This window comes from Lucilia sericata, unplaced genomic scaffold (assembly GCF_015586225.1).
Source record: "Lucilia sericata isolate MDLA Ls3-8-SP2 unplaced genomic scaffold, ASM1558622v1 Contig000187F_arrow, whole genome shotgun sequence".
In the NCBI taxonomy this organism is placed as follows: domain Eukaryota; kingdom Metazoa; phylum Arthropoda; class Insecta; order Diptera; family Calliphoridae; genus Lucilia; species Lucilia sericata.
The window spans coordinates 22,655-94,743 of NW_023994215.1; the positions used below are offsets into that span (position 1 = coordinate 22,655).

General features: G+C 30.9%; 7 protein-coding genes and 1 pseudogene across 11 annotated transcripts; 5 read left to right on the forward strand and 3 right to left on the reverse strand.

Moving 5' to 3' along the window:
• Positions 1–1,656: 1,656 nt before the first annotated feature.
• Positions 1,657–2,929, forward strand: LOC119601749 (annotated as a pseudogene).
• Positions 2,930–3,041: 112 nt separating this feature from the next.
• On the reverse strand, positions 3,042–4,176 carry LOC119601750. The gene is made up of 5 exons (XM_037952890.1): positions 4,169–4,176; positions 3,854–4,052; positions 3,611–3,799; positions 3,333–3,542; positions 3,042–3,203 (listed from the first exon to the last, which is right to left on the reverse strand). The coding sequence occupies exons 1-5, from the start codon at positions 4,174–4,176 to the stop codon at positions 3,042–3,044; spliced, it is 768 nt and encodes a 255-aa protein (XP_037808818.1).
• Positions 4,177–5,484: 1,308 nt separating this feature from the next.
• LOC119601759 (myoneurin-like) lies at positions 5,485–7,683 on the forward strand. Its single transcript, XM_037952900.1, has 3 exons — positions 5,485–5,874; positions 6,075–6,239; positions 6,315–7,683. Exons 1-3 carry the CDS (start codon positions 5,581–5,583, stop codon positions 7,659–7,661), a joined length of 1,806 nt encoding a protein of 601 aa, XP_037808828.1. The 5' UTR covers positions 5,485–5,580; the 3' UTR covers positions 7,662–7,683.
• A 668-nt stretch (positions 7,684–8,351) lies between these two features.
• Positions 8,352–37,458, reverse strand: LOC119601737 (zinc finger protein 177-like). Of its 4 annotated transcripts, XR_005231265.1 has the most exons (9): positions 36,976–37,443; positions 36,374–36,559; positions 35,644–35,701; positions 35,509–35,580; positions 35,396–35,437; positions 35,146–35,327; positions 34,932–35,082; positions 16,420–16,564; positions 16,153–16,294 (listed from the first exon to the last, which is right to left on the reverse strand). XR_005231265.1 is itself a non-coding variant. In XM_037952874.1 (8 exons), the coding sequence occupies exons 1-8, from the start codon at positions 37,315–37,317 to the stop codon at positions 8,494–8,496; spliced, it is 2,076 nt and encodes a 691-aa protein (XP_037808802.1). In that variant the 5' UTR covers positions 37,318–37,456; the 3' UTR covers positions 8,376–8,493. The 4 variants fall into 4 exon arrangements, 3 of the variants coding, with proteins under 3 accessions (XP_037808803.1, XP_037808802.1, XP_037808804.1); XM_037952874.1 differs by lacking the exons at positions 34,932–35,082; positions 35,146–35,327; positions 35,396–35,437; positions 35,509–35,580; positions 35,644–35,701 and adding exons at positions 8,376–8,913; positions 9,481–9,972; positions 15,663–15,778; positions 15,847–16,000 and having other exon boundaries at positions 16,074–16,294; positions 36,976–37,456; XM_037952876.1 differs by lacking the exons at positions 16,153–16,294; positions 16,420–16,564 and adding an exon at positions 33,302–33,590.
• A 337-nt stretch (positions 37,459–37,795) lies between these two features.
• LOC119601736 (zinc finger protein 383-like) lies at positions 37,796–40,616 on the forward strand. Of its 2 annotated transcripts, XM_037952872.1 has the most exons (5): positions 37,823–37,941; positions 38,011–38,201; positions 38,264–38,470; positions 38,540–39,010; positions 39,096–40,616. In XM_037952872.1, exons 1-5 carry the CDS (start codon positions 37,887–37,889, stop codon positions 40,359–40,361), a joined length of 2,190 nt encoding a protein of 729 aa, XP_037808800.1. In that variant the 5' UTR covers positions 37,823–37,886; the 3' UTR covers positions 40,362–40,616. The 2 variants fall into 2 exon arrangements, with proteins under 2 accessions (XP_037808799.1, XP_037808800.1); XM_037952871.1 differs by having other exon boundaries at positions 37,796–38,201.
• An 843-nt stretch (positions 40,617–41,459) lies between these two features.
• Positions 41,460–44,070, forward strand: LOC119601728 (zinc finger protein 286A-like). The gene is made up of 4 exons (XM_037952862.1): positions 41,460–41,868; positions 41,934–42,149; positions 42,361–42,930; positions 42,996–44,070. Exons 1-4 carry the CDS (start codon positions 41,581–41,583, stop codon positions 43,917–43,919), a joined length of 1,998 nt encoding a protein of 665 aa, XP_037808790.1. The 5' UTR covers positions 41,460–41,580; the 3' UTR covers positions 43,920–44,070.
• Positions 44,071–44,221: 151 nt separating this feature from the next.
• LOC119601729 (DNA-directed RNA polymerases I, II, and III subunit RPABC1) lies at positions 44,222–45,230 on the reverse strand. The gene has a single exon (XM_037952863.1). It carries the CDS (start codon positions 45,105–45,107, stop codon positions 44,475–44,477), a length of 633 nt encoding a protein of 210 aa, XP_037808791.1. The 5' UTR covers positions 45,108–45,230; the 3' UTR covers positions 44,222–44,474.
• An 18,851-nt stretch (positions 45,231–64,081) lies between these two features.
• LOC119601755 (decapping nuclease DXO homolog) lies at positions 64,082–67,578 on the forward strand. Its single transcript, XM_037952896.1, has 4 exons — positions 64,082–64,971; positions 65,041–65,188; positions 65,262–65,463; positions 67,219–67,578. The coding sequence occupies exons 1-4, from the start codon at positions 64,452–64,454 to the stop codon at positions 67,429–67,431; spliced, it is 1,083 nt and encodes a 360-aa protein (XP_037808824.1). The 5' UTR covers positions 64,082–64,451; the 3' UTR covers positions 67,432–67,578.
• Positions 67,579–72,089: the final 4,511 nt, after the last annotated feature.

The following is a 72,089-nucleotide window of genomic DNA, read 5'->3' on the forward strand; positions in this document are numbered from 1 at the left end:
TAATTTCTACAAACAATATTCAAGGTTTCTGAGCAAGTTAATTGATGAGAATATTAATACTGAAAGAAATAGGAAATGGTCAGCACTTTTATCCAAATTGAAGCCAGGTGACAAATCATTTTGGAGAATAAGTAGAAACCTACGAGCTAAAGGTCAGACAAAAATCCCCCATTTGAATGTAGGAATTACTAAAATTATTTCTGACAGCGGGAAGGCTGAAGTTCTCGCCAATAGATTTGTTCAGGCTAATAACCTCACAGCACATTTCAGTCATTCCTTTGACAAGAAGGTTGATTCTTTAGTAGACAACTTTCGAAATCAATACACAGTTTTTGATGATTGCAGATATACATCACTCTGTGAAATGATTAACTTAATTTCATCACTCAAATCATCTAAATCCCCCGGATTTGACAACATATCGAATCTTCTATTGAAAAAACTTCCCTTAAATGCTATAAAACTACTGGTTACAATATTTAATGGTTGTATTAAACTTAATTATTTTCCCAGTATATTTAAAACAGCAAAGATAATTCCCATTCATAAACCCAACAAACCAAAAAATGATCCTGGCAGCTATAGACCAATTAGTTTGCTGAGCAATTTAGGTAAGCTTTTAGAGAAAATTGTACATTCCCGACTTAATCAATTCATTGAGGAAAATTCTATTCTTTCCAAATCACAATTCGGTTTTAGGAAAGAGCACAGTACAACACACCAGATAAACAGAATTAAAAATAAAATTATTAACAACATTACCACCAAACAGCTTACTATGCAGATGATACTGCTTTGATCTCATCGAGCAAACTTACCAGCGCATTGCTTAGGAAAATGGAAAAGGGACTCTCAGCTTGCACTAAATATTTCCATAAATGGAGAATTAAAATAAACCCAAATAAAACTCAAGCTATAATATTTCCATATAACAAATCTCCTAAAAGAATCCCAAGAAGACAAATATCCATAGGGAATGAGCACATCCCTATAGATAATTGCGTTAAATATCTAGGTGTGATCTTAGATAAAAAGTTAATTTTTAGAGAACACATTGAACAGGCGTGTCAAAAAGCTATCAAAGCTATAAGATCGTTATGGCCCCTTCTGAATAAACACTCTTATTTGAATGCCAAAAATAAAAATCTACTTTATAAAAGTATTATAAGACCTATTTTAACTTATGCTAGCCCTGTTTGGTATACGGCTGCAAATTATCATCTAAAACGATTGCAAATTATTCAAAATAAATGTTTAAAAATAATAAATAACAAAAACTGGAAATATCCAACTAACATTCTACATCAGTACCGCAATTCAGTAACTTTTTAACGACAAAATTTTGTCGTTAAATAGTCAAAATTCGTTAGTTAACGATAATTCTAGTTAAGTGCTATTCTGTAGTAAAATATTTTCGATTTTTGTCGGTAATCATTGTCGGTAGTTAACGAAAACCTTCGATAAGCTAACGACTAACAAATAGTTCTTGTTAAAACATAACGATATTTATAATGTTGTTAATTCTATAGATAAATTTAACAAAAAAGGTAACTTTCAATAAAATATAAAACTTTTTATCAATTGCTAACATTGTTTTATTGATCAAATAGAAGAATAATTTAAATAAATTATTTAATATTACAAAATTGCACAAAAATGGCATTTGAATATATTGGTATGTATTTGGAAGATCATTTTCAACATCATATTCGGACTCAAGAACGAAGAATACTTCGAAATATGGAAAATCCATTTGATTTGAGTGATCGCGAATTTGTATTGCTCTATAGGATAGATAAAAGTAAAATGCATGACATTATTGATTCAATACAACACAGATTCACTTGTAATAGGATTACTGGAATTTCCCCGGAAAAACAGGTAGACAATTCATCTTTAAAATTACCAATAAGTAAATAAGACAGCTTTTTAAGATTCTTTCTGCAATTCGCTTTTATGCAACGGGATGTTTTCAAAGGCCTGTGGGTGAACAGTGGGGCATTTCTATAAGCCAACCCTCAGTTAGTCGTTCTTTACATAGAGTTACTGATGCAATCAATGATGTGTTATTGAAGCAATGGGTCAAGTTCCCGATAACAACGTATGAAAGGAACAGTGTTAAAGAACAATTTCGAAACAGTTCATATCCCTTTGACGGCTGTATTGGTGCTATTGATTGTTCTCACGTTGCTATTCTTGCTCCTCCAAACAACGAAGGAGCTTACGTTAACCACCATGGTTACCATTCTTTAAATGTGCAAATGGTATAATATGAATGGAAATTGGTATTTTACAGACTTAAAATATAAATTATGCATTACTTTTAGATTTGTGATCCATACTTAAAAATATTAAATGTGAATGCACAGTACTCAGGCTCCAGACATGATGCATATATATGGAGCTCAAGTCCTGTACGAACTTTACTGGAAAGGACATTCAATAGTGGAGAGTAAAGAACGTTTTTAATAGGTCAATTATATGATAATATTTATGTATATACAAATACGTATAAACATAAAGGAACTATCTATAATTACATACTTCAGGTGATATGGGATATCCTTTAGAGCCTTGGCTTATGACTCCTTTGCCAGAGGAAACTCCCGGTACACCAAGATTTAGATATAATGAAGCGCTTTGTAAAACTCGTAACTGCATCGAAAGGGCTTTTGGTGTTATAAAAGCAACATGGAGATGTCTTTCAAGGCACAGAACTCTACAATACAAACCTGCTTTTGCCGGGAAAATAGTAAATGCTTGTACAGTACTGCATAACATTAAACGTCAGAATAACAACTTCTCATCTAATGAGTTTAATGATGAAGTACATTTTCAAAGTCAAGACGAATCCCTAGAACAAAACCAATCACTACTTTCAGTAGCAAGACGCATTCAAAACCAAATTATTGAACAATACTTTAGTTAATTATTTAATAAATAGCTACTAAATAAATTATTCATAAACATTTTTAATAAAAATTAAGATTTTATTTTAAATTTAAACAATAAAAAAGGCAAAATAAAAACAATAAATACAATTAAGGTTTAAAAACAAAGTTATTTAATTTGACGCTTTCTTCTATATTTGAAAGTACAATTTTCATTCTCTTATAAGAGGCCAAAATCTCGTTTAGAACGACGAAACTATCCGATATTTTATTTAAAGCTTTTGCCGTTTCTTTTTGCGCATTTGCTAAATTCTGAAAATGATAAAAAAGTTATAAATTATTTATGTATATTAACAAGTAAGTTTAATCAGTCAAGTCCAACTATATGTACCCTACATCTTCAGTAGACCTAATATATAATCAGACACTGTAGACACTCACCATCATTGCATCAGCCTGAGTTTTTGCAATTTGTAAAAACTCTTCTTTAATAGAACACTCCCTTTTTTGGCGCTTTTTTGGTATTTCACTTTTATTTCCGTTTCCGCAGTTCGATGTAGTGGGAACTTCTGAAATACTTGCTTCACATTCAAATTCTACTGTTTCTGTAAAATTTTCCTCTTGTCCAGTGATCGTGATTTCTTCATTTAACTGTTGTATATATTGTAGAACGCAATATAAGTGTATATTAATTTAAATCGTATTCATAATTAACTTACCACAGTGGTATCAAAACTGTCTGGAACACTTTCATTCCCCATCATGTATTCCCAACCGACAATCCCTACTATTCTCTCTTCCAAGGGTGAAAGGAAATCTTCTGATAGGGGTTTATTTCCAGTCTTTGCTCTCTCTCTTTTTAAAATTTTAAATTTTGAGGAAGCTTTTGATTTCATGTCCCTCCAAACCTAGAATTTAAATAACAAATAAATAATTTGTAAAGTTATGGTAAAAATACTTACAATTTGCCATTGGTCAGCACTTTTAAATGCACCTGGAATTTTGTTTATTTCATTGGCCAAATCTTCCCATTTCTTCCTTGCCATTTCCTTACCATGCAAGGCAGCAAATTTGCCTTCAGCCAAACCTTTTTCATTTTCCAGGAAAGAAAGAAGTGCGGCATGTTGTGCTGCTGTGGCTCGAGGGCCTCGTGTTTTCTTCCTAAGGAAAAATTATTAAATTACACAAAATTTTCGCTTATAATTTAATACTTACTCTTTTTTTTCCATTTTTATGCATAAACTTTTTTTAATAATTTTATTTATTTTTTATACAACTTTGACATTCTCACATTTGTACCGATATTTATCGTTAAAATATTCTAACGATAATATTCGTTAACTTAAATTAGAGAATAGAACATTCGTTAATGCAACCGATATTTTTCGTTACTTTACGATATCGGTAGTTAAAATTAAAAAATTACAGAATTGCTGTACAGGAAACTAAATATGAAAAAATATTTGATTTTATAACAAGACTAAATAATAAATATTTCGAAAAAGTTGAAAATTCCTCGTATCCACTGATTCGAGAATGTAGGCCACTTATTTGAATTAATATTGAATCATCAAACTGAAAATCGTAATTTTATGAAAGACTATTTTTAAAAATAGCCTATTCATAAAACTACATATTTTCTGTACATGTTTGACTTTCTTTTCCATTCAAATAAAGGTTTTCTCCCTGTTTTTGCCTTTAAATGTATCAAATATCCAAAAATTATTTATTTATTATAATTCCATTATGTTATTTGCTGTAATATCTAATTGATAAAATCTCAAAATTTTGTATATATTGTAAATAAACCAATTAATAAAGGATGAATAAAAAATCAAAAAAAAAAAAAAAAAATTTAAGTTGAAAAGTTTGTTTCTATCAGCGCGATTTATTTTTATTCAATAAACAAATTGTTTAATTGTGAAACCTAACATTTGTTATGATAGTATATAAAAATGGATAAATCGCATTTTTACCATATACCTATAGGTATTTTAATGTTTTTGTAGATAGGCTCTTTTGTTTTTTTTCGAGGAGTCCAATTTTTGGCGTGAACATTTGTTTTGATACAATACATTAGAATCAACAACAATTTTGAATTTTTGGTTAGTTAAGGTCGTTTGCGTTTCAGGTGACAATAGCGGATCTTATTATTATCGATTCAGAGTTTGGTCTGTTAAACATTTTGCTGTAAATGGCAACGCTTAAATATATACATACATATGTACATATATATGGTATTCATTAAGGTGGTTTTCAACTGCCAATGTTTGTTTTTGTCCACATTTTATATATTCTCTATTTAGACGTTGGTGAAAAGCTATCTCATTTGATTCATAAATATTTATGCAAAAAACATAACATCAATTTGAATGACTGACGTTTGCAAGATATCCTGTACAAAACTATCAGTTTCCTGACCGGTAAATGATCAACTCAACATCATTTATTTTTAATCCCTTAAAATCAAAACTCAAAATTTATATTCTTTAAAAATTTGAATTTTTTTCGAAAACAAAATCAAACAAAAAATTTTGAGCCGCTGCTAATATTTTGTCTTTGCGCCGACAACTTTTTTCCATCAACTTCTTTCTCTTATATGTTTGTGTGTATCTAGTCAATTTTTTGTTTTCATTTTTTTCTAAATGTTATTAACAGTATAAAGATATAATAAAAATATTCTTAGAAAATGGCAACAAAAGTTTTAAATATTCAGGATTTTGCTGGCTATATAAAATGTGGAGAGATTCTTAAATCCCCTTTACCAAATAAACAATATCCATTTGTTCTAAAATGTTATCAATGTGATAAAATCAATTTCATTTTGGAGTCATTCATAATACATGTCCAAGAGCATTGTAAAGGTGTTACAGCATTATGTGAAAAGGTTGAAATTAAAGTTGCCACCGATGAAGAGGAAGCGGATGAGGAGGGTCATTTTGATAATCCTTTAATAAAAGTTGAGACCATAATTATGGAAGTGGTAAGTTAATGAATAAACACTTCTGTTTATTTACATATGTTTGTGTGTATATGATTTGTTAAATAATTTTAATGGGGAAATTAAGCATTTGGTTTTACTATTAACAACCGGCTTCGATAAAATTTAGTTCATTCTAAAATACCTACTTAAAAAATAATGCTACTAATCTGATTGAAAGAAAAATTCTATTAATAATTCAGGATGACCCTCTAGTTGGCATTAAAGATGAAGTTAATGAAGACAGTTCCCACGATGGTGGAAAATATAACAGCAATAACATAGAGGACGATGAAGACTTTGAAGATAATTCATGTGACTCAGATGAAGACTTCCAAACAGAGGATTCTGAAACCGATGATGAAGAAGTAAGTTCAACTAACTGTATACTTTACATCTTCAGTTTATGAATTAAAAATTAACTTTTATATTTTTTATTACAGATAACAAGAACTAAATCAACTAAAACATCAACTAATAAGAAAAGAAAAAGTGTAATGCTACCTTCGGTTCAGCAATTTATTAAATCCAAACCAAATATGAAAATTTTGATTGAACTCTATAAAAATAAACCAAACCTGTGGAACAAAGATTTACCATTTTATCGTCTCAAAGACAAAAGACAGGCAACTCTAGAAGAAATTACTAAAGAATTGAATAATAAACTAAATATGACATTATCATGGAAGGAGGTGTCCGATATTATCGCTTACATTTATCTAAAACACCGAACAGATTTCAAAAGGCTACGTCGTTACGAAGAAGAAGAAAGTCATTCAAAAGCCAAGAACTATGCACGTTCTTGGTTTTTTGATGATTTATATTTCTTAAGACCTCAACAAGAAATAAAACTACAGAAATTAGATGCCGACTTACCCGATTTAACAAATGAACAAGTAATTCAAATTATACAAATATACAGAGAATTTCCACATCTTTGGAACTCAAATCTAATTGAATTTATATGTTCAAATAAAAGACATGCAGCTCATATCGAAATGTTGAAGAGTTTAGAAATGAATATGAATATTAAAATTAGTATTACTGTGTTGGAAGAATATCTTCGTAACATACATCATTATTTTTCGAAAGAAAAACGCCTTAGAAAAAAGAATGCAAAAACAAAAAAACACACAGAAGAGTTCTATGAGCAGCTGCAGTTTTTGTATGATCATGAAGGGCCATTCAACTGCACTCAATGTAAACGGGTTTTAACGAAACCTTTATTGTTTAAATTCCATAAAGCTACCCATGACGAAACGGCCCAATTAACTTGTTCTCAGTGCAATAAAGAGTTTAAAACAATTCAATCGTATACCGTTCATGCTAAACGACATTTTGAGGATCTGGAATTTGCTTGCAGTATATGCGATAAGAAATTCGTCGCATATGGAGTTCTTAGATTACACATGTTAACACACACTGGCGATAGGCCATATTGTTGTGAAATATGTGGTGCCTCATATCGCCAAGTACAATGTTTAAATAGACACAGAAGACGTCATTTAAAGCGATATTCTCATATATGTAGTATTTGCTCTAAAGGATATTATTCCAAAAAAACATATGAAGATCATATGAATTCGCATATGAACATAAGACAGCACATTTGCCAATTGTGTGGTAAGGGATTTATTACTAGCAAAGCATTAAAGACCCACGCAGTCACTCATGAGGATGCAAGAAATCATGCATGTAAATTGTGCGGGAAAACATTTAAGCTAAAAATTGGTGTATTACAACATATGCGAACGCATGGCAGCAGAATTGAAGTCGAAGATAAAAATTAAAATAAAAATAAATAATTTAAAGCATAGTAGATTTAAAGTAAAATTATAAAACAGTAGTTTTCATTCATAATGTAAATGTTTAGCCAGTAATAGAAATATTATTTTGTGGAAAGCTAGCTTCACAAAGTGCAAATGATTGTAAATCCTAAATGAGTGTCACATTATAATAAACAATTTCTATGAAGGAGGGTCCCATTTGTTCGACAACGGAGTCAATACATCCGAATGTTGCATCATAAATGTGATAGGTAGATAGATAGATAAATATAAAGATAGATAGATAGATGTAAATCCTAAATGAGGGTCACATTATAATAAACAATTTCTATGATGGAGGGTCCCATCTGTTCGACAACGGATTCAATACATCCGAATGTTGCATCATAAATGTGATAGGTAGATAGATAGATAGATAGATAGATAGATAGATAGATAGATAGATAGATAGATAGATAGATAGATAGATAGATAGATAGATAGATATAAAGATAGATAGATAGATAGATAGATAGATAGATAGATAGATAGATAGATAGATAGATAGATAGATAGATAGATAGATAGATAGATAGATAGATAGATAGATAGATAGATAGATAGATAGAAAGATAGATAGATAGATAGATAGATAGATAGATAGAAAGATAGATAGATAGATAGATAGATAGATAGATAGATAGATAGATAGATAGATAGATAGATAGATAGATATCGTTTTTACCAAAATAATATCGACCGATCTATAGTTTACATTATGATATTTAAAGCCACAATTATCTTTATCCCAATAATATATTAACCAAAATAACACATTTTACAAATATTAAAATTATTAACAAATATCATCAAAAATCGATTCATTCGATATTGTATCATGTGATTTGATGTGATTACTTAAACGTCCACGTTGGGAATATTCCTTATCACAAATTTTGCAAGAATATTTTTTCTTTTCCGCATGAGTTAATTGATGCTGTTTCAAATATTTCGAACAGGTAAAAGATTTGCCACAATCATCGCATATCTTATCACGTATATTCATGTGCGATTTCATATGTTGATTTAATTTATTCCGTTCATAAAACCCCTTCGAACAAAACGAACATTTATGCTTCGGATTCTTTTCGTGGCGCCTTCGATGAGAATCAAAATAAGACCATGTACGAAATGATTGTCCACAAATATCACAAAAATATGGCTTTTCGCCTGTGTGATGACGTGTATGAACATTTAAATCCGTTGATGTGGAAAACTTGTTTGAAAAATAAAAAAAATATAAATTTAAATATCAATTTCTAATAAAAATTGTTTATAAAAAGAATATAATGAAAATTTGGTTTATTCTGAGATAACATTTCTCAATTTATTTGTCCTGACGCCAATATTTGGTGAGCTAGATCAAAGGATAAAAAGGTCCTTTTAGAGGTTTTATGATTTAAAAAACTCTGTGAAAAACGCTTGTAGTAACAAACATTTATTAAAATTTTTTAATGTAAATAATTGAAACTATGCAATTTAGTTAAAATTTTATTTTAGTTTTTCAAAACTCATTTTCTACTAGATCTTGCGTTAGCTAATTAATTGATAAATACATAGTGTGTATTTAATTATACGCGTAATATCAAAAGCTTTTCATTCATTAAAATTTCACATAACATCAAAAATGCATAAAATGTACCTGAAAAAGGACCTTTTTATCCTTTGACGCAGCTCACCAAATATTGATCCAGGACAAAAACTTTCAGAAATGGTATCTTAGAATGAACCAAGCTTTCATTTTCGGTGGGTACATCAGTAGATTATTATTCAACATACTTACTTTCTTATTTCGTTTCCTTCCATCATTTATGTAGTCTTTAAGAAAACTCATCTTTTCATATAGCCATGATTTACTAGTAGGATTGGCCGAAAAGTCTTCACAATCCATGTCACTTTCATTACAGTTTTTATTGATTTCTTCAGAAACTTCTATAAATTGTTCATGTTCCTTACGAAATTGGCTTCTTAACTTGTTAACCTTTCCTTTTATTTGAATATATTTTAAATGTAAATGCATTTCTTTATTTACTAATTTTGTTATTTCCTTTAAGGCTTCCTGGCATTTTCTAATATTTGTTTGTTGATTTCGATTTGTCTGCCATAATACTGGATAATTTTTATAATACTTTATAATTGTTTCAGTTAGTCCAGTTTTATCATATGAAACATTTTGGCTATCATCGTTAATATCGTCATTAAAAGTAGATGACGATTGTGTTGAAATGGCATCATTTAATTCTAGATCTTCCCAATGTATTCCATGTTCGGAGGTCTTGAAAAAAGAGGAAATAATTTCTTTCATTTTATATTCTTTAAGTGTCAGGTTGATCGTAGTAAATTAAATTTTGTAATAAATTACTCATCTCCAATTTAAGGCTAATTGTTTTGAAATAATTGAAAAATTAACTTTGTGGCTCTTAGAGCGGGTTTTTGAGATGGTAATCATATGCCAATTAATAATCAGATTAGTTAATCTAAAAATAAATTTAATCTTATGTTAATCCCCTTTGATGTTTTTGAGTACAAGATTAAACTTCGCAGTGTTGCCATACAAAACAACAGAAAACTTCACTGTTTGTTATCAAAACAATGCATATTTTATAAAAAAGAAGAAGACAATTGTAAATTTAATATGAATATTAATGAAAACTTAAATTAAAAACAACAAAATGTATTTTGAAGTGTCCATAATTTATACTAATCAATAAATAGAACATTTTAATGTTTATATTTATAAAAATTTTATTAATTTTTTTGCATCAGCTGTTTACACTTTTGCATTTCCTGCTTAAGATTAAACCACCTCCATTGGGCGCTTAAACTTGCAAACAAAATTAACTAATTGAGTACTCAAAAACATCTTTCGAGGATTAATTTTAATTTAATCGCTAATCTTTCACCTAAAGATTGGTCCTAAGAGTAATTTAATGTTGATGGAAACAACTGCATTTATAAAAATTGTTAAGATGAAACATAAAAATAAATAGTTTTGGACAAAAAAAGTGGTCTCTTGAATCATAGTTAGATTTTAGTAATTCTCGGTCTTTTAAATTTCCCGGGAAACGGGATGAAAAAATTCATTTCCCGGAATTCTCGGGAATACCGGAAATTTATATAAAACTTAATTTATAACTATAATAACAACATTTTTAACAAAAACCGACAACTTTTTTTTATAAATTTAGCGATATCTAAACTATTTTCTCTAGCCGGACAAAAGTAATTTTTGAAATATTTCGAGAGCTATTTATACCCTACACCACTTTAGTGGGGAGGGTATATTGGATTTGTGCTGATGTTTGTAACATACAAAAATATTCGTCCTAGACCCACCTTAAAGTATACCAATCGGCTTAGAATCGTTTTCTGTGTCGATTAAGCTATGTCCGTCCGTCCGTCCGTCTGGCTGGCTGTCCATGTAAACCTTGTGCGCAAGGTACAGGTAGCAATTTTCAAGATAATTGGATGAAATTTGGCACGCACGTTTTATTTGGCCTAAGAACGTAGCCTATTGAAAATGGTTAAAATCGGTCCATTATTTCACCTAGCCCCCATACAACAGAACCTCCCGAAAAGGGCTTCTGAGCTCATAATTATGTTAAATATACAGATATATCGATAAAATACGGCACAACTAAGTTTTATAGAAGTCTTGATGACCCTGCCAAATTTCATAAAGATCGGGCCACATTTGACCCTAGCTCCCATACAAAGTCCCCTTCAGAAAATTACTTGAATGTCCCAAATTAGCTTATAAACACAAATATCGCGATGAAATTCAGTAAAATAAAATATTATGTCAATATAAATATATTCACAAAATTTTATCGGGCTTGGTCCATATTTGCCCCTAGCCCCCATATAAAGCCTCCACGCCCGACTATAATTTCTTACTTGTTTTTGTATGGTAATATGTTGTCAAGTGTCCATAGCTCATATCGCTAATTTTTGTTTTCTTGGAATAGCTACACAAGCATTGCAACATAGCTTCAAATTCCAAAAATATATTTTTTGCTAAAGTATGAATATTTCAGTAGACATTTAATAGAGCAAGTAAATTAATTGTAAAAAAATAATATGAAAAGTAAAAAGAAAAAAATTTGGTGTAATTAATACAACAAGGGTATGAGTAAAAATTGATGTTTCTATTTTTATTATGTACAGGTCTGTTTTAAATGTGAATGTTTTGCTCAATATCTAAATTCAGTTTGAATGTTAAATGGGAATTAATCTGACTTAAGCCCTGGTTTTTATATTGTTGTCTTCTATGAGTATGTAGCTTTAAAATGCTTTCAAAACTAGCTGCCGGTTTTTGCCTAAACAATTTTTATTTAATTTACAGTTTAAAGAGTCCGTGGCAAAAAATATCTATTTAATGATATATAATGAAAGTCGTCAATATAAGAAAATATAAGCTGTTATATTTTTTGCATATAAACCTTCTCTGTATATCTGGAAAACGTTATAGCCCACTTTTGTCATCAAATAAGAAGTGGGCGGAAAGTGGCACGTCCATACAATGTAAAAGCAAAAATTCGCATAACTAAGAAATCATAACAGTTGGGGTTCCCAAATTTTGTAAGGAAAAGTCAGAAATTCGTATGAATATTTTGAAAAAGTGGGCGGACAAGAAGTAGTGGTCGTGGGACCACTCATGTCAATTAAAGATTAAATTTCAAATATTTGGGAAAATATAACAGCAAGTCAATACAAATATTTAGAAAAAATGGGAGGACCAAAAATAATGGGAGTGCCACCTCCCACATAAAGAAAAAAATAATTTTTTATAAATGAAAAACTAAAAGAAATAGAATCTTGAAAATAGTAACATTACTATAAGTACAAAATTTCCCGTTTTCCCGGGAATGATTAAAAAAAATTGCAAACTTTTCCCGAGAATTCCCGGACGGGATTTCCCGAACCCCAACTCTAATCATAGTGTAATGTTAAAATCATGCACCTAAACCAGGGGTCGGCAAACTACGGCTCGCGAGCCAAAGGCGGCTCTTTGGATGTGGAGCTCTGGCTCTTTAGTTTCATAAACACATTCTTATTTTATAAAAAAATATTTATATATTTTATAATCTTTCGGATTTGATTAACGAGCAGTGTTTGTTAAAATTAACAAAACAATTCGCAAACGTTTCTACAATATACACAACTTTTCATCTTTGTTTAATCGTTGTGTACGTAAGCAAAATAAAGCAAATTCTTTTTGGGCGAGAAAGAACGAAAACAAAACAATTAGTTTTCAGTCATTTCCTTGCTTTTATTTACCCTTGTGCCATTTGGAAATGGTACTGGATCTCTAGAAATGCATTTGATCAATTTAAAAAGTAAAGCTTGGGTTGTGGAAAATTGTCAAAGTTTAAAAGCCAGTTGATAGAGTTAGGTTTAAAGCCAACTAACAATTGAAAGTTTAGAGTCGTTTGTGAAACTTTAAACAACAAGTTGTGATCCAAACTTTGTAAAGCCATGCAAACCTATCTCTCCCACTGAATTTGTTCCATGTATAAGGGAGTATTGTAAGAAAATGTTTAATTCTTTAAATTTTTAATTGAAAAGTTTACTATAAACGAATGGGGCATCATGAGCGTTCCTACGGAGATAAGATGTAAATCCTGATCATACATTCCGAAATTTTCATGTTTTTCGAATTAAAACATATTTTTTGGAAATTGAAAGTATTGTAATTAATTAATTAATAATGTGGAGAGTTTGGATACAGTTAAATATTAAAAACTTGGTCTATTTGAAAACCTCAATATTTAAATATTGCATGTTTTAGAAACGTTTTACAGTGATATATAAAAAGATATAAAAATATTTTTATATTTTCGACATACATTTTTGACTATAAATAAGGGACCAGAAAGCGTATTATGGACCCATCCTTACAGAATTTGGTACAGATATTTTTGTTTCTATAAATTTGTTTATGACGAATTTCACAACTATGCTGGTATTATTAAGCCTGTTATGAGCGTTAAAGTCATTTTCTGAAGAAGAATTTATATGCGGGTATGGTCAACAATGAACTGATCATTAAAAAATTTTGGAGAGAGATTTTTCTTCCTATAATACTTGTTAGAGTCATTTTCCGAAGTAGACCTCATAAAAGGGGATTGGTCAATTATGTTCGGATCGTCTTAAAATTTGGTCGAGAAATTTTGTTCTTATAAAACTTGTTTGTGTCAAATTTCGTCGCTTACTGCTCTTATTAGAACACTTAAGAGCGATAGGGTAATTTTCTAGTGGTGATCTTATATAGTGGTAGGATCAATTATGAGTCGATAGTCACCAAATTTGGTAAAGAGATTTTTGATCTTGTTTGTGTTGAATTTCGTCATAATACAGCTATTATTAAGACAGTTATGAGCGTTAAAATCAAATTTGGAAGATACATAGATATTGGTTCTTATAAAAGTTGTTTATTTTGAATTTCGTTGAAATATTGGTACTGTTAAGTCAATTATGATCGTTAGTCATTTTCTGAAAAGGACCTTATATTGGGGTTGGTAAAATATGTTTCGATGTCCGCAATACATCACAATATAATTTCTGTATGCATAAAAAAAACTTTATCTTTATTGCCGCCAAATTAATATATTACTTTATGCTGTATTATCTGCGTCATCAATTTTCGTTATTTTTACATTTCCTGATATGCTTCGAAAAGCCTTTTAAATTATAGCACTGTCGCCCTACTCTAATAAACTTCTATATTTTTATATAACGAGTGTTTAAAAAATGCATTCGAATGACACATAAAAATTCAAAAAGTATTTGTAGTCAAAAATCTATAAGAAAGATTCCTTGCATAATGTCCTGTAGATAATTAAATCAAAAATTATGTTTTTGAAGTGAATTCATAAAGTATTTTGTCATATGAAATCCAAAAAGTCCTAAGTTACATTGAACAAATTTTTTAGGAGAAGCAAAAAACCGTTTTGCTTACGGAGATATGAAACTTATGCCCTTGAAAATTTGTTTTTTTCTGAAACCCAAAAGGGCGTAAATTACATTAAAAATAGTAAGTTTTAACATTTTCAACTAAATTCAAATCAGGTTTTGTTGGCCAAATAGGCCGAAAAAATCATAAGTTTTCATTAAGATTTTCGGAAATTAAAATTTTTCTTTTGAAAAAATTCTAAAACTGTTAAAATAATCTTTATATTACAAGGATTCGCTAAAAGTGCCATTTTTGTTTTATTTGACTTATAACATTTCACAGTTTCGAAGTTTAAAATTTAAAAGAATTTTAAAATTTTCATGAATTTTAAGGTAATTTTAGAACATAACCTTTTAGAATTTCTTTGATAGGGACGATGATTTTAATTGTGGGAGTGTAAAATTTAGTAGGAACATGTATTTTGATACGGTGCGTCATAATCAATCAAAAAGTCGATTTTGATTTTTTTATAACTTTGGATTTCATATGATGATTTGTAAAGTTTTAATAAACAAAAATTTTGTGGCTCTTTTAAAACATATGTTTTGTAAACTGTAAATTTTGGCTCATCCAACTCAAAAGTTTGCCGACCCCTGACCTAAACCACTCCGTTATCACTTGCACCACTGATTAATATATGTATGTACATCTTTGTAACTTTTGTATGGGTATACACATACATATGTTATCTAAGACTTTGCTCATAGAGAAATGGGATTCTAAAGTTCCACTTTTAAAATTGATTTTTTTTTTAATATTTTTCTTAAAGGTTCAGAGCGCTACTACTTAATATAACCAAAAAGTAAATAAAAACAAAATAATGGAAAGCACCATTATTTTGTTTTTGGTACGATGTTGTCGTGGGACTATGCTTTCATTAATATCTGTGGTATGAATTTTGAAAGCTAACTTTTGCGGTCCCGAAGATTTTAGTTTTGTTTTTAATTACATTCTTCAAGAATGATATCTTTTATTTTTAATCTTTTTGTATTATTTTATTTTTTTATAACTTTTGGCTTTTCCTTATATTTAATTCTGCATATTTGCCTATGTTTGGCAAATTGGAAAAATGATTTTGTACATTTTATGTACTCATCCTCGCCCAATCCAATAGAAATGGCAGCATCTACCAAATTAAAAAAATAATAAATGATAACTATATATACATACATAACTATGTATTTAATTTTTTACTTCTTATGATTTTTGATGTACTCAGGCTCCGAACACTCTTTTTATCCTCTGTTCCTGTCCAGCATAGCTTTTCCGCTAGTTCGTCTACTAATAATTTCCGCCAACAGTTTTTGGTAAAGTTAGGAGACTTTGCTACCGTTAGCAGCTCTTTTCCCTGCGAAAACCACAAAAATTATTATTATCATAATAAACAAATAAGGATAAGGCTTTTTTTTAATTTAACCTACAAAAGAATCCGAAAAGTTTTTGTCACATTGTAATTGTTTTTCAAAATTTAAAAAATCGTCCATTACTTTAAAAGGATGATCAGGCATCACTAACTTAGTTGAAGATTTCCCCTTCTTTAGTTCGTCCCTTAAGCAAATTACCTCTTGGCGCAATGAAGCCACCTCTTTTGTAAGTCTCATGAACATGGGTTCAATTGTTTTTGAAAATTTTGCTACCACATCTAAAAATGCAATTACATAGATACATATATCGTTCATTTACTACAATACTAGCATAAATCAGACGAGAATCGACATTTTAAACAAGTGTCGATACGACACTCATAAAATATCATCTAATATTTACCTTCAAGTGCTTCTTTCTGTACATGCGTTACATTTGCATCCTCGGAAAGCGAATTATTAATTACTGTATGTATTGGAGTTAAATTGTCTGAGTTTTGTAATATGTTAGTGCAATTTATATTAGAGTCTCCCGTCATATTCGATAACTGGAAAAAATACAAATTTATTTAATTTATTGCTTAATCTATGTTGTATGTTTATGATAGTATTTATCACTCAGTTAAAACCTTTCTCTTAAGGGAGGCTTATATGTCGGAATGGGTCAATTATAAAGCAATTCTCATTATATTTGATGGAGCAATTTAGGTTGCTATACAACTTGTTTGTGACGAATTTCATTGCTAGATATTTTAAGTCAGGAATGAGCGTTAGAGTAATTTTTTTGAAGGGAACCTTATATGGAAGGCAGGGACACTTCTGGACCAATTGTCACAAAATTTGGTCGATAGATTTTGGTTTCTATAAGAGTTGTTTTACATACCATAACCATTACATGATAAATCAAAAAAAAAAAAAAAAAAACGCGTGTCTTCCAGTTTTGCCCAAAGTCATTCACAAAGATTTTAAGCCTCGGTGTCAATTTTGCAAAAAAAAGTGAACATTTTCTCAGGCTCATATCTTGCAAACCGTTTGGAATTTTGATTTACACTCCGAGGTAAAGTTGTAGCACATGTCATAAAGAACAAAAACTGTGAACATATAAAATCAAAAAACTTCATCTTTAAAATAAAAAATTTTAAAAATTTCGATTTTTTAAGCGTTAAAAATATTTCAAGTGCTTCTCTATTTTAGGCGTATACTTAATATTTGTAATATCAATAAATCGTTAACACGTATACGTAAAGGTATCATTAATAAGAGCAGTGCACAGTGGGGCAGAAATGAAATTTTTTGGAAATAAATCTGGCATTTCTAAACGGCTGATCCGATCGGGATAAAATTTGGCGTGAGCGTAGCCAAGGAGTATTCGAGTTTAAGTTTTGAAGATGAACCCTGCAGATGCCCCAGGGACGGCGCTGTGGCGGCTCAAAGTAGGGTACCTACGACATGTAAAATTTTTAAACTCGTGCCATTTTTTTGTTTTTCATCCAAATACAAATATATTTTCTGAAAGCGGTCGACGAGATCTTGAAAAAACATGCTTGGACATACTACTTATCTCTTATAATATCCAAGTTATAGGCATTTAAAAATTTAGTGATACAAAATTTACCATACCAAAAAATTTCAGATCAATATCATTTACATATCCAAAAATATACGTTTTTTAATTTAAAAATTCTAAAAATTTTAGATTTTTGCCATTTTTTTGCCAAAAATGTGTCTTAACTCTTTTACTAATAAAATAAAATTTTCTTTAAGAACATATAACAATTTTATAGTTTTCTAAAAGGTATCTTTACGCAGAACGCTTTGGCGTAAAAAACTTGTCCTATTTTTTGAAAATGTTGCCACTGCGTCCTTCCGAATATGACCTATTTTTTATCAAAACTTCAACTTTGGGCGACATGTTCTAAAATCCCAAAGCTGGGATCAGAAAACTGAAAGCAGTTTTGGAAACCTCAATATGTTTTCTATTTACTCCAAAAGTATTTTTCCAGCCCTGAAAGAAATGTGGACCCTATGGGCAAAAAAGTAAAAAATCCCATTTTTGGGATTTTCATTCCTATTTTTGAGAATTGCGGGATGCCCTTTGAACTTTTAAATTTTTTTTTTTGAAAATTTGAAATTTCATTGAGTTTTGTTCATAAATAAAGATTTTGTCATATATTACATATTTGTTAAATTTCTAAAACTATGATTTATATCAAAATTTTAATAGGGTCGCAGATAGCTACAACAATTTAGTCCATATTTATCCCTTAATATCTTTTTTTAGTTAGATATGGAAATTCTCGATTCTTTACAAAAATTTTCAAGCCAATATCTCAATTACATTAAAAAATATGTTCATTTAAACCTGTATCCTTTAATTTCATATTTTTCATATTTTAGTATTAAATATGACAGAACATATTTAAATCTTATATTTACCTATTTTCTATTTGTTTGCTTATCCTTATAATTGAAAGGTCCTATTATGCTTAAACTTTCAGACATTTATAACTATTTTTTACCTAAATTTTTTCGACAGATCATTTCGTTCTGTTTCGTTTATGATCATCTAGATAAAAGTTTACAGGTAATGATAATTTCGATTCATTCACTAATAAGAAATATCAATGACTGAATTACAGGTTATAGTAATATAGTCGTAAATGTTAATAGGTAGACAATTCGTAATTTTTTACTTTGGAATACCTGTATCGGAAATGACAAGAATTGGTATATAAGTAAACTTCTCAGATTTTAAGTACCATATTTAATAAATCTACAATGAAGATTACATTAAAGTACGAAGAGTTGTGTTCCGTTTTATGGAGTGTATCTTCAAAAGGGCCAGAAAGAATTGAAGACATTTCAAATTATATAAAAACTACTTATAGTAGAAAAGTAGACAAAACAGGCATATCAAAAATTTAAAACTTTTTGATGTAAAAAGTAAGTCTGTGGATGGAAATCAAAAGAAATTTCGATTAAAATTTTGTAGTTGGATGAAAACTGCTACGGAAATCTCAACTTACAACACATCAACAGGAGCGCCTTGCAAGTCATACGAAGACTTATTTTCAAGGTCAAAAAAAAGGGGGTCACACAAAAACTTTTTTCAATCTCAAATGAGGAAATTGCTGATACATTTAACGAAATGCTGAAAAAGGAAAACCAACCTATGGATGCCGTACATATTGCAACTATTCTTCCTAATGCATCACCAAAACGACTTAAGCGAATTGTGGAAAGTATACTCCAACATCACAATCAAATTTTACTGAAGAGGAAGCAATAGCGCTTATGTTGGAACTGGGTCTCAGTCGAAATAAGTACCAAATATTAAGGAAAGCTCTGCATAAAAAAGGACACAATATATTACCATCATACAAGGCGATCCAGGAAAAAAAAGCAAACTATCCTACCATCACCTATTGCTGTTAATGATGTGGAAGCTTGTATTGATATATCATCTTTGCTCGAAAACACAGCATCAAGAATTGTGTCAGACTTTTCAGAAGACCAACTAAGGAAAATTCATAACTGTGATGTTGTCTTAATGTGTAAGTGGGGATGTGGCGGTTTATCAGCACTTCCAGAATACAAACAAGCTTGTGGAAGTCGGACATTAGCAGACTACAAAAGTGTATTTATGTCATCATTAGTGCCATTACGAATTCGTTCATATTCCCTTAATCCATCATCGTCAAGCATCGGAAATTCATTTGAAGATATATGGATCAATACAACTCCGGGTTCAAAAAATTTTTGTAGACCCATTGGATTTGAATATATAAAGGAGTCAAAGAAAACAACAAAATATTTAGTGGAATATTTAAAAGATGAGCCCATTTGCATAAAAATAAAGGAATATTAACGTATCATATCAGCTAAGCTTAACAATGATTGATGGAAAGGTCAGCAATGCCATAACAGAAACTTCTTCCTTCTGGAGATGCTCAATATGTAATGAGAAAAAGTCGCAATTCTCAAATATAAACAAAAGCAGAAGTATTAATGAAGAAGTCCTGTCTTTCGGAATTTCACCACTTCATGCCAGAATACGATTTTTGGATTACTTTTTACACATAGCATAATAATAATTGAATCGAATATTCTTCCACTTGGAGAGTTAACAGAAGAAGCCCAGGAAGCGAGGAATCGAGATTTTAAGCATGTTCAACTATTCAGCTCAAGAAAATGCTCCAGGCAATCACAGAATGAATATATTTTTAATAGTTTACTTCTATCTTCTGAGAAGATGAAACTCTATCATCTCAAAACAAGGAAGATTTAAAGGACTTATATTACCTTCTGGATATGTATACCGATATGACAGATTATTTTATAGAAAATAAGTAGTGTTAGGAATTAACTTGTAAGAATTAATTGTATTATGTTTAAGATAAACAGTTCAAATAAAAAAGCTATTATACTAACTGATGATATTGTATTAAATTGTGTTTTATATTTCGGTGGGCGGGAAAGGTAGTTTGTGTGGGGTGATTTAGGTGTTGTTGTGCGTGGCTCATAATAAAATTATAATTTTTTTATTGTATATACAATGTTATAGTCTTTAATAAAATAATTAACTAAATAATTTTTAAAAATTGTCCACATACTTTATTCAACACCAAATGTATGTTCTGTCATACTTAATACTAAAATATGAAAAAGATGAAATTAAAGGACACAGGTTTAAATGAACATATTTTTGAATGTAGTTGAGATATTGGCTTGAAATTTTTTGTAAAGGGTCGAGAATTTCCATATCTAACTAAAAAATGATATTAAGGGATAAATATGGACTAAATTGTTGTAGCTATCTGCGACCCTATTAAAATTTTGATATAAATCATAGTTTTAGAAATTAAACAAATATGTAATATATGACAAAGTCTTTATTTATGAACAAAACTCAATGAAATTTTCAACGCTTGTTAAATTTGTCATTTCAAATAAGAAAATGCAAAAAAAAGGGCATCCCGCAATTCCCAAAAATAGGAATGAAAATCCCAAAAATGGGATTTTTTACTTTTTTGCCCATAGGGTCCACATTTCTTTCAGGGCTGGGAAAATACTTTTGGAGTAAATAGAAAACATATTGAGGTTTCCAAAACTACTTTCAGTTTTCTGATCCCAGCTTTGGGATTTTAGAACATGTCGCCCAAAGTTGAAGTTTTGATAAAAAATAGGTCATATTCGGAAGGACGCAGTGGCAACATTTTCAAAAAATAGGACAAGTTTTTTACGCCAAAGCGTTCTGCGTAAAGATACCTTTTAGAAAACTATAAAATTGTTATATGTTCTTAAAGAAAATTTTATTTTATTAGTAAAAGAGTTAAGACACATTTTTGGCAAAAAAAAAAACGGCAAAAATCTAAAATTTTTTGAATTTTTAAATTAAAAAACGTATATTTTTGGATCTGTAAATGATATTGATCTGAAATTTTTGTATATTATTGAAAATTTTGTTGTCTAACTAACAAGAAACCATTTTGTCCATTTGGTCCAAAATTACGCCCGGTATTCAAAAAAAGGAGGACCAAGGTATGGTAAATTTTGTATCACTAAATTTTTAAATGCCTATAACTCGGATATTATAAGAGATAAGTAGTATGTCCAAGCATGCTTTTTCAAGATCTCGTCGAGCGCTTTCAGAAAATATAAAAATCTTTGTATTTGGGTGAAAAAATGGCACGAGTTTAAAAATTTTACATGTCGTAGGTACCCTACTTTGAGCCGCCACAGCGCCGTCCCTGGGGCATCTGCAGGGTTCATCTTCAAAACTTAAACTCCTTGGCTACGCTCACGCCAAATTTTATCCCGATCGGATCAGCCGTTTAGAAATGCCAGATTTATTTCCAAAAAATTTCGATTCTGCCCCACTGTGCAGTGCTATGTAAAACCAGTGTTTAAATAACTAGACTACAAGTAGCATTAGTAATGAAAATAAAACTACTTTTCTAGTAAAATTGTTCTAAAGCTAGCTGATTTTGGTAGCAGTAGTTTTAGAAGTAGCACAAATGCTATTTTAATAGCAGTAGTACTGTCATTGGTATTTAAATGTTTCAATGTAGCAGTCGAATACTTACTTCATATACATAGCAGTATTTAAACTACAAGTAGCTGTAGTAACGTAATTACCTTTAGATTTTGGTAGCAGTAGTTATAGATGTAACAAAAAATAAAAATTTTAAGAGCAGAAGTATAGTTTTTAGTATTTAAATAATATTTACAAATCCTTCGACTAATGATCTTTTAAAAAGCCTTCAACGGAATATCTTCCAATACACTTTCAACGGAAGACCATCTACAGGCCTTTTTAAGTAAACATGTAAAATAGAAACGCTTTTGCATTGCGGCTGGATGTACTTTTGTCTATAGAATAATGCCTTTAGTAAGGCCCCTATACTGAACTTTTTTCCCGTTGGCATATGTTTATTTGTTAGTTTATTTTTGGCTGTCGAAGTTTTTTATTTTATTCTATTGCTACCTCAATAATTTGGTAGCAATAGAACGATCAACTAGTAGCAAAGATTTCTATTGCTACTTATCAAAATTAGCAATAAAACTATTTATATTTTTAAGCTACTACTCCATTTGTAGTTTTACTTATAACAATTTCTACTGCTACTGTTTTGTTACTACTGCTATATTTTGCGATTTAGTTTTTTTATAAGTAGCAATAGTTTTAAAAACGTATGACTACAAAACAAAACAAATACTACTGCTACAACTTCAGACAATTGTTTGGAGGAGTTTTTCTAATAGATGACAACGAGGCTTCAAATCTTTAGGGCTCATAAAAAAGTGCACGACATTGGGCAAAACTGGGAGACACGGGTCTTTTATCACGTAGTGGTGTTCGTATATGGTTATATTTCAATGATTTAAAAAATTGATAAATTGATATATCACTGTAAAAATTGTTCGGCAAAAACTTTCGTCTCAACAAGTAAGCTTACTTACATTCATCTCTATATATATAAAAATGAATGTGTGTTTGTATGTTTGTATATTTGAAGTTTATAGACTATTAAACGGCTGAATCGATTTTCTTGAAATTTGCATAGTGTATTCCTGTATATCTGGAAGAGGTTATATTTTCAAATTGGCCGAGGAGCCACGCACATATTAACAAAATATTAAATCAGTATATCTGAGATAATGTAAGAGTTAGAGTCCTCAAATTTTGTCGGAGCCACTTTAGAGTCAATATGATTATTTAGGATAAAAAGAAGGCGGGCTAGCAGCAGAAGGCGTGGCACCTCCCATAGAAATTTAATACCCAAATTCGTTTATCTTGGAAACTATTATAACTAGAATCTTAAAATTTTGCACGAAGAACTTTAACATCCATGTAAACATTTTGGGTTATAAATTGGCGGACGAATTAATTACAAAAATTTGTTTATATGGAAAACTAATAGAACTAAATTCTTCAAATTTTGCACGAAGAACTTTAATATTCATTTGAACATTTTGTAAAAAATATTGCGAATTTTCATCTGGGGGGCTTGGAGCCCCCATATAAATTAAATAGAAAAATTCGTATATCTGAGAAACTATTAGAGCTAGAATCTTCAAATTTTACATAAAGAACATTGATATTCATGTGAACATTTTGAGAATAACGGGCGGACTTTCAATGGGTGCTTGGCACCTCCCATGTGAATTAAATACAAAATTTCGTTTATCTAGGAAACTAATAGAACTTGATTCTTCAAATTTTTCACGAAGAACTTTACTATTCATCAGAACATTTTGGAGAAAACGTTCGGGAAAATTGGCGAACTTGCAATATTGGCGAACTTGCAAAATGACAGACTAGGATTGAACAATTTCTCTTTTGATGCTAATAGTAGTAGGAAATCTCACATTCCAAACAGAAGAAACACAAAATGGGAGGAGCTGAGACGAAACCTAAATTGTCTTCAAACATTGCCGGATATATTTGATACAGCAGATATCAACAGAAAGACTCCTTAAATGAAGCCACAAGAAAAATATGCAAACCATCGATTCTAAAGGGAGAGGATAAACGGCTTTGGCAACATCGAAAGTACACGGACGGTTCCAAAAAGGAGAGGAGTTGGTATTTTTATCCCTGAATTCAGAATCAAAATAACTTTTTGGATTCAAAATGAATGTAGTCCACTACATTATATGCTAGTCTTGTATTAAATACCGGCAATGACTGAAATCTGAACCCTGTTTCCTGTGCAGAAGATACCTGTGAACGACAGATTTAAGTACTAAAGCGTAATCCTTGAACATAAATTAAAATGGAGATACCACATAGATGATAGTAATAACAAGGCACATACATATGTACTAGGCGCTATGTAGGAGAACCATAGGCACGAAATGGGGCCTTAGTCCTATTATAACACATTGGATTTATAAAGCATGATTAGACAAATTCTAACTTATTCTTCAATAATCTGGATTCTATGGCGTGGCCCTAACAGGACGAGAAGCCTCTTCAAAATGAGCAAGTCTGATGTTAGTATGATGGTACTTATTTTGAGTGGACACACATGATTACAGGCACAACTATACAAAATTGCTTGTGCGGATTCAGGTGAGGACAGTGGACCTCTGGAACACTTTCTTTGTCATTATCAGCCTTTCGTCGAAATTAGATCAAAATATCTTACGAACACTGATTGGAAAATTCTTAGGAATTACGTCCAGAAAGATGAGTTTCTGAACATCGGGAAATAAATAAATAAATAAAATGTTTTATCAACAAACATTTTCCATGAAAAGAAGTGCAATTTCATTGAAACAAAGACAATAGTGTGTGTGTAGTGCTGATTTTTTCATCTGCCTCTCTATACGCCGGTATATGCATTAGAGGCAAGTACTTACCACACTCGCTAAAAATTAATAATTAAATAAGTACTTACAAATAAAGAGTTGTTTTGTTTTAAAATAAAAAATTTGCTCCTTATATACATATATATATATATATATTTATGTTAATATTCTATAATACTACATTTTCACTTCCAAATAACTTCCAAAAAAATTAACATTAAAATTACTTCTTGAAAATGAGTGAGTTTGGAATAAAATAAAAAGGAGCAAATTTTTTATTTTAAAACAAAACAACTCTTTATTTGTAAGTACTTATTTAATTATTAATTTTTAGCGAGTGTGGTAAGTACTTGCCTCTAATGCATATACCGGCGTATAGAGAGGCAGATGAAAAAATCATATATATATATATATATATATATATATATATATATATATATATATATATATATATATATATATATATATATACATATTTAAATAATAAATTTAAATAATAATTTTATATTCCAATCATAATAAAAATCTAAAAATATCCAAACTCCTAATTTGAGGTCGATATCTTTGTTAGAATTTCTATGTGAATTTCCTATTTTTATACCCTACACCACTTTAGTGGGGAGGGTATATTGGGTTTGTGCTGATGTTTGTAACATACAAAAATAATCGCCCTATACCCACCTTAAAGTATACCAATCGGCTTAGAATCGTTTTCTGAGTCGATTAAGCTATGTCCGTCCGTCCATGTAAACCTTGTGCGCAAGGTGCAGGTCACAATTTTCAAGATAATTGGATGAAATTTGGCACACACGTTTTTTTTTGGTCCAAGGGCGATTGAAAATGGTTAAAATCGGTCCATTATTTCACCTAGCCCCCATACAACAGAACCCCCCGAAAAGGGCTTCTTAGCTCATAATTATGTTACACATACCGGTATATCGATAAAAAGGGCACAACTAAGTTTTATACGAGTCTTGATGACCTTTCCAAATTTCATAAAGATCGGGCCTCATTTGACCATAGCTCCCATACAAAGCCCCCATCAGAAAATAACTTGAATGCCCAAAATTATCTTATAAACACAAATATCGCAATGGAATTCAGCACAAATAAATATTATATAAATATAAATACATTCACAAAACTTTATTGGGCTTGGTCCATATTTGGCCCTAGCTCCCCATATAAAGCCTCTTTCAGAAAATTTGTTTTTCATCCATAAATTGACTTAATGTATCGGAACAAGGCTATATTAAAGATAAATGCTTTATTATAAAAATAAATCACATTTAATATTCATAACTGGAGTAGAGTATCATATGGTCGGTCACGCCCGACTATACTTTCTTACTTGTTTTGTAATTTTGTCTAAAAATATCCAATCTCCTAATTTGAGGCTGATATCGTTGTTAGAATTTCTATGTGAATTTTCTAATTTTGTATAGTATTTTTTGCATTTAATATCCTAAATAAATCTCGGGGGAGTTTTCCCGTTTTTCTTACCGAGCGCGTCGCCGGGTGGCGGATAGGGAGTGGTGATGGACCATCTGTCCTCCCCCAGTTTTAGTTTCACTCAAGCTGAGGGAGGGCAGATTGTCCACCACATGGGAATATTATATTCCCCGCGGACGAAAAAACTGGAAAAAACAACATGGAAAATAAAAATAAAAAATGAAAGTTACGGTGCAGGGCCTAAATAACCCAGTACCGGCGGCAAGTGTTGATCCACTCGCGAGTCACGTGTCGTCGTCATCCTGCAATCGTGAGCAAAATACTACTACGGAGGTGGGTAACTTGGCCTCCGTGGCGGACAATGCGTCGAGTGTACAGCATGCCATTGGCAAAAACGTAGGGGTGAAAGAGAAGGATGTATTCGGAGAAAGCTCTAAGCTACCTCAGCCTTTAAATATAGGTGAGGGTTCCGACTCTGAATCCTCAGATGATAATAACAACACCATTATAGCAAATCCCAAAAAGGATGAAGTAGAGCAAATGGTGAAACAGGTGAGTGATAGCATAGCTAAACTACCTATTACTAAGAAAAGACTATCTGGAGCACAGAGGAGTAAGTTGAAAAAGATGCTTCAGGAAATCATAGTTAGTCAATCAAACGACACTCCAAAGGAAAAATCGGACTCTCTCACAAGATCTGAGGCAAAGAGGATCAGGTCTCCCGAAAAGTTGACAACTGAGAATAAACCTAAAAAGAAAAAGAGCTCCCGTCTTCTAACACACAGTCGAAGCCAAGCCATACTTCACTCAAAGGAACCTCAAGTCAGAATCCTGAGAGTAAGGGTGACAACGCCAAGATAGATATTCCGAAGACGATCACGTCGGCGAAATCAACCACGAAGGTAGCCCCGACAAGCGAGGAAAGAGAGGCTAGACAGTGGAAAAGGAAAAGAGCAGCCATCTTACGCCAGAAGAAGACACCGGGAAGATCTCTGCTATGCAGTTTACGATGCCAATAAAATAGAGTTCCAATAGACTAACAGAGTAAGACAGAAGATCTGGTGAACAATAAGATAGTGGACCATGCAATCGCTTCAAAGGGCAAACAACCAATAGAGATCGTGAGCTGCGAGTTCAGCATGGGCGTGATGTTGATGAGGTTTGCATCTCACCAATGTGTTAGCACACTAAAGAACTTGGTGGGCAGTAAACTGGCTAATGAACGTATACTGGAAATTCTTGGTGGTCAAAATGCTGACCTGGCCGTGGAAAAATGGGATGTCTTTTACAGGAAAGAAGAACCTGAGGGAACTTTATTTGTAATAGGTATCGACCAGAAATCTATGGCTAGTCTTGCCAAGAATAAAGGTAGGGCTTACTTCGCCTCTAAAGCTGTCATATTCAAAATTGGGAAGATGCCGATTGGAAGGGCTGTTACAACAAGCCTCGAAAAGGACACTAAAATACCTAAGACCACAGCATCAGTAGCAACTACAGATAACGTTGAGGAGTCAAATCCTAAAAGCAAGGAAGGCAACACTTACTTGTCAAAAGAAAGTGCAGCTGCCCTTTCCAAAATTTCGGAGGAGCCGATTGAAAGGGATGTCGAAACCGGTCCCGATAAGGAAACTAAAACACCTAAGACGGTACCCAAAGCATCATTAGCAAGTACTGGTAATTTTGAGGAGTCAAATCCTAAAAGCGAGGAGGAAATCACTCACTCTCCAGAAGACAGTGCTGTACAAAATTGGGAAAGGAAAAACAAGTAAGAAATTATAGTCGGGCGAGGCAGACCATATAATACCCTTCACTTGTTACAAAAATAAAATGTGATTTAGTTTTCATAATAAAGCATTTAAGTTGAATTGTACCTTGTCTCAGATATACTTAAGCCATTTATTGTTGAATAAAATTGTGGACATTTAAGTTAAATTTTTAAAGCGGCTTTGTATAGGGGCTATGGTCAAATGAGACCCTATAATTATAAAATTCATGTCATAATGGCTAGAACTTGAAAGCCCTATTTGTCGGGTTCAGTTGTTTGAGGGCTAGGTGAAATCATGAACCGATGTTAACCATTTTTAATAGGCTTCGTCTCCCGTACCATAGAAGATCATGTGCCAAATTTCATTGAATTATCTTCAAAATTGCGACCTGTAGTTTGATTACTCAGAAAATGATTCTAAGCCGATTGGTATACTTTAAGGTGGGTATAGGACAAATATTATTGTGCGTTACAAACATCAGCACAAACCCAATATAGCCTCCCCACTAAAGGGGTGTAGGGTATAATAAGAAAATTGTAATAGGTTGTAATGGCAACTCCCACCATGTAACTGGTGGTAGTACAAACACCAATCACAGGGGACAAGCCCTTATGGATTTCCTTAATACTAAAGACTTGATCACATCGAACTTAGGTAATAAAGCTACCTTCGTCAATAGAATCAGAGAAGATGTATTAGATATAACTATATGTTCAGAAGAGCTTATAAACGAAATTCAGGATTGGAGAGTTTCGGACGAGCACTCCTTTTCTGACCATCGGTACATAAGATTAAAAATACTACGGCCGCCACCAAAGCCGATAAATTTTCGGAGTAAGTCTAAAACTTAATGGACAATGTTCGGTTCCTTTCTAAAGAACCGTTTATGTCAGGACACTTTTCAATGTCGAAATAAACTGGACATAGACGCCAAAATAGAAATGCTCACAAGTGCCTTGGTAAGACTCTTCGCAAACTATTTATCCGGGCACGAAGTAAAAAGACCGCAGTATACTGGGGTGAGTATCGTAGTAAACTTGGTGAATATAAGAAAATTGTTCGTAAAGCCAAAAGAGACTCCTGTAAACTTTTCTGTGATCCATCAATTTTCCCGGCGCTTTTACAGATGGAGGCGGGACTTGTTTCCGTATATCTTTCACAAATATTCACTGCATCCTTGAATTTCACATATACCCCCATTAAATGGCAGGTTGCAAGGGTAATATTTATACCTAAACCACGGAAACCTAGCTATTCGACACCTAAGTCTTATCGACCGTTAAGTCTTACGTCCTTCCTACTTAAAACCTTGGAACGGATAGTCGATGGTTAAAAGCAACAAAGACCTAAAATTTAAGCAGCATGCTTATGTAAAGGGACGATCGGTGGAAACCGCTTTAAACGAAGTTGTCCAATACATAGGTGCATCCTTTGATAACAAACTATATACACTGGCGGTATGCGTTGACATCGAAAGCGCTTTCAATAACGTGCACACTGATACTCTTATCCAATCCCTAGACCAGTTTTATGTTGACCGGGTGCTCCGTAACTGGATCAACCACATGCTAAGGAACAGATGGATAAGCTGCGAGATGTACGATATAACTATCAGGAAAAAGGTATTTCGCGGTATACCACAGGGTGTCACCTTTACTCTGGGTTACCACGATTAATAGCCTCCTAATCACCCTAACCGAGAAAGGACTTAGACCTGTCTGCTATGCAGACGATGTCGTAATACTTTTAAAGGGAAAGGATCCAAATTACTTGTATAGAAGAGCTGAGGAGGCTCTGAATACGGCCTTGAGCTGGGCTAAACCGAGAGGCCTCAATGTTAACCGGGCAAAAACGGAAATCTGTCTCTTCAAAAGACACAAATTTCTACGTATACTGAACCTTGCTTCCTGGGCAAGAAGATAGCAGTGACAGACAAAGTTAAGTACTTAGGTGTAATCCTCGACCGGAAATTAAAATGGAGACACCACATAGAGGATAGGATCAACAAGCGACATCGCTACTGGGCGATTTGTAGGAGAACTATAGGCATGAAATGGGGTCTTAGTCCTACTATGACAAATTGGCTTTATAAAAGTGTAATTAGACCAATTCTAGCTTACGCTTTAATAATCTGGTGAACTGCTTTAGACAAAATGTGCAATATCAAAAATTCACATCCTATGGGCACCAGCCCACTCGGGAGTAGTCGGTAACGAAAGGGCGAATGTAATAGCTTTAAAGGGAAGGGAGCTTGAGGCAGTTAACCTAACAAACGCAAAACCATTCGACGCAACAAAAGCTGAACTAAAAATATGAGAGAGAATCCCATAAGGCCTCTTGGAATAATGAAACAGTGGGTAGAACCACGAAGATCCTATGGGGTGACCCTGATGAGAGCAAGACGAAAAATCTCCTCAAAATGAGCAAGTCTAAAGTTAGTACGATGGTACGTATTCTGAGTGAACACACAGAACGAGCACATCTATGCAAAATTGGACGTGCGGATTCAGACGAATGTAAAGCATGTGGAGAGGATAGTAAAACTCTGGAGCACTTTCTTTGCCACTGCCAGGCATTCGTCGAAGTTAGATCCAAGTATATTGGTAGTGATGTTATTCCGGAAATAACATTCCTGACTAACACTGATTGGAAGATTCTTAGGAATTACGTTCAGGAAACTGAGTTTATGAACACTGAAAAATAATTCATTCAGTTCCCATTTTTTCATGATAAGGAGCGTACAACAGGCCCGATAGTAGCCTAGGTGTATTTCTTCGGATTTGATGTATACATCCTCCTATCAACCTACCTACCTACCTACCTAATATCTTAAATGTACTGCAATATTAAAAATTTTATGTCGAAACATTTTATGTAGAAACTTTTATTTTTGGAAATAATTCGGTATCTCTGGAACTATTGGATATATCGCAATGACATTTTACACGTTTGGAGCTGACAGTTGTAGGTGATCTAAGGCCACTAATCATTGAGAAGATCTAGAAAAAATATGTTTGCATATATAGAAGATGACTGTTGAGGAGTTTTTTTGTTCTATTTAGAATTTTGTCAGAAAACTAGAGGATATTTTTAAAACATTTTACGACCCTCTGTAGGCCCACCACATTTAAAAAACTAAAAATAGATTGGGAAACTTTATGAATAAAAAAAATTAAACCTAAATATCTGTTTAAACAAAAGAGATAACCCTCACATGTAATCGTATCTCTTGTAGATCTTCTCAGCTAATTCAGATCATAAATGGATTTATAGCGATTTAAAAAGAAAAAATATTACCCGAGGTGATCAACTTTCAGGGGCCCCCATTCCGCCCTCGATCGCCTACAACTCGAAAGCACCAAACATGTAAAATTTTATTGCGATTAATCCAATAGTTCCAGAGATACCGAATTATTTCCAAAAATAAAAGTTTCTAAACCACTGTGTAAAGGTAACATTGCCAAATCAATACCGGTATTACAACTGTTTCAATACTGATATCTTGCCTCTATTTCCATTAAAGTGGTAGAAATTGAATACTTATATATTTTCCACCACACTTTTATAATGCAATGGTTTAAAAAACACTGGTTTGTAAATGTAATGAAATAATGAGTATTCATCTTACAAGATTTATTTTTGATAATTGATTCATATCATAGTTTGAAGAATTAGTTTAATAGGATTTTGTTTTATGTTCAGATAACCAGTAAATAACATGATGATAGTTTCAATTTCTTCCTATGTCAACCTGATTAACCATCTGACAATAAAGGCGATTTGAAGTTTATGTTTAAAATAATGCTACCATATATTAAAAAAATTTTCTTATGTGTACACATTTCAAATAAAAAATATTTTAATTAAAAATTGAAATTTTTGTTATAATTTTAACAAAAAACGACATATTTGGGCCTGAAATTCAACGAATACAAGAAAGTCGAAAGTGTTGAAATGACTGCAGCCACTTCGATGTTGCAACAACATGGAAAACCATTTGGAATCTCACAAATCTCGAAATACATACATACGTATTCATAGGTACTAATAGGTAATATCAGTCCGCGGTTTCACCTAACCCTTATACAAATTTACTTTTGGAATGCTGTTTAACAAGTTATAAGCTCGTTATTTGCTTAATACTAGTTCTTAGTACCCATAGCTTCTCCCGAGGGGCATGTTACCTTGATGATATATCCCGAAGTCAACATATACTACACAGAGGAGTGTCTGTGGGACTAAGCGTTAAAAATGAGTCGGTGTTAAGTGATGATACGGGATGGATGTAGGGGTATGCGGATCTCATTCGCCCGTATTCCTAGAGTGAGTCTGTCGGATGTTTTTTCTAATGAGTGTGTCAGAGAAGCTTATCCAGTGGTTGAAAAAGACCACCGTGAAATAAGCTAACATGGCAAGTGTTCATGTCAAGCACTTCGACATTAATTTGTACCCAGAATTTGGCCACAGTTTACCCTAGCCTCCAGAGAAGGTCCTTTTTACGTGTCGATTATGTATGACCAATTAGAAAATAACTTGCACGTTAATAATTAACATATAATTATTAATATCCCGATTCCTAATACTTTAAATTGACAATAACAAAAAGGTATTAAAAAAAACGAAAAGTTGTTTATAAAAGATTTTTAAATGTAATAACTTGAGGGTTGCATAAAAATGTGCTTTTGATCTACATAATGTGTAAAATTGGCAAAAGCTTCTAAATACTGTTATAATTAGTTAATTTTTATAAACTGCACATATTTGTTTAAAAATTTCTTAAAGTATTTAACCCTTTTCCTAAATGTGGCAACGTTTTCCTTGAATATTTCCAAAAAATTAAACTTCAAATATCTCCTTTCTTGTCAGAAAAATAAAATTGAAACAACCTTCTATTTTTTAAATCATGCTCTATGTCCCTATTTAGAATTTAATGCTTTATCGAAAAAAAAAACCATAACATTGGATTTCATGAGACTAAAGTGTTTTTTGCCATTTTCAAACTATGCAAACGAAATTTTTTCAAAATTGTAAAACAGCCATAAAAATTAAAAAAAAAAATAAATAAAATTTTAAAATTGAAGTTTTGAAAAAAATTAAATATACAAAAATTAAATAATAAATTACAAAAATTATAGTTTGGTACAAAACTTCAAAATATAAACTAAAAGAAAATTATTCCTTATAATATAGAAATTGACTAATTAATAATTAGGTTTTATGAATACAGCTATAATTTAAAAATGCATTACATTTTACATTTTAAATTTATGTTTTTAAACAAATGCATTTATTAATATAATAATATAAAAATCTTATATCTATTTTACATTCTAAATATAATATACATAAGAGTTTAACATATAAAAGTTTTCCATACTAAGCCCGCTAATTATCAGATGCATTACTTCCTAATTATTATTTCCTGATGATTCTTTCTTTTTGTTTACGCACATTGCTTGAAAATGTCGCTTTTTAACTAATTTAAAAGCATGCCTAATCTCTTTTTCAGGATTTTCTTCTCCGTTGGCACGAATTGAATCTACCAAATGAAACAGATAATAATAATTGATAAATGCCAATAAAAAAAACAAGTAAGATTTCCATATTCTGCTGTGTCGATTTTTATACACCATTCACCACGATGTGTTTAAAAAATGTGAAACGAAAAAAGTACCAGAAAGCCCCCTTTTATAGAATTTCATTCAACCAAAAAGTACCAATCATAGAACAAAAAATCCTTTTCTACAGATTTTCATTAACTTAGGACTCTAAGGGCCAATATTTAGGTGAAATATTAGCGATTAAATTAAGATTAATCCTCGAATGATGTTTTTGAGTACTCAATTAGTTAATTTTGTTTGCAAGTTTAAGCGCCCAATGGAGGTGGTTTAAACTTAAGCACGAAATGCAAAAGTGTAAATAGCTGATGCAAAATATTAAATTTACAATTGTCTTCTTCTTTTTTATAAAATATACATTGTTTTGATAACAAACAGTGACGTTTTCTGTTGTTTTGTATGGCAACACTGCGAAATTTAATCTTGTACTCAAAAACATCAAAGGAGATTAACATTGGATTAAATTTATTTTTAGATTAACTAATCTGATTGTTAATTGGCATTTGATTGCCATCTCATAAACCCGCTCTAAGGCCCATTATTATAACTTGGCAATAACTAATTCCGATAATTTGTATCTCGTTATTATATTTATACGGGGAGATAAGCTGGCGGAAAGGTCTCCGTGTGCTTTACCGATGTCCTTTAACTAAAGTTCAATTAAAATGACTAGAAATTAATTATCTGCAATCCTACCTTTAGTTATTGCCAAGTTGTTATAATTGGGATTAATGTTTAATTTTTTTTTTTTGCATGCACCATATTTTTGATGAAATTTTCAGAGGTTTCACGGAATTTTGCTCATATCTCCGTTATTTATGGATCCATTTTGCTGATTTTAAATAGCGTTCTTCCCAAACGCACGTCTGATATAATATATATATATATATATATATATATATATATATTGAATATTCGGATCTCACAGATATATGGGGTCTTCTGAAAACTGGTTTCAACATACACACAAAATATATCCGACTCCGCTATCTATAAGGACTAGAAATATTTTGGGAACCATCATAAAACTAAACAAAGATTTTTTGAAACTGGGTAAAATATTGAACTGAACATTAAAAATTGTGTCCCCCATAGGATATTTTCTTGAAAACTGCCCAGCTCACGAACGGACAACACTAAACCCAAAATATTTTGGGAAACATCATATGATATAACAGCGAATATTTTGAGGGAAATGATAAACTTATACATCTTATCACGAAGGTGAAGGGTATAATAAAGAAAATAAATATTTTATTTACCCATTAAAATATCATAAAGTCTTTTAAAACTTTTAAGCGAAACTTTGCCATGTACTCCATCGATATTTGATGCAACAATTAAATTAACTGAAAAAATTGCCGTAAGCGATTTATGAAGTTGTCCTTTAAGTAGAGATGACATACAGCGAATCTAAAATAGTTTATTTGGATAAAACTTATAAAAAACATCGCGATAAAATAACAAAATTCTTACGTAAGCTGTACGATTTGCTTCATTTATTTTGGCATTACAGTCTTCTAACTCATCTGCAGTCTGAATTGGAAAGACTTTTCTAATATTTGCCTCAACTTTATCATTGCCTAATGACCTTTCTGTCAACTCTTTTTGTGTGGCAAGTGTTTCCATTACTACAATATTTTGTTGCACAATATTGGCTGCATTTGCAATGAGAAAATTAATTCGATTTATTAAATCACTTTAAATATATATTTTATGTTAGTACCTGTCAACTCCTCGATAGAACTTTTTAGTTGTTTAACGGATTCTGAAAATTAGAAATAAAAATTAATGTTACCATAATTATAATTACATTGTCTGTATATCTTAATAACAAACCTGTTAATTGCTCAAATTTTGCATCACACAGCCTTTTCCATATTTGACAACATTGGGTTGCATTTGGATTGTCTGTGGATTAAACCATGTTTTTAAACAGATTTATATAATACTATGTATATTTCAATTACTTACCATGTAGGATTAAGTTTTCTCCAAATTGGTATCTTTTAGTTTTTGGATTATTGTTTTCCTTAATGTGTTATAAAGAAAATATGGAAAATTGTTTCAATATTAAAGAACTTCCTTTTTAATAATATGTACATATAATATTTGTTTACACATTAATTTTGAGTGAGCAAATAATCAACTTGATTTTGAACTAGCTCATAAGAATCCCATTTGTTTCATAAGAAACCATTAATATTATTTTTAATTCTCATAATGCTTGTGTTTTCACTGAAGCATTTTCCATTATAGATATCAGAATTTTTCACTAAAGTTATCTCTATGTCGACCCGTTTTTTTATATACATATTTTTCATTATTTATATTCTATGAAACTGTATTGTTTTTATTACTACTTGTGATCAGATATCAGCTTTGTGAACATATGAGGATTTATGTATTTAAGTACTCTAGAGTACACAGGCTCCGAAAAATACAAAATGAAATCTGTAACAATTACATTTAAACAATCATTCTTGTTTAAGAAATTGTCCAACATTTCATTCAATTTTTATTTTAATTAAAGATTATTATTTAATTTTTTCTTAATTTTTTTTTTCATTTTTAGATGACTAGGTATAATTTAAATGTGCTTAATTTTCCCCCAATATTTTATGAATTATAAAAAAAAACTTAATCATCATGTTTTTAACCTGATTTGTACCAACAAAAATTGTAATATTTTTTCATAACTTACCTCTTCATCATCTATATGTATTTCAGTTTTACATATCGAATTATCCATATTATCATCAACTATAGTTTGAATTGGTGTGTCGTAATCTATTTTCTCATTCTTGATAGAACATTCTAAAGACAATGCACTTGTTGAATTATCATCTTCCAAAGGATCATTAATTGAAACTTGATTAGATTCATCGGGCTAAAATAAAAATTTTGTAAATTTAATATTTATTTTTTGTAAATTTTGTAACAAATGTGTATGCATTACAAAAATTATCTTATACAAATTTATTTATAAATTAAAAATTTTAAGGACAGATAGATAGATATATAAAACTAAACTTAAGTTTTTAAGGATTTAAACTATTATACTTGTTAACGGCCTTATACGTAATGAACGAGCTGCTGTCTGTGTAAATTTCCATAAGAGGAAGATTTTTAAGCCAATAGACTCTAAGGGTCTACGAGTGTTGTGTGTACACACAGATCCCTCCTAAACCAAAATTTTAAACGAACTAAATATCTGTGAAAATTCCTATAAGGCACAGATAGCAGCTCGTTACTTAGTAGTTGTTTTTTTATTATGAATAAGACCCAGTGTTTTAACAAATTCACCTCTTTACTAAAAGTTGTGGTTTCATTTTCTTGTAAATCCTCAGAATTGTCATTCTGCATGTTGTACATTTGTAATTCATTTTCATCCTTATTCATTTGTAGGGCATTTATTAAGTCTTCATCATGTTCCTTTTCCATATGATTGATGAATATGTCCAATTGTAAACAAATTTGAGGACAATACAAACAATTTAGAGTATACACTCTTTTGTCCATTTGAGTGTAGAATGTTATTTCTCCACATTTTCTATTCAAGTTGCAATAACTTTTACTTGCTAGTGTACATTTTCTAATAGATTTTTTATTATTTTGATTGGTTGACGAATGTTGAAGAGTTGTCATTTTGAAAATGTTGAATTGCTATTTTTATTTTGAATTACTATTATTATTTAATTATAATATTCAGATTTCTGTTTATTTTTCAACAATAATAACAACTTGAAAAAGAGTTTGCTATCATAGATGCCATATAATTTGCAGACAAAATCGTCAAATTAACAAAATAATATTTTTGTTTTAAAATCTGGCAATAGTAAGTATTTATAAAAATCCAAAGTTGCACTAATTAATTTATTTTCTTTATGTTTTTACTTAAGTTTAAAAAGATAAATATTTATATTTTTATCAGATTACACTTCATTTGATACAGCTTGATATTTGGTAATGTTTCATTAATATCATTATAAAGTATTATTAATTTAATAATATTTAAAAAAATAAACTTTTTATAAATTAAATAACGCCGTTAAACACAACGACAGTTCTCTATTGGTGCAGTATGTTTAATCCTCGAATATATGACAAACTGTTATATTGTTAACCTCAGAGTTGTTATAGTTTGTTATTGTTTTGAAGACGTAAACATAGATTTTTTCAACTTGATTGTTTTTCCAAACAAAAGTGGTAATAAAATGGATTTTAAATCCAAACAAGGATCTGTATCCTTGGATAAATTTAATAAATGTGGTGAGGTTTATAGATCACCAGTTATTAGTGACAAACAATACATGTTTTTATCATGTATTTATTGTAAAGATATATCTTGGGAATTGGAAGACTTCATGCAACATCTGGATAATGCCCATCAATCCTTAGATGATAATTCATCAAATATATATAAAGAGGAGGAGCTTAACGAAGATAATTCAATAAATAATGAAAATATTGCAGCATTAACAATTGAAACAAATACAGTAAAAGGAATTACATCTAGCATTGGTGAAAATGTAATATTGTTAAAAGTTGTTTAGGAGTGTTTTGTTAAATATGTAGATATTGTAATTTTTAGGATCCTTTAGATGAACAACATTATGATTATAGTGATCTTTTACCGACGGCTATCAAAGAGGAACCTTCTGAAACTAATGAAAACGATGGTAATAACCTAAACACGGTTGGTAAACTTGATAATAATAATGATGTTAATCAAGGCAATGAGATTTTAGAAATATATCCGTTTGAATATGATGACAATAGCAGTGATGAAGATTATGAGGTAAAAACAAACATATAAATTTATTAAATTAATTGCCATTCTTCATAAAGAAACCTTTACAATTTATAGCCAGATAAAGTCAGCACTGATGATAATGATGATAATACCGAAGAATACCTAAATGAGGAGTCTGACCAAGATAACGAGGATAATAATGATGACGACGAAGATATTGAATTATTGGATGCAAATATTGAAGATAATAAGAAAACTAATCTAAAACGTTTTACCAAAAATCGTGAATTTATTAAAGCAGTTATAAATGCCTATCAAAAGCAAAGTCTTTTATGGGACATGGAATATAAAACCAAGAAACGAAGTTCGCCAGAAAAACAAAGAGCACTTCAAATTATATTAAAGGAAATTAATGATAAATTTGAAATTAGTGCAACACAGCAACAAATAGAACGTATAATAAAACGTCTTAAGTTGAGATTTATACATTATTCGCGTTTAATAGATAAGGGAGAAACGTATAAACCTTTGTGGTTCTATGATTTATTGAAATTTTTAGAACCTCATTTAAAGGATAATAAATTGGTAAGGAAAATTGAGACGGAAGAAGAATTTTATAGTTAAAAATTGTAAATTATATGCAAACTATTATTTTCCCCTTATTTTTCAGCGAAGCGGTATTTGCAAACAATTAAATGATGAACAATTTCTTACATTACTTAAGCTATTTAGAGAAAATGAATGTTTTTGGAATGAAAACAATATTTATCATACATCCGTTATAAATAAGCAAGAAATTTTAAAAACAATAACCAATGATTTTTCAAGACTTTATGAATTAAAAGATTTCAATATTGATATTATGCAAAATACAATAGAGGAAATTATAGAAATGGCTAGAGAGGAGAATACGAATAAGATGCGTTATATGGCAAGTAATAGTAAGGGACCCTATCAATCCACTAATAAATTTTACAAAGAAATGGAATTTTTATTGCCACATGTGGGTCCCTTTAAATGTAATTATTGTCCAAAAACATTTACGGATATTTACGCCTATAAATTTCATATATCAAGACATGAAGGCACCAAACCGTTCCAGTGTATGCTATGTCCGCGTGAATTAACGCACAAAAAAGAATTTGTTTGTCACTTGAGGCGACATACGAAAGAGTGTCCTTTTCAGTGTAATGAATGTGATAAATCTTTTCCCAGCAAAAAGGAATGGCATCGACATGTTATAAAACATGGCTCTAAACCTTATGTCTGTGAGCTTTGCGCCGATAGTTTCTATACCCAACATCAGCTAACCAATCACATGAAAAATCATAACAATATACGTGATCATGTGTGTCCTGAATGTGGCAAAGGCTTTACACATCGCGGATTGCTAAGACAACATTTGCAGACCCACAACAAAACGAAATGTTTATGTACTCTTTGCGATAATATCTATTCAAATCCGCGTAGTTTACGCAAACATTATGTAAGAGTACACGAGTCCGGACAAGAACCCTCGGCTGCTTCTATGGCTCAGTATAATTGTCAAATATGTAAAATAACATTTCCCTCTATACAAGACGCCAAACAACATCGGAAAGAGCATAAACAAAGTAATCCTGCTGAACGTAAACATGTTTGTGATATATGTGGTCATCATTTTGCTTATCCCAGAAATTTGGCCGATCACAAAAAGACCCATTCAAATATACGGGATCAAGTATGTGATGTGTGTGGAAAGGCTTTTACCAATACTAACTTATTGAATCAACACAAAAATGTTCATACGGGAGAGAAGTTTGTGTGTAAGGCTTGTGGTAAAGATTATGCTCACTATCGGGGTCTATGTCGACATATAACAAAAGCTCATGGTACTAATATCCGGGATTTGGATGCCTTGTTGGAGAAGCAAAAACTGACAGCAAATACACAGTAATTAAACTAATTATAATAGTAAGGTATAAAATAACTATTTTTTTATTTTATAGATTTTTTTGTAAATTAAACTATTCAAATATTTGTTATAAAATATCTCTTTTAAATTCTCTTAAATTTAGCAGGTCCTAAATTAACTTAGGAAAAGTTTAGGAATTATTACTTATGTATATGAAAAGGCTTATTTTTACATATAATTTTTAATTTTAAACACGTCCTCGTGTTTAATATAAATAAAAATAATTTTTAATCATAATTGCTTGTCTTTATAAAAATTTGTTTTTTTCTTACAAATGAAACCCCAGTTAAAAGTGAGGAAAGAGATGTGGAAAAGTCAATACAAATAACCTATTTGAAGTACATCAAGATTTGAAAAAGTAGTGAAATTTACATTAGCGTGTCATTAAGAGAATATGTTTTATTTTTGACATCCAATTATCGGATTTTTACTGCTTCTAAAAATAAGATTAGATGTAGTTCAAAGTTGCCAAAAATGAACAACATCCCTCCAATGACACGCTAATGTAAAATTCATAGGTTTTACACCCGAATTTGAAGCACTTCGGGTTACTAGTTGTGATGAAAATACTAAATATTTTTCCACACTTTTTTTGCTGGGTGGTTATGCATTGCTACCACATTAGTTGAATGATACGCTGGCTCAAGGACGATGCCTATTGAAAATGGTTAAAATCGGTATAATATTTCATACTATTTCTTATAAACATAATTATAGCGAAGAAATTCAGCAGAAATAAATAATATACGAATATAAAACTAATTACAAAATTTTATCGGGATTGGTCCATATTTCCCCTAGCCCCTATATAATGACTCTTTCAGAAAATTTGTTTTTCGTCCATATATTACTTAAATGTATCGGAAACAATGTAATATTAAATATAAATGCTGTATATGAAATATCAATCACATTCAATATTCATAACTGGTGTAGGGTATCATATGGTCGCCCATGCCTAACTATCTTACTTGTTTTAGAATTTATTCGAATACAATTCAAATAAACTCATATCTAATTACAACATAAAAACAACAACACTATATTCAAACGATTGAAGTATAACAGTTAGGAATTTCTTGTCAAACACACAAACACTGAACATACCTTTGGAAAGGAAAAGCAATTTCTTGTTTTTCTTATTAAAAACTTTACAAACTATTTTTACAGCAAAAAATTAATTAATTTAATATAACTAAAAATGACTGCATTGAGTTTAACGAATTATAATACATATTCAAATTATAAAAAATGTGGAGAAATATTACAATCTCCTATTATAGGAGAGAAACAATATGCCCTGTTGTGTTTGCAATGCCATGAAATTTGTTTACAATTTCAAACATTTATGATACACATAGAACAGGAACATGAAAACTCCTATCTAGATGTAAAGACCAAGGAGGAAAATAAAGACTTTAACGAGGAGGATGACATTGTGCTCAGTGAATACGGTAAAACCGATAATGAAGAGGATGAGGATAAAAAGGTGCTACTTTGAGGCATTGTTTTATGTATTGCCCATGAAATGTTTAAAGTTTTTCCCATTTTTAGGATTTCCTTATGGATCCTTTAGAAGAACCCGAGGTGTTATTGATTAAAAATACACCTTTGAAAGAAAAAGATCAAGTGTGTAGCAGCAGACAAGTTGCACAAGAACCAAAACGAAAATCTCAACATAAAAAATTACAAGAAAAAGATGTTAAACAGGAACCTCTTGATATTGATTGTAAATCATATACTGATGGTACAATTACAAATGAAATTGAGGTATTTATTATTCAGTGGTAATAGTTTATAGAGAAAGTTCTGAAATTCACATTTGAACGTGATTTAAAAAAAATATAGTATTTGTTGGTAAAAGTTTAAACCATAAACGATATTCCAGGAAAAGATCAGATAACCAGAAAATTTAGAACCAATTTTATTCATTTAATTGCATAATTTAGCATAATAATGCAACAAATATTATTTTTTTCAGTTTGTAAACTCAAATGTGCATAGCGATGAAGATGAATTGGATATCGGGGATTTGGAGGATAAGAAAGAGAAATTAATTAAAATTACAAAAATAGATGATAATGATGAATACTTTGACGATGAATATATAAGAGATGATGATGACGAAGATGAGGAAGAAGAATTTTTGGACGAAGTAAAAACACCGCCAGCTAAAAAGTCCAAAGTTAAAATGGACGATGGTCTAGATATTGATGAGTTTATGCAAAATAAAATGAAAGTAATATTATTTATTACTTCGTATCAGAAACAAGATGAATTATGGGATGCAACCAGACCACCAAAATTAGTAAATCGATGTCGAAAGAAACGTGAGGAATGCTTAAAAATCATCTGTGATGAATTGGAGAAAATGCAAATTCAAATGACCACAAAAGATGTGGAGAAATGTATAAAATACATGAGAGTACGTTATATACGCGAGGTGCGTATACGTATGAATTATATAAAAAATAAAGATAAAGACTATAAGCCTTTGTGGTTTTATGATCAGTTGGAGTTTTTAAAACCCACATTAAGTTTCATACAAGAGGTAATATTTCTAACTACATATAAGTAAAAATTAAAAAATGTGAAAATCTTGTTTTATATTCACAGCTAGAGGAGGAGCAAATGTTGGCTAAACCCGAATTAAAAGATGAGCAAATCATTACCTTAATTGATATTTACAAAACACATCCCTGTTTATGGGATGAACAAGATATTTACTATAACTCTGATCAAAGGCGCCAAGAAACACTGCAAACCCTTTTAAGAGAAGTCAATGAAAAATTGCAATCAAACTATACTTTAGCCGAGCTGGAGGAAAAAATCGAATTTATACACAAACTGGTGAAAAAAGAAAAGGAGTATATTATAGAATTTACCGCCAATAAACCAGTTGAAGAATACAAATCGTCGTGTAAATTTTATGAACACATTGAATTTTTATTTCAACATTTGGGTCCGTTTAAATGTCAATTTTGTCCCAAAGTTCTTTCACACATCTATACATTCCGTATACATACGGCCAAACACGATGGTTCAAAACCATTTAAATGCTCTGTTTGTCAATATGAATTCACGCAAAAGCCCGGTTACGTTATACATCTAAGACGTCATACTCAAGATTTTCCCTTTGTGTGTAAATATTGTGGCAAAGGATTTCCCTGTAAAAAAGAACTTAAATTACATTTTCAAAATCATCCAGAATATGAAAAGGAATTTATATGTGATATTTGTGGTGAGGGTTTTACCCAGCAAAAGCTTCTTAATTGGCATTTAAAGGCTCACAACAATATACGGGACTCAATTTGCAATGTCTGTGGTAAAGGTTTTACCAATTCGAAATTATTATTTCAACACCGTACCGTTCATAGTCAACAGAAGAGTGTGTGTAAATTGTGTGGTAAAACGTATGCACATTATCGCGGTCTATCGAGGCATATGACTAAAGATCATGGTACAACAGTTGCTGCTGTGGCAGCAGTAATGGGTGAAAAGCCGAAAAAAAGAGTTCTAACTTTAAATGAAATAAATTAAGATGTTTTATTTTTATTGTAGATATATAAACATAGATTGTAATATTAGTTTTATATGTATTATACTAAAAGGTTTATTTAAATTTAATTTTAATAAATTTATGGACAATTGTAATTTTTGGTCAGACAGAAAAAATTAAAAAGCGATCAGTTTCATTCAGTTTCAGATAATAATTTTTTTAACACAGCGACAAATGTATACTCTTCTAAAGGATCGATCTGATATCAGAATTCGAAATCAGTGCAGCTCTATAGATTAGAGAAGTAGGTACGTCTTCATTTTGTTGAATCATACAATATTTCTAGAAAGTTGCGATATTTTATTAACAAAGTATCTTCATATCAGAGGTTTTCTTTACTAAATTTCCGATTTACGCCAATGTAAATATTCTTGCCCAAAGCCCTACTACGTTCCACTCTAAACTACCAATAAACACAAATACATAATATGAACTTAATACGTTAGACAATCATTTTTATTGATACATGTAAATCTATAGTATGTAAAGTAAAATCTTAAAATTAGAAAAATGTCCAGAGTCGCCTTAAAAATCTTTCAGCACACCAAACGGTAAGAAATATAACGACCAGCAGTTTCTGACGAACGGATGATCTTTACAACTTGTCCACGTTTTAAACCAAAATACCTAGCCACTGGATCACCAGCTTGAATTCTCATCAACATGTTCTCCTTTAGTTTATAACGTGCCAACAATTCTTGCTTTTCCTCGGGCGTCATCACCACATGTTCGGGTACCAATTCATGTTCCGTGATATTTATCAATAGTTCAGATTCTAAAAATTGTTCTAAAATATATTTAGGTGCCATATCGACCAAAGATTGTTTGGCTGATGGTGTCATGCCGGCCTGTACCACCACAATGGCACGGTGTATATTTTCTTCCTGCATACGGGTACAATAGGTCTTAATCGTTTTAATACCAATCTTAGGCTCGTCGGGAAAGAAGACAAACATTTGATCCGTGGGATCATCGTTATGGGCAACTAGAACAATTAGATCCGAACGTGCTGGCCTCTTTTCACTTGGCTTGTCACCAAACATTTCTTTGAATTGTTCCAATGTTTGATCCAATTCATCTTGTGTGACCAAATAACCACGATCGTGGCTCAGCTGCATAATTGTTTTGCGGATACGCCACAGTTTGTAGGTTTCAGCTTCATCATCCATGTTTTATAGGATATATTTAATAATAACACGAATTAAATTTAACAATTGTAAAATAAATCGAGAAAAATCACACTTTCATCAACACGCCGCGCCAGAGCCCTGCGCCGACAAATATTAACGGCGGCGGCGACTGACACTAAATATGTCGGCGGCGGCTTAAAATCGACTGTAAGCCGGCTAAGTTTTCAACTACGTTTATTTTTTTTTTAGTTGCATGAGAAATTATGCATGGATGAATAAAAAATTCTTAAAAATTAAAAACAAATCCTTTCTCCAAGTTTTACTAGGATCTGCCGATATTTAACCCTATCTTCTATATAAAACATCTTGCAGAAAATCAGTTTCTAAAAAATTTTGCATTAAGAAAATGATCAATAACGTAAAAGATATTTTATTTGTTTATTTACTAGCTATACCCAGTGTGCTGTGCTACCCTAAAAGCAATATAAATAAGAATCCTACTTAACAATTTTGATGATTCTAACTACAATGGTTTTCCAGATATACAATTTGTTACATATGGGAGATTCCACGCAAATTATTGCAATTTCGCCAATTATTCCGAACGTTAATTAAGATTTTAATTTAATCTATGAAAAATTTGAATAATCTAATAGTTTCCAGATATACAAAATTTTGTATTTAATTCATATGGGAAGTGCCAAGCCCCCCATTGAAAGTCCGCCCGTTATTCTCTAAATGTTCTTCAGTAAAATTTGAAGATTCTAGCTCTAATAGTCTCTCAGATATACGAATTTTTCTATTTAATTCATATGGGAGCTCCAAGCCCCCCAGATGAAAGTCCGCCCTTTTTTCTCCAAAATGTTCAGATGAATATTAAAGTTGTTCGTGCAAAATTTGAAGAATTTAGTTATATTAGTTTCCCAGATAAACGAATTTTTGTATTTAATTCATATGGGAGGTTCCGCTCCCCTCAATGGTAGTCCCCCAGTTTATTACCCAAAATGTTTACATGGATGTTAAAGTTCTTCCAGAACAACATCATTTAAAGTGATCACAAAGAGATTGAAAAATATTCCAAAAGTTTCACTTTGAAAACATTATTAGAATGTATGAAAACTCGCAACTCTAAAGGAAGACTATTCCTATTTTAGTGGTATTTTATGATTAAAATAAGTAAGAAGTAAGAGTTATATTAGGCAAATCATATGTCGTAAAAAAGCAAATTTCGGAAGTGGTCCGATCATTAGATTAATAAGAACGTCACCGTGATTTTCGGATTAGGGACTTAAATGTAGAATTGGATCAATAATATATATAATTTAAAGTATTTTTTTTAATTCTACCATAATTCTATCATAATGATAACTTTTGGAATGATGTATTAGCTATAAACTGATTTTCTGTAAGAGGGTTATATTGGCGGACCGATCCTCATAATTTTATTTTTCATAAATGTGGGTTTCGGTTCCTAAAAATGTTTATTTCGTCGACATCGACATTTGAAAGCCATTTATGTGCGTTTAAGTCATTTTCTGAAGAAGATTTCATTGCATATTTTCGTTCCAACAAAAATTGTTTTATTATGGTATTATTAAGTACGTAGAAAACGTTAAAATCAATTATTGAAGGGGGCAGGGTCAACTATGGCCTATAGAGATTTCGATTGATATCGAGCCCTTTTTGCAAAATGGACGTAAGCGAGATAAATTTTCGTTCAATTAGGATACTGCGTGTTTAATTTTATGTTTATATATTCAATATTTTAGAAAATTCAAAAAGTACCAGTTAAAGAACGAAAAATAACCAGAAATACTCCAGTTTAAATTTTCATTCACTCAAGTCCCTGATTGCTTAGTTTTATGTACAAGTACAAGAACGTACAAGTTGAAGAACGAAAAAGTACCAAAAAGTCCCGTTTTATATGTTCTCACTTACTCCATGTTCAATATTATAGAAAATTCAAAAAATACCTTTTGAAGAACGAAAAAGTACCAAAAAGTTCCCTTTTATATGTTATTACTTAATCCGGGCTGTACATTCCTAAATTCATGTTTCTAGGTTCAATATTATAAAAAATTCAAAAAGTATCAGTCGAAGAACGAAAAATAGAAAACTCAAAAAGTACCTTTTGAAGAACGAAAAAGTACCAAAAAGTCCACTTTTATAGATTCTCAAGTTCTAAGTCAAAAAAGTACCAGTTGCAACATCGTATTGGGAGCCCGTTATTATGTATTCATATGTATAAGTTAATAAACCAAAAACAATGTTTTATAAAAAAGTATCAAAAATAGGTACAATTTTCACCCCTTAAACATCCGAATATCCAAAAAGTACTAAATTTATATTTTTATTTGTTCGTCAAGTTATGAAGGATTCAAAAATATTTTTTGAATGTTCTCTGGTTTAAAAGATACATGGGGTGCAGAAGAAGTACCAAATTACAGTTTCTACCCGTTAATTCCCCAAAGGGGCCGAATTTGAAAAAAGTACCAGACACCTGCCCGCTTATTTTTTAAATGAACGACGATAAGCTTTAAACTGTTTTTGTATCTTTTATAGTTTAGGATCATTCGAATTTCCAAAAATCCCGTCTAAGTGGATCTATTTTATGGGAGACCAACCTCTTGTCTAAATTTCAGCTCTTTAGCTAAAACCGTTTAGGCTCTACGATGATGAATCAGTCAGTCAGTGTCAGTAACGTTAGAATTTTATATATGTATTATGTATATAGATTTCGTGCATTGAATTATACTGTAAAAACATTGTAATGTTCGACTTGAATTCAAGTTTCGTTTTCACTGGAGAATGCTATTGAATTAAAGTGTATTTCAACACTTGAAATTTGAATGTTTGACTGGAATTAAAATTGTTTTAAACTTTAATTCCAGCAAGAATGCTTATTTGGTATAGTGTGACAACTATAAGGGACCTAAAGTCGACATAAAGCCCACAATGGTTAGTACCAATATTTTGCCCAAACAACATCTACATACCTAGCCAGGTTATATCCTCTAGGTCTGTGAAGACATTCTCTACAAAGCTATAAATTTGTATAAAAGGCGGCTTAACAATTGTTTCTTGTAAATATTCGGCCACCATAGTGTTTGGAGACAACAAGAGCTTCACTGAAAGGCACACCAGACAGACATCGCGCTCTATTATGGGTGTATGGTAGTGATTCTGCTGAGATCAATGGTATAATAATAAGTATGTATCCCAAGGATACCCCCTGAATACGGCAATCAGCTCACCACTAGCCGACCGACCACCACCCGCCTAGGTGACTAGGGAGGTATACAATCGCCACTCTCTTGTGGGCATTCTTCCAGGAGACCATCATGATGCCTCCTCTTTCTTGAAAAGAAAGACGTTCTTTATAGACAAATAAATAATTAATTAACACCATTACTTACATTTTTTAATCTTCTAGATCTCACAGATATGCCAAATCTAGATTTCAATAAACACTTTTGGGTATTAAACGAAAACAAACCCCGCCTGGAAAAACATTTTCATCATAGTTATTAACAATTTAACTAAATTAAACCCAACACTTGCTGTTTCTTTGCACAATGACCCTCGGTATAGTAGTATATAACATACATTTCAATTTTTAGTAAAACATTATTTTTTATTTAAAGAATATCATTTCTGTCATTTTAGATTTTCGCCCACACACAACAACAGATTTTTTGTGGCAAATAAAAAATGCAGAAAACAGCTTGGCGCGAAAAATTCTAGCAGAATTTCTTTTCGCAGTCGGCAGAATTGACATCAACTGCACTTCCCATTTGAAATACACATGTTCGATACCCTAGCCCTTTACGGTATGACATACCAGCAATGTAAAAAGGTGTAGCTCCGTTGACGCCAACGAAGCTGGTTTGAAGTCAAAGCAGCGACTCGAATTAGGCGCGAAAACACGAAAATATCTGAGGCGAAGCCTATACATCGAACGTTGAGCAAAGTTCTACACCGGCCAAATTTCAATGAGCGGCTTATTATTAGATAAAAGAAAACTTGCTTAAATGAAAACAAATTAATTTTATATTGTAAAATTCCACAAATTTAGCGAAAGTATTCTGTAAATTGTACAAAATATTATGGCGAAATTTTCAAGCCGTATTAAGCTGAAAAATTTTCGGCGGCGGCGGCTTTGACATTTTGTTCGGCGGCTAGGCTTAGTCGGCTTAAGCCGAATCGGCGCAAGTCTCTGCACGCCACGCCAGAGCCCTGCGCCGACAAATATTAACGGCGGCGGCGACTGACACCAAATATGTCGGCGGCGGTTTAAAATCGACTGTAAGCCGGCTAAGTTTTCAACTACGTTTAGTTTTTAAATTTTCAACCATGGTATATTAATTATAAGGTAGTGTTAACAGAGCAGCTGATTGTTTTTTGCTAAAACACTTTTGATTTTTTTTACATGTATTTTGACAGTGTGCTGCCACTTTTAAGTGTAGGCATACTGTCAAACTCCATATATAAAAAATAAAATGAATTCGCTCTGTTTTTCTGAATTCGCCGACGACACTACCTTATAATTAATATATCTTGTTTTCAACGATTTTAAATAAAAACGCAATCCGAGAGATCAGAAAGTGGGATTTTGGAAGCAAATATATTGTTTATAACAACAAAACAGAGCAAGCTCAAAAGTTGTGTGAGAAATTATGCAGGCATGAATAAAAAATTCTTAAAAATTATAAACAAATCCTTTCTCCAAGTTTTACGAGGATCTGCCGATATTTAACCCTATACTCCATTGTTTGTTTAAGTTAACATCCCTATAAGAAATGAATGACCGAAACTAACACATACAAAATGATTTTACTAACACACATGCAACATTTTTTTTATAGAATTGTCGAAAAAAAAATTAATGGATGATTCCATCAACAATGACAGTCAAATGACCGGTAAAATGACCGTTACTGAACCCAATGTGTGGTATAGGGTTGAATTTACATATGAAAGAATGAAACAACTACATTTTGATTAAAATGTATTAAAATTTATATTTTGATCAACAATGACAGCCAAATGACCGATCAAATGACTGTCACTGTGTTACAGAGTTGTATTTTTCGTCGTTACAAATTAATTGTTTCTGCGAAAGCCAAAGATCAAGAAGCGAAAAAATAATAAAATTACAAAGTCTTTAAATTATTAAAAATAAAGAGAATTATTATAAACTAAATTTTAAAAAAGTTCAGGAAGTGGATCAGAAGATAAACAATTCGGAGTTTAATCAATCAATGGTAACATAAATATGTACTTATGATTTTTATATTTCGATATTTATGAATACTTATGTATTTCTTTACAGACAACTTATTTCCACAAATTAATAGGAGCATCAGAGGACTTAAGATTCTGCGTGGTATGTAAAATGGTGAAAAGACTGGTAATTTATGTATATGATTACTATATTAATAAAATTAACAATATATATATATATTAAAATATCAATAAATTGTGTTTTATTATAAATTGGTATAGCCGTCAGATTTGACGGATATATTCATCAAGTGTGATTAGTCAACAATGACCGATTAATGCATCATTTTTTTATTTGTTAACTGTGATGGATATATCCATCAAGCATGATTAGTCAATCATGACTAATATTTATATCATCCATGAGTAGTAAACAACAAAAGAGTGAGCAGCTCAAATATATGTTTTAAAGTCGATAGAATTCATAAGTGCGAGGGTGATGCAACATCACATGTACACAAATGCAAGATATATTAATTATAAGGTAGTGTCGTCGGCGAATTCAGAAAAACAGAGCGAATTCATTTTATTTTTTATATATGGAGTTTGACAGTATGCCTACACTTAAAAGTGGCAGCACACTGTCAAAATACATGTAAAAACAAGTTAGAGTGCTATATTCGGCTCTGCCGAATCTTAAATACCCTCCACCAGCAAGCTACTTTTCATTGAGACCCATTTAACTATCTAATTTTTAGATAACTTGGCGAAATTTTTGTTTCCTTATTGAGGGTACTAACATTTATGCATATGTCAAACTAATTTTAATTAGGTCGAGAAAAATGTATATTAATAGGCCAGTTTGAAAACATTTTAATATAATGATATATCTGTACACAGAACATACTCATTTTGAATTTTATCCGGATATAATCATTTAATTACGAATTAAGTGATATTAAGTGATTTTCAGAAGTATACCTTATATGGGAGCTAAGACAACCTATGGATCGATCCGGAAGAAAAAATCCGTAGAATGATTTATATATACAAAATACACATTTATGTCGAATTTTATCCCGATAATTTTGATTGTTAATGTGCATTTGAGTAATGGAGCTATGAGCTATGACCAATAATGAACCGATCCCTGGAAAAAGTGGTAGAATGATTTATATGTACACAAAACATATTCAAGTCGAATTTTATCCTTATAGCTTTAGAATTTAATGAAATATATTCGTTTAAGTGATTTTCGGAAGTGGACCTTATATGGGAGCTATGACCAATTATGAGCCTATCCGGAAAAAATTTCGTAGAGTGACTCATATAAAGACAAAACATATTCGTGTCGAATTTTATCACGATAGCTTTATTTGACAATGAAATATGTACTTTTAAGTGATTTTCGGAAGTGGGCCTTAAATGGTAGCTATGACCAATAATGGACCGATCCGTAAAAAATTTGGTGAAATGATTTGAATGTATACAAAACATATTTGTGTCGAATTTTATCCCGATTGCTTTACAATTCAATGAAATATATGCGTTTAAGTGATTTTCGGAAGGGGACTTTATATGGGAGCTATGACCAATTATGGGCCTATCCGGAAAAAATTTAGTAGAATAATTTATATTTATACGAAATATATTTATGTCGAATTTTATCACGATAGCTTTATTTGACAATGAAATATGTATTTTTAAGTGATTTTCGGAAGTATATGCGTTTAAGTGATTTTCGGAAGGGGACTTTATATGGGAGCTATGTCCAATAATGGACCGATCCGTAAAAAAATTTGCAAAATGATTTGTATGTATACAAAACATATTTGTGTTGAATTTTATCCCGATAGCTTTATAATTCAATGAAATATATGCGTTTAAGTGATTTTCGGAAGGGGACTTTATATGGGAGCTATGACCAAATATGGACCTATCCGGAAAAAATTTCGTGGAGTGATTTATATTTAGACTATACATATTTGTGTTGAATTTCATCAAGATAGCTTTATATGACAATGAAATATGAGCTTTTAAATGATTTTCGGAAGTGGGCCTTATATGGGAGCTATGACCAATAATGGACCTATCCGTAAACAATTTGGTAGAATGATTTGTATGTACACAAAACATATTTAACTCGAATTTTATCACAATAGCTTTATTCATCATTGAAATATGTCAGTTTAGGTGATTTTCGGAAGTGGACCTTGTATGGGAGCTATGGCCAATTGTGGACCGACTGAGATCTGCGTTGATAGTGTGATTTCTGTTCATATTATATTTGCATGTGCAAAATTTTGTGTTGATACCGATATATTTGAGGGAGTTATTAGCGATAAACTAATTTCCGGGAATATATACCTTTGTATGGGGGCTATGGGAAATATTGGATCGATTGTAAAGATTTTCAACATAATTGATCACTGCCATGAAAAAATAATGTGTGAAAAAATTCATCGAAATATCTTTAGTAGTTTCTGAGAAAACTTCAAAAGAATGATGAAAAAAACGTAATTTTTTTCGAGGTAGTCTGAAATTTTTACTCATAGCTTTTTACGTTGTGAACCGATTTTGCTGATTTTCAATACCAAACTGCTTAGGATATCAATAAATATTTTGGGTGAATTTGGTTGATTTCCTTTCCTTAGTTTTAACGTGAGCGTGTTTTACACAGACAGACAGACAGACAGACGGACAGACGGACATAGCTAAATCGACTCAGAATTTCATAAGGACCCAGAATATATATACTTTGTTGGGTCTTAGATGAATATTTCTTGGTGTTACACACGGAACGACAAACTTATATATACCCTCTATCACCACTGATGGTGGTGGAGGGTATAAAAATCAAAAGTGTTTTAGCAAAAAACAATCAGCTGCTCTGTTAACACTACCTTATAATTAATATACCATGCACAAATGTTTCCATCACTTTTTACATATTGCCCTTAAGAAAGTGATGGGAGCTTTGTTCTACGAAATGATGGGTATATTCTCAGTAGTGCCAGTCAATTGACCGGTCAAATGACTGTCACTGTTCTTATAGGGTTATGTATAACCAATAAACAACAACAATAAAAAACTTTTTTCTTACAAACATTTCGGAAAGCATGAATGCAGTAAAAGTTATCAATGATCTCAGCTCTGATCATCTACCAATTGTTAGTCATATAAATTTATGTTACGAGACATTTAACAATATGACATACGATTTTAATAAGGCAAATTGGTCCCGCTTTAAAACTTCTATTAATAGAAATATTCCTACAGTAAATATCAATACAAGCGAACTCACAAATAACCATATCGATGATATGATCGAAGTATTTACAAACACAATCATAACTGCAATGAATGATAGTATTCCAAAGCGTAGAATAACTCCCGAAAACAAACCCATTCCTGATCATATAAAGTTTATGATTCAATTTAGGAATATCCACAGAAGAAATTGGAAACGATACAGAGACAGGAATGACCATCGGCAAATGTCAAGGCTTAACAAGATGATTAAAATTGAAATGAATAAATTGCGAAACGAATCATGGAAACTTTGGAAAAAGCTGCTACACCATTTTGGAAAATGTGTAAAGTAATTAAGAAAAAACATAATATTATTCCAACACTAAAAGATAATAATATAATTTGCTACACAACAAGAAAAAGCTGATATTTTGGCGCTCAATTTCTGCAAGAATCGCAATATTTCTTCCAATCTAAGTGATATTTATACTGTTTCGGAAATGAATAATTAATTATGTTATTTTCCCCACGCATGGAAAATATCTAAAACAATACCAATTCTCAAACCTGGTAAACCTCCCGATTCTCCGGCTTCGTATAGACCAACAAGTTTGCTGTCTTCAGCTGGAAAGATTTTTGAAAAAATCATTAAAGAAAAACTCACATTGATGAGCACGATGTACTTCTGAAACAACAATTTGGCTTCAGAAAGGATCACAATACCTCTCAACCACTCGTAAAAATAAGAAAAATGGTTAAAAATAATTTCCAAAACAATAAATCAACCGGCATGATATTGCTTGACATAAAAGCTGCGTTTGACTCTGTCTGGCGGATTAGTCTTTAAGTTAAAGAGACTAAGTTTTCCTAAGGAACTCATTAAATTAGTCCAAAGTTTTATCAGTGAAAGAACGTTCTATGTCTATATAGGAAAAACTAAATCACAAGTAATAAATATAACAGCTGGTTGTCCACAAGGATCTTGCCTCTCGCCAATATTATACAACTTTTTTACAGCTGATATTCCAATCTTTTCGAACTGTACAACATCAATATTTGTCGATGATACTTATTGATGATATTTAACCTGCCGTGGCACTATTCCACTCGACGCCTGCATTCTATTTCGGGATTCGATCTCATACAAGACAAACTGGAAAAGTTGACCCTAAGCTACAATAACAGATGTCAATACTCTCAACATAGTCATATTAATGAATTGATCTCATAATACTTTTATTAATTTACTATTGTAAACTTTATAAATAATATAAATAAGAAACCCACTTACGATTTTGATGATTCTAACTACAATGGTTTTCCAGATATACAATTTGTTGCATATGGGAGATTCCACGCAAATTATTGCAATTTCGCACATTATTCCGAACGTTAATTAAGATTTTAATTTAATCTATGAAAAATTTGAATAATGTAATAGTTTCCCAGATATACAAAATTTTGTATTTAATTCATATGGGAAGTGCCAAGCCCCCCATTGAAAGTCCGCCGTAATTCTAAATGTTCTTCAGTAAAATTTGAAGATTCTAGCTCTAATAGTTTCTCAGATATACGCCCTTTTTTCTCCAAAATGTTCAGATGAATATTAAAGTTCTTCGTGCAAAATTTGAAGAATTTAGTTGTATTAGTTTCCCAGATAAACGAATTTTTGTATTTAATTCATATGGGAGGTTCCGCTCCCCTCATTGGTATTCCCCCAATTTATTACCCAAAATGTTTACATGGATGTTAAAGTTCTTCCAGAACAGCATCATTTAAAGGGATCACAAAGAGATTGAAAAATATTCCAAAATTTTCGCTTTGAAAACATTATTAGAGTGTATGAAAACTCGCAACTCTAAAGGCAGACTATTCCTATTTTAGCGGTAATTTCTTTATGATTAAAATAAGTAAGAAGTAAGAGTTATATTCGGCAAATCATATGTCGTAAAAAAGCAAATTTCGGAAGTGGTCATATACATATATATATGGACTTTGATCATTAGATTAATAAGAACGTCACCGTGATTTTCGGATTAGGGACTTAAATGTGGAATTGTGTCAATTATGGACAAAGTTCCCTATAATTTAAAATATTTTTTTTAATTCTACCATAATTCTATCATAATGATAACTTTTGGAATGATGTATTAGCTATAAACTGATTTTCTGTAAATGGGTTATATTGGCGGACCGATTCTCATAATTTCATTTTTCATAAATGTAGGTTTCGGTTCCTAAAAATGTTTTTTTCGTCGACATCGACATTTGAAAGCCATTTATGTGCGTTTAAGTCATTTTCTGAAGAAGATTTCATATACATATTTACATTACATATTTGCGTTCCAACAAAAATTGTTTTGTTATGGTATTATTAAGTACGTAGAAAACGTTAAAATCAATTATTGAAAGGGGCAGGGTCAATTATGGCCTATAGAGATTTCGATTGATATCGAGCCCTTTTTGCAAAATGGACGTAAGCGAGATACATTTTCGTTCAATTAGGATACTGCGTGTTTAATTTTATGTTTATATATTCAATATTTTATAAAATTCAAAAAGTACCAGCTAAAGAACGAAAAATTACCAGAAATACTCCAGTTTAAATTTTCATTCACTCAAGTCCCTGATTGCTTAGTTTTATGTTTTTAGGTTCATTATAATAGAATATTCAAATAATACCAGTTGAATAGCGAAAAAGTACCAAAAAGTCTTGTTTTATATGTTTTCACTTACTCAATGCCCTACAGGTTTAATTTCATGGCTATAGATTCAATATTATAGAAAATTCAAAAAATACCAGTCGAAGAACGAAAAAGTACCAAAAAGTCCCCTTTTATATGTTATCACTTAATCCGGACTGTACATTTCTAATTTCATGATTCTAGGTTCAATGTCAGACTAATGTCAAAAAAGACATAAGAATTGTAAACAAATAACATTCTTAACATGTAAACAATAACAACTTTATTTTGCCATGGCTTCTAGGTTTAAGTTTATGGAAAACTCAAAAAGTACCAGTCGAAGTACGATAAAGTTCCCCTTTTATAGATTCTCATTTACTCCAGGCTCTAAGTGCTTAATTTTGTAGCAAGCTCAAAAAGTACCAGTCAAAGAACGAAAAAGTACCAAAAAGTGCCATTTTATATATTCTCATTTACTCCGGGCTCTACTCAAAATCTCTCATGCCCAAATGTCTCTATATCAAACAAATATACATACATATGAACCAGTGTGACTATTTTGGCATTTTTGCAGCTAGATTTAGCATTTTTTATTTTGATTTAGCTGTAAAATTTTAATTTAGCATTTGGCATTTTATTTAGCATTTTTATACCCTTCACCTTCGTGAGAAGGGTATATATAAGTTTGTCATTCCGTTTGTAATTTCTATAATATAATTTTCCGACCCTATAAAGTATATATATTCTGGATCCTTATAGATAGCGGAGTCGATTAAGCCATGTCCGTCTGTCTGTCTGTTGAAATTAGTTTTTAGAGGACCCCAGATATCGGCGAGATCCGAATCTTCAATAATTCTGTTAGACATGCTTTCGAGAAGATCGCTATTTAAAATCAGCAAAATCGGTCCATAAATGACGGAGATATAAGCAAAAATCCGAGACAACCTCTGAAAATTTCATTGGCATGTGTATATTGTTTTTGTTTCTTGGTGTATTCAGTTTCGTATGTTTGGATGTCTGTTGGTTTGATTGCGTTGTGTATTTTGTTTTTGTTTTTTCAAGTATTTCGTTTCGTATGTTTGGATGGCAGTGTGTTTCATTGCCTTGTATATATTGTTTTTGTTTCTTGTTGTATTCAGTTTTGTATGTTTGGATGGCTGTGTGTTTCAATGCCTTGTGTATATTGTTTTTGTTTGTTGGTGTACAGTTTCGTATGCTTGATGTCTGTTGGTTTCATTGCGTTGTGTATTTTGTTTTTGTTTTTTTGTGTATTTCGTTTCGTATGTTTGGATGTCTGTTGGTTTTACTGCCTTGTGTATTTTGTTTTTTGAGTGTTTATTTCGTTTAGCGTTGTTGTTGTTCATTTTGTTTTGCTATTGCTATAATAATGATATAATCGGGAAAATTAAATAGGTACATAAATTTAAATTTTATAAAATTTATATTTTTTAAATACACTATGGTGAAGGGTATATAAGATTCGGCACAGCCGAATATAGCACTCTTACTTGTTATAAACTATTTTTAGCATTTTTACCTTTTTTGCAATTTTAGTATATAAACAAAAAAAGACAAATTTTTGCAAAAAAGATTTATATTGGAAATATGTAGATTTAACCGGAAAAAATCAGAATTAAATGTCTACCCAAACACAAGCAACAAGAAATATAAGAAATGAAAAAGATTCATGAAGATAAATAACTTAAAATTACGCCAATACAAGTGAATACTTTAAAATGTTGTATTCTAAAATATTTTTCTGGAACCCAATGCTTTTTTAAATTCGAGGTGATACAAATAATTCAAGAGATTTCATATATTTGAGCAAACAAAAAGTATTAGTTTGTAAAATAGCGTACTGAACGTATTTGTAATTCAGTACGCTATTTTACAAACTAATACTTTTTGTTTGCTCATGGAATGAAACATATAATTTTGGAAAAGGCTATGTATGACGGTTAATTAACAAATTTTATTTTTTCCTATACGAAATAAAGAGGTTTTAATTTTTATCATCCTTCAGGAGTTCTTGTTAATTTATTGAAAATAAGTATTGAAAAAAATCAATAATATATAATTAAGACTTTCTCATCATACTTTCTGTTCTTTTTATTTTTACCAAATTTTTAGTAATTTTGTTGTCACGTTTTTTTTTTTAATTAAAAAAAATACATAAATTTCGAAAATATTATTGACAATTTATTCCAGAATTACAAACTTACGTATTTGAATATATCTCTCAATTCATTTCATTCATTCTCATATATATTTTTCCGAAAAAATCTTGGAAGTATGAGTTATAAACCTGACATCTATTCACAGAGATTTAACATTATTTCAACGGAATTTTCAATATTTTTGTGACATGAAAACCATTTTTAAAGTGTTTTGAGGAAGACAAATAAAATTATTTATATAAAAAAAGTAAAACTAGAAATATTATACTTTTCCTTCCGAAAACAAATATAGGTTTTTTACCATGAGCAACTAGTATAATTAATAGAGTTTTAATGTAATTTTTGCATTCAGAAATATTTTAAAGTTAGAGACATTACATATTGCTAAATTTACAAAAATTTTGAAATAATTTTTAGCATTTCTGTTTATCTTAATACCACGGAACTTAATTTTTTACCCTACTCCACTATACTACGTTTGAGTATACTAATCGGTTAAGAATCATTTTCTGAATCGATTAAGCCATGTAAGTCTGACCGTCTGGTAGAGGTTTAAATTTTCAAAACAATAAGCATTTTCAAAGCAAATTCAAAACAATTTTAGCATTTTTTTGGCATTTTAAAATCAATTTAGCATTTTTTCTAGCATTATTTTGGATGGGATTTAGCCGCAACATTTTTTGAGACCTGGTCACACTGATATGAACATGATTTAAAAAATAGAAGGTTGTTTCAATTTTATTTGTTTGACAAGAATGGATATTTGAAGTTTATTTTATTTGTAAATATTCAAAGGGAGCTTTGCCACATCTAGAAAATTATTTTGAGGAGTTTTTAAACAAAAATGTGTAGTTTATTAATAATAACAAATTTTTTGTACTAACAAGAGGACCGGTAAACTATTTAGTTTTTATTTTCCTATTATCCTTTTTCATTATTTCGAGTTAACAGAATGTGTATTAAATTCGTCTATAGCGAATCTTATATAACCATAATCAAAACATGTATTACACTTTGGAATTTCGGCCATATAGGTAGGTCGATAAGAGGATGTATACTACATCAAATCCGAGGAAATACACCTAGGCCACTATCGGGCCTGTTGTGCGCTCCTTATCATGAAAAAAAACTGAAAGAATTATTTTTCAGTGTTCAGAAACTCAATTTCCTGAACGTAATTCCTAAGAATCTTCCAATCAGTGTTAGTCAGGAATGTTATTTCCGGAATAACATCACTTCCAAGATCGGTCATATAAGTTAACAGAATGTGTATTAAATTCGGCTAGAGCGAATCGTATATAACCAAAATCAAAACATGTATTACACTTTGGAATTTCGGTCATATAATGGACTCTCCCTATCATGATTTAATTGACGGACAGACATGTCTATATCATCTTAGGGATCATATACATACATATATATACTATTTTGGTTTTACAATTATTAACAAGGGATTGATAGAGACTTTATGTATAATTTTTGATGATGGGTTTAATAAACTTAACATGCGTAAATGGCTTGTTCCACAATGCAACAAAAGCAATAATAAAGAAACATTCTTTGAGAAAAAGAACACCGAAAAATGTCATTGTTAAAAGAAGAGACTCCTGTCTGCATCTGCATTTTGTTTTCGCATGGCATGAAATGCTTCTTGCTCTCTTAACAATTTATTAAATTGCCGCAGTAAACCTACATTAAGTATTCCACATGGTTCGCTCCTCATTTATTATTTTTGATTGAAAATTATTTTGTTGATTAAATTGTGGTTGTTTTAAAGAAAATATTTTTATTTTATATATTTTTTTAAATATATGAAAAATTGAATTAAATATTATTAATATGGTAGCATTACTTTTAACATAAACTTTAAATTGCCTTCCCTACAAGAACAGTGACAGTCATTTGATCGGTCATTTGACTGGCACTACTGATGTATTATTTCTATCACAGCGTAAAGCAAAGTTTCTATCAGTTTCTTAAGGCAAATGGACAAAAGTGATGGAAACATTTGTGTACATGTGCTTTTTCTTCTCCCTTGCACTTATGAATTCCATCGACTTTAAAACATATATTTGAGCTGCTCACTCTTTTGTTGTTTACTAACATATGACATAAATATTAGTCAGGATTGACTGATCATGCTTGATGGATATATCTATCACAGTTAACAAATTAAAAATGATGTATTTATAGGTCATTGTTGACTAATCATATTTGATGAATATATCCGTCAAATGTGACGGCTATACCAATTTATAATAAAACACAATTTATTAATATTTTAAGATATATATTTGTTAATTTTATTAATATAATAAGCAGGTACATAAATTAACAATCATCTCACCATTTTACATACCTCGCAGGATCTTAAATCCGCTGATGCTCCTTATAATTTGTGGAAATAAGTTGTCTGTAAGAAATACATATAAATATCGAAATATAAAAATTAAAAGTAAGTAATCATGTTACCATAGATTGATTAAACTCCGAAGTGTTTATCTTCAGCTCCACTTCCTGCACTATTTTTAAATTCTGTTTATAATAATTCTCTTTATTTTTAATAATTTATAGTCTTTGTAAATTTTTAAATTTTTCGCTTCTTGATCTTTGGCTTTTACAGAAATAATTTATAACGTCGAAAAATATAACTTTAAAACACAGTAACAGTCAAATGTAGTTGTTTCACTCTTTCATATGCAAATGAAACCCTTTACCACACATTGGGTATATCAACAGTCATTTTACCGGTCATTCGACTGTCATTATTGATGGAATTATCCATTAACTATTTTTTTAGCAATTTTATAAAAAAATGTTTCAAGAGTTTTAGTTTCGGTCATACATTTCTTGTAGGGTTAATTGTCAGATGGTTAATCAGGCTGACATAAATAGAAATTGAAACTACCTTCTAATATTTTTTATACCATGCATATGTATATTACAACTAAAAATGTAATGTATGTAATCAATTACAATTGCAAAAAAGTATAATATTAGACTAAAATAAAAATACTTATTTTATAACGTGTTACAAATACATATAATATTCTTAGAAAGATTTTACTACAAAATTAAATGGAAAATACCCTTGTTTTTTATTACTAAAATTTAAACAGTTTTCATTAAAAATATTCTGTTTAAGATATACATAAACATATAATGTGAATTTTAATGAAACAATTATTCGTTTAATTATAAATTTATATTATTTTAGTATCGTGAGAATTGAATTAACCCTATGTAAACAAATGATTTTTTGGGCATCTGGCAACTCGAAATGGGACATTTTGACAGTTGTATTTATGCACATAAAGAAAACAACCCGACGAAAAATAAAACAAACCGTAACAGCTGTTTTATCAAAATAAACATTTTTTTTGGTGTGGTGAGTTATTTTTGTTTACAAATATGTGTTTTTGCATGTGGAAAAGACACAAAAACTCGTTTTCATTATTTACATTTTCAATGTGTTTATGGAAAAGACTCAAAAAAAAAAGAATTTTCATGATTTACTTTAAAAAAATTATTTTTGATCAATTAAAATATGTATATAATTGTGGAAAGGAACAAATCTGATAAAATATAAATATATTTGGGATTATATCGTTACAGAATGCCTTTTAATAAAAAACATTCAAAATATGTTACTATGGTCATATATAGAAAATGATATATAAATGCTATCGGATGATCTTGTGCACGATCAAAACCTATATAGAACTTTAAGTTGGAAGTGTAGAAATCGGATGGCATACATTTTTTTTCCGGATTTCATCGTTCTAGGGTGTGTACTACAACAACAAACTTTTTTTTACAAAAAATGTTACTATGGTCGTATATATAAAATGATATATAATTGCTACAGGACGATCTTGTGCACGATAAAAACCTATATAGAACTTTAAGTTGGAAGTGTAGAAATCGGATGGCATAAATTTTTTTCTGGATTTCATCGTTCTACAACAACAAACTTTTCTTTTTTACAAAAAATGTTACTATGGCCGTATATATAAAATGATATATAACTGCTATCGGACGATCTTGTGCACGATAAAAACCTATATAGAACTTTAAGTTGGAAGTGTAGAAATCGGACGACATACATTTTTTTCCGGATTTCATCGTTCTAGGGTTTTGTACTACAACAACAAACTTTTTTTTTACAAAAAATGTTACTATGGCCGTATATAGAAAATTATATATAACTGCTATCGGACGATCTGTTTTGTGGATTTCATCGTTCTAGGGTGTGTACTACAGCAACAATCTTTTTTTTACAAAAAAAATTGACTATAGCCGTATATAGAAAATTATATATAACTGCTATCGGACAATCTTGTGTACGATAAAAACATATATAGAACTTTAAGTTGGAAGTGTAGAAATCGGATGGCATAATCTGTTTGCGATTTTAGCTAGGGTCAACTGTGGACCGAAATTTTGTTTCATATAAAAGTTGTTATGTCGAATTGTATAGCTATACATTTTTTAAGCCAGTTATGAGCGGTAGTAATTTCCCGAGGTGGACCTTATATCGGGGATAGGTTAAATTATGGACCGATCCCCTTAAATTTGACAAAACAATTTTGACTCCTTGTTTATGTGGAATTTATTTGCAATATTGGTATTTTTATTACAATTATTGGAGTTAATATCTTTTTCTGAAGGGGAACTTATATGGGGGTAGGGTCAATTTTCGACCAACACAGAAAGGTTTTGGATCATATAAATCAATAAAATAATTTCCTGAGAGGTACCTTATATGAAAGCTGTGTCAAATATGAAGCGATCCTCATAAAATTTGGCAAAAGGATTTTAGTTCCTATAAAACTTCGCTATACTGGAATATTGAAGCTCAATAATAAACTTCATTAACTAAAAATATTTTGGCAAATATTGGCTAAGACCCCAGTCTATACTTTTATGGATTTTAGACCAATATTTCGATGTGTTACAAACGTTGTAAAAAGTTCCTTGACTCCCTGATGGGTTGTGTCTTCCAAGTGGCGAATAACGATCTTGAAAGTGACGGAACTAATAGGGAATCACATTGTTCGCCGGTCTCTGGTAAGATTTTAGGTTGCACTTAAAGCATTAATATGTCATAGCTGTATTCTTGCATAGTCGTAGAATGAAGAAAAGATCTAAGTGTTATTATGAGACCGTTTACAATAAGGATGTGTTGGGTACCAGGACCCTGCAATATACACAAATGAGGTATCTGGCGAACTGATACGATGAAGCTCGAATCTGGCCCCATATGAACGGAACAAGAAGTTAAAGCCACCCCTTTTTTATCTTTTTAGGTTGATCTCCGATAGATTCCGTGACTATCAACCAGAATGAATTGCACATTATATATGGCCGTTTTAAAAATACTTGATTCTAAAGAAACCGGGATTATTATTGGGGTAGATGGTGTACACCAAGAACACTTACACTGGCTATAAAACATTATTGAAATACATAAATTTTTCTTAGCACAAAATATGTCTAGTAATTTGTTTTTGTTTCATTTGTTTACGTTTTTACAGAAACTCACCACACAACAATCAAACAAACAGCCTAACAGCTGTCTGTTTGTGTGCTGTTTTTATCAAAAGGTTGTTTTATTAACGGGTATACTTCTGCATTTGTCTAGTTTAAAAAATATAATCAGTCCGTGCCAAGATATATTAATTATAAGGTAGTGTCGTCGGCGAATTCAGAAATACGGAGCGAGTTCATTTTATTTTTTATATATGGAGTTTGACAGCATGCCTACACTTCAAAGTGCCAGCACACTGTCAAACTACATATAAAAAATCCAAAGTGTATTAGCAAAAAACAATCAGCTGCTCTGTTAACACTACCTTATAATTAATATACCTTGGTCCGTGCTATTAATACAATTTGGGAATTAACAGATAAACATAAAAAGGAATCCCCTTATAACAAAGCAGAAGCAATGGCGCATACATTTTATCATAGACTATCAAATTTTACACATAACAACTTGATGATTAATCCGTGCTAGTTCCAAAACAAAGAACGAAAATATTATGGCGTCTAAATCAACAAATTTATTATTTTTATATAAAATAACTCCAGAAACTTTAAAGAAATTCGAGGAAAATTGTGTATACTTTAAAAAGCCTGAGTTGGTGGCGTACTACGACTATCTGGATGGATTCATAGTTAAAGCCAGTAGTATTAAATATTTAAAACATCCAGATACATTGTCATATCCAATGGACTTAAATAAGGGTTTTCATGAATATACAATGCCCAAAACTGTGTCTCTTTCGAGGCAAATTAAGCCATCTCTTATATATTATGACTCGCTTTCGGATGACCTTGATGATACTAAGAATATGAGAAAAACAAAAGTAATTACACGTCGTGGTACATTAGTCAGATTAATGGAAACGCATTATAATAACGTAATTACTGATTTAACCATAAGGGTAACACGTTATAATGGCAATTTGTATATGATTTTGGATCAAAAGGAGTTGTCAGATAGTGAATTGAATCCGGTTCATACACATCATAAACATTTGGAGAGATTTATATTTTCAGGTGGGTTTTTTAGAAAAAAAGTTGTAAAATCAAATTCTCTGCCACTGAAAATAGTTTAATTTTTTTTAGATGCACCTGATATTCCACCAATATTGTATGAACCAATTGATGAAAACTTTTATCAAATTGGTGTACATCGAAGTAGTTTTGGTAAATATGATATTATTTACTCAGGCGAAATGCAAGGTATCATTTCCAATGAAGAAATTGAGGATTTGTAAGTACACATCATTAGTTTATGCGACAACTAGGTACCTATTAGGTCAATTTGTAATATTTAACATTTTTAGTGATGCTCGGACACTTAATGACTGTCGTTTTGTTTTCACCAAACAAATGTGGTGGTCATATAAAGATCAGGACACCAAATATTTAAGAATTTGGTTGCAATCCTATTTAGCTAATGTCCAAGACTTGTATATCGGCTATAAAAATCGTCATGGAATTATAGAAAAACCCATAGAACACAACAAAGCAAAAGATTTGCCCAAGGTAATAAATTAATATGAAAAATTATACATACAGTGTCTCTCATAAGTATTCGAATTTAGGTAAACTATGACAAGAAACCAAATTTAATAATATATTTTGTGTGGAAAATAAATAAATTAATTTGTTATATTGTCTAGATAGTCCTTAGTTTTGATATCACGCCCCTTAAAACTTGAAAACTTTACATTTACTTAAATTAGTTCTGTTTTTTTTTAAAAAAGTCCATGAAACTACTTCACAAAAGTATGCGAATTTTTCCTGTATTTCATATTTGATCATATTATACGATACACAAATTTTAGAATCGCATGGTTTTATGCTTAATATTGTTTTAAGGGGTTACTATTAACCGCATGGATATATTTTTGACCCATTTGGTCCACAATTTTGGGGGATTTGTATCCTCTTTTCATGTAATATCATTAAAATGGCGATTTTTGGCTATATTTGTAATGTTTTCACCCTTTTTCCAGAGATAAAACCAAAATTTAATATTGGAATTTAATAGAACCCATAGGGTATCTAAAAATAATATTTTTTGTTATAAGGATCTGTACTTAAAAGTTCCAAGATATATTTTTGGTATCGTTTTTCAGTTTCTAATTGTATTATCTGGATCATAAGTCCCTTTTCGTACCTCTAGGGACGATATTTTCCGACAAAGTTGTCTAGTGTATATTCATGTACATATTGGCACTAATGTATTTTAAATTTTCAATATATTATAGCGGTATACAACCCCAAAACATGCCTTAACAAAACGTCATCCTATATAGTAGATTTCAGTTTTTACTACTCGTAACTTTCACGCTTATGTTGCCCGTTACAATAACACTGTAAGTCCTAAATTTTGGTTTTAATTTGATCATAGTAAATAATATTTAAACACATATCAACATTTTTGATGTGATCATAATGATATCGTGCCATGCAGCATGGAGGCCATTGGTATATAAAAATAATGATTTTACTATTTTGAATGGTGCTTCTTCGAGGCATGTTTTGGAGTTGTACACTTCCACAACACATTGAAAACTTAAAATGTATAAAAGCTGATATCTAAAAGAATATATACCAGAAAACTTGCCCGGAAAATAGTTGATCCTAGTATTATAAAAATAGACTTAAGTTCCAATATATTGAATTAGCGACAGAAAAATGATCCGAATAATTTATCTTGGAACGTTTAAATACAGATTCTTGTAACAAAAAATATTATTTTTAGATACCCCAAGGGGTCTTTTAAGTCCCAATATCAAATTTTTGTTTTATCTCTGGAAAAAAGGATAAAAATTTACAATTATGGCCAAAAATCGCCATTTTAATGATATTACATGAAAACAGGGTACAAATTCCTAAAAAATTGTGGACCAAATGGGCCAAAAATATATCCTTTCCGTGGATAGTAACCCCTTAAAACAATATTACGCATAAAAACCATTTGATTCTAAAATTTGTGTTGCGTATAATATGATCAAATATGAAATACAGGAAAAACTCGTATACTTTTGTATGGCAATTTCATGAACTTTTTTTAAAAAAGCACAATTAATTTAAGTCAATGCAAATTTTTCAAGTTTTAAAAAGCGTTATATCAAACATAAGGACTATCTAGACAATATAACAAATTAATTTATTTATTTTGCACATAAAATATATTATTAAATTTGCTTTCTTTTTATAGTTTACCCAAATTCGAATAATTATGAGAGACACTGTATGTACATAAATGTAAACGAATTATTCTATTTGTAGGATCGCTTCTGGAAGCCAGTAATTTGTACAGGATTCTTGCATGAATTTTTGGAAAATGTAGAAAAATGCATGTCCTCTGTCAACTGTTTAAATACTGTCTATGAATTTCACTATGATCAAGAAGAGAAATCCTTTAGTTATGAAATATTTAATGGTAAAAGTGATAAATCTTTTATAATCGATAATGATGTTCAGATATTTTTTCTTAAATAATTCTATGTAAAGAATCAGATTATACTTTTGTAGATCTAAGACCACTATTTTGATGCCTTACAAATAGTATGACAAATATTTTTTTATTGAACACCAACTTTGGCGTGATATATTTCTTTAAATAAAATTTAAGAAGAAATTTAAAAACAAAAATAAGCTATTAATTTTAACAATAAAAATAAAATAAAACAATACGAAATTTCCTACCATACTCCAAGTTTTTCGCGCGGCACTACTTAAGGGTCGATTATATGTATATTGTTGCGGACGGACATGTCGATAAATCAAACCCCCCCCATTCTCGACGTCTCTGCAGTCGAAAAAATTTTTCGTGGGGGGTCCTTAGGGGAAACAGTTTCTAGGGGGGGAATCTCAACAGATTTTAATAATTTTACCCTTGTCCGCCCCTAGAGTTTCTTTAAATTCAATAATATAGGGAAAGAGGCCATTTTAGTATGGGGAGAGCCAATGGGAACATGTAATATAGCCCATTAAAATTAACCTCACCTCTTTCCGGCTCTAGTTGTGATGAGCGACTTTCTCGCATGGGATGGCCAATCCCGGTGACTCATCGGCGGCAGGAATGACGCTCAAGTGGCCGAGCTTCACCACAATCATTCCCGGACTCTGCTGAAAAAAAAGAGAACATTAGTAATCTGCCAAAATAACTTTAGGAACGATACTTACCCATATTTTATACCAATCCGGACGGTGATAAGATAACCCTGAAAAGAAAACAATAATGGAAAGCAATTAAAATGTACTTACCATGCTGACTGAAACTCTTGTTTATATTTTTTTGTGTGTTGGTCTGTTTATTGTATGAGTAAAAAAACAAAAAGAAATTGAGGGTTGCCAGATGAGTGTAAACAAGTAAAACACTATGGGAAAAGAACATAGTAAAAGTATTTATGAATGGGACCGAAACATTTGTTAGTTTTTGTTTTAACAATGTTTAGATTCAAGATTTATACCAAACTGGAAACATTTAAAATTTAAAGAAGGACGGATATAGGAGATATCTTAAAAAAGGAAGAAAATAGTAAATAGAAGGGCAAAAATATATCTATTAATTTGGAAGATTACGTTTAATGGAAATTCAAGGTATAAATAGGGAGTTCAGCTCGTCCATTTTGAAGAAAACAAGACTTTAAACCGCATAGAGCCAGATAATTTTTTAATAATTGAATTTTAATAATTTAAATGTTCAATGTTTCAATAAACTGAACATTTCAAAGAAAGAACCTAAAAATAATCTTTTGTAACTGTGAAACAAATTTGAACTGTTCATAATACAGAGTGTTTTGGATAAATAAGAAAATTTATAAAAATATATTAAGGTAAAGAAAAGATATATAGAACAAATATAATAGTTCGTTACAAAAAAAAAAGAAATTTTTTTGCGGTTAAGGTTGTTCGGTACAAAAGACGCAGAGAACTGGGAAAGGTACTGGAACGAGAATCCTTGCAATCATAGTTAATATTGCCAGTATATCGCACGGGTCTCCTACTTGAGCAAGGCAAGGCGTTCGGAGACCAGATATTTTTTTTTCTGGATTAAGTCTTCTAGTTAGAGAGGAGTAAATCGACTATTATAATTACATTAACTCCTACCAGGTAACCAAATTAAGTATACATATAATTCCCAGCGACCGAAAAATCATTCCCTATTGGATTCATATGATAATAATTGTGTTCCTTAACCTTAATTTTTGCCCATACGAATATCTTGTGGTAAATAAACAGGAAGGAAATAAAAGCGTTATAAATAGAAAATTTTTAAAACGTCTTAGATAAGTTATTATTTCATTAAAAAAATCAAAATTTGTGTCTTGGTATTTTATGAAAAAAGTAATTTATTTGTTTTGTACTAGATTATTAGCATTTGAGTAAGATTTGCGATAATAATAATAATAATTATAATAAAAATAATAATAAATATGTATTGAGAATTAAGTGAAAATATGCAGGGCTAAATTTATTTCCTTTAGAGTGAGTGGTTAAGGGTAAGTGGGGTGTGGAGCGAATATGGGGTCATCATGACAGAGCGTGGATAGTAGAGTGACCATGGAAGGGGAAAGGGCCAAGGAGATTACAGCAAACTCCTCGATTCGGTGTATTCTGTTCGGTGGGTAAAGGTAGTAAACATTTGTAGGAAAATTTATTGGTACAGTCCGTGTTCATGATGAAGGGAGGTACTCACACCGTGAGTAAGGGTTGTGCATTATGCTAGTCAGTACGAGATTCGTCATGACTCATTGAAGGACACGTAACAATATCTTGGTTGCCACTTCAGTTGCGTTGCCAGTTGCCAAAATGATGTGGATACTGGATAGCTTGTAAACTTTATAAATAACTAGCTATACCCAGTGTGGTTTGCTACCCTAAAAGCAATGTAAATAAAACAACACTAAGTGTAAAGTCTTTACGATTTTGAAAATTCTAATTATACCTAATAGAATTTCAGATATATATATTTTTTAAATATTGGTGATGCCACGCAAATTATTGCAAGTTCGCCAATTTTTCCAAACTTTTATTTAGGTTTTATGAAAAATTTGAATAATATAATAATTTCCAAGATATACGGAATTTTGTATTTAATTCATATGGGAGATCTCAAGATCCCATTGATAATCCGCCCATTATTCTCTAAATGTTCACATAAATGTCGAAGTTTTTCATGTAAAATTTTCTAGTTCTTATATTTTTTCAGATATATGAATTTTTTATTTAATTCATATGGGATGTTCCAATTTGCAAGTCCGCCAATATATTACCAAAATGTTCACATTGACTTCAAAGGATTTTTGCTCTAATAGTTCCCCAGACATACGATTTTTTCTACTTATTTCATATGGGAGGTTCCAACCCCCCTAATGATAGTCCGCCCATTTTCCCCAAAATTTGAAGATTTTAGTTCTATTAGTTTCTCAGACAAACGACAACGCCAATTTATTCACATGAATGTTAATTTTATTAATATAGTAATGATATGTATATGTACATAAAATACTAATCTTTTCACCATTTTACATGTCTCGTAGAATCTTAAGTCCTTTGATGCTCCTATTAATTTGTGGAAATAAGTTGTCTGTACATAAATATCGAAATATAAAAATCATAAGTACATATTTATGTTACCATTAAACTCCGAATTGTTATCCACTTCCACTTCCTGCACTTTTTTAAAATTTAGTTAATAATAATTCTGTTTATTTTTAATAATTTAAAGACTTTGTAATCTTTTTAGTTCTTTGCTTCTTGATCTTTGGCTCTCGGTGAAACAATTAATACAACTCTGTAACACAGTGACAGTCATTTGACCGGTCATTTGGCTGTCATTGTTGATGGAATCGTCCATTAAAATTTTTTTCGACAATTCTATAAAAGAATGTTGCATGTGTGTTAGTAAAATCATTTTGTATGTGTTAGTTTCGGTCATTCATTTCTTATAGCCCTACCAGCAATTTTGTAGTCGACTACGAGAAAAATTCACTTCTAGTTTACTTTTACAGACTGACTATAAGCTAACTACAATGTAATGCAGAGCTGTCCCGAAATTTTGTATTTGGCAACGTAAAGAACCGACTTTTAAATACTAACTACAAGCTAACTATAATGCAGAAGTGCCTCAAAATTATCTGGAGAGAATTAATTGTATTTCAACATGTTTTCTCTTGTTTCTTTATTATTATGATTTTATTTATTAACTTTAGTAGACTGACTATAAACGAACAACTATGTAATGCAGAAATGTTCCAAAATTTGGTATTTATTAACGTAAACAACCGAATTTTAAAGACTAGCTACAAGCTAACTATCATATGATGCGGGAGTACCCCAAAAGTATCTGGAGAGCATTTTGTTTCGACATGTTTTCTCATGTTTCTTTATTATTTGGAATTTTGTTTTACATTTTTGTCATTTTCTTGTATACGTTCTGAAATTATAGTCAGTAAATTGGAAAAATTAATTATGAAAGGTTAAATATTTCAAAACTCGGTCCCTAAATTCTAAATTCTGCTGATTAATACTGTAAATATAATACATTAACAGTTAACATTACACATAACATTTTAAAATTTATTTTAGATTTGGATCAATGGGAATCATGGAAATAATGAACAAATCATTCATAATTTTATGGATACCGGTGTTATTATTAAGTAGTTCCCCTGCAGAAAACTGATGTCTATTAATTTAAACGAACTAATATCATAACTTGTATTAAAGCGAAATGCAATTTAGATAACTAGTAGTTAAATTTTAAATACAGTGTCTCTCATAATTATTCGAATTTGGGTAAACAATAAAAAGAAACCAAATTTAATAATATATTTTGTGTGCAAAATAAATAAATTAATTTGTTATATTGTCTAGATAGTCCTTATGTTTGATATCACGCTTTTTAAAACTTGAAAAATTTGCATTGACTTAAATTAATTGTGCTTTTTTAAAAAAAGTCCATGAAATTGCCTTACAAAAGTATACGAATTTTTCCGGTATTTCATATTTGATCATATTATACGATACACAAATTTTAGAATCGAATGTTTTTTATGCGTAATATTGTTTTAAGGGGTTACTATCCACGGAAAGGATATATTTTTGGCTCATTTGGTCCACAATTTTGGGGAATTTGTACCCTCTTTTCA

What these genes read in the sequence shown, in the direction of transcription:
- LOC119601729 (XM_037952863.1), bottom strand. Translation starts at nt 45,107, where the DNA reads ATGGATGATGAAGCTGAAACCTACAAACTGTGGCGTATCCGCAAAACA.
- LOC119601728 (XM_037952862.1), top strand. Translation starts at nt 41,581, where the DNA reads ATGACTGCATTGAGTTTAACGAATTATAATACATATTCAAATTATAAA. An exon ending in CAATTACAAATGAAATTGAG is followed by an intron (nt 42,150 to 42,360) that starts GTATTTATTATT and finishes TATTTTTTTCAG; the next exon opens with TTTGTAAACTCAAATGTGCA. An exon ending in CATTAAGTTTCATACAAGAG is followed by an intron (nt 42,931 to 42,995) that starts GTAATATTTCTA and finishes TTATATTCACAG; the next exon opens with CTAGAGGAGGAGCAAATGTT.
- LOC119601736 (XM_037952871.1), top strand. Translation starts at nt 37,887, where the DNA reads ATGGATTTTAAATCCAAACAAGGATCTGTATCCTTGGATAAATTTAAT. An exon ending in CATCTAGCATTGGTGAAAAT is followed by an intron (nt 38,202 to 38,263) that starts GTAATATTGTTA and finishes TGTAATTTTTAG; the next exon opens with GATCCTTTAGATGAACAACA. An exon ending in GCAGTGATGAAGATTATGAG is followed by an intron (nt 38,471 to 38,539) that starts GTAAAAACAAAC and finishes TACAATTTATAG; the next exon opens with CCAGATAAAGTCAGCACTGA.
- LOC119601737 (XM_037952874.1), bottom strand. Translation starts at nt 37,317, where the DNA reads ATGACAACTCTTCAACATTCGTCAACCAATCAAAATAATAAAAAATCT. An exon ending in AATATAAGGAAAAGCCAAAA is followed by an intron (nt 9,973 to 15,662) that starts GTTATAAAAAAA and finishes TCTTTTTTCAAG; the next exon opens with ACCTCCGAACATGGAATACA. An exon ending in GAAGGAAACGAAATAAGAAA is followed by an intron (nt 8,914 to 9,480) that starts GTAAGTATGTTG and finishes TTTTCAAACAAG; the next exon opens with TTTTCCACATCAACGGATTT.
- LOC119601759 (XM_037952900.1), top strand. Translation starts at nt 5,581, where the DNA reads ATGGCAACAAAAGTTTTAAATATTCAGGATTTTGCTGGCTATATAAAA. An exon ending in AGACCATAATTATGGAAGTG is followed by an intron (nt 5,875 to 6,074) that starts GTAAGTTAATGA and finishes TTAATAATTCAG; the next exon opens with GATGACCCTCTAGTTGGCAT. An exon ending in CTGAAACCGATGATGAAGAA is followed by an intron (nt 6,240 to 6,314) that starts GTAAGTTCAACT and finishes TTTTTATTACAG; the next exon opens with ATAACAAGAACTAAATCAAC.
- LOC119601755 (XM_037952896.1), top strand. Translation starts at nt 64,452, where the DNA reads ATGGCGTCTAAATCAACAAATTTATTATTTTTATATAAAATAACTCCA. An exon ending in AATGAAGAAATTGAGGATTT is followed by an intron (nt 65,189 to 65,261) that starts GTAAGTACACAT and finishes TAACATTTTTAG; the next exon opens with TGATGCTCGGACACTTAATG. An exon ending in AAGCAAAAGATTTGCCCAAG is followed by an intron (nt 65,464 to 67,218) that starts GTAATAAATTAA and finishes TTCTATTTGTAG; the next exon opens with GATCGCTTCTGGAAGCCAGT.
- LOC119601750 (XM_037952890.1), bottom strand. An exon ending in GTGCTGACCAATGGCAAATT is followed by an intron (nt 3,800 to 3,853) that starts GTAAGTATTTTT and finishes TTTAAATTCTAG; the next exon opens with GTTTGGAGGGACATGAAATC. An exon ending in CTCAGGCTGATGCAATGATG is followed by an intron (nt 3,204 to 3,332) that starts GTGAGTGTCTAC and finishes TATCATTTTCAG; the next exon opens with AATTTAGCAAATGCGCAAAA.